General features: G+C 40.8%; 3 protein-coding genes across 3 annotated transcripts; all 3 read right to left on the reverse strand.

Moving 5' to 3' along the window:
• Window positions 1–4,261: 4,261 nt before the first annotated feature.
• On the reverse strand, window positions 4,262–15,918 carry LOC139312771 (vomeronasal type-2 receptor 26-like; the record flags this gene model as incomplete). Its single annotated transcript, XM_070937845.1, has 4 exons — window positions 15,737–15,918; window positions 12,824–13,115; window positions 5,785–5,881; window positions 4,262–5,118 (listed from the first exon to the last, which is right to left on the reverse strand). Coding segments are annotated over exons 1-4 (1,428 nt in total), but the record flags the coding sequence as incomplete, so codon positions are not given.
• A 3,480-nt stretch (window positions 15,919–19,398) lies between these two features.
• Window positions 19,399–32,603, reverse strand: LOC139312777 (vomeronasal type-2 receptor 26-like; the record flags this gene model as incomplete). Its single annotated transcript, XM_070937858.1, has 4 exons — window positions 32,569–32,603; window positions 26,605–26,896; window positions 22,111–22,329; window positions 19,399–20,196 (listed from the first exon to the last, which is right to left on the reverse strand). Coding segments are annotated over exons 1-4 (1,344 nt in total), but the record flags the coding sequence as incomplete, so codon positions are not given.
• Window positions 32,604–36,986: 4,383 nt separating this feature from the next.
• Window positions 36,987–37,943, reverse strand: LOC139312785 (vomeronasal type-2 receptor 26-like). The gene has a single exon (XM_070937871.1). It carries the CDS (start codon window positions 37,941–37,943, stop codon window positions 36,987–36,989), a length of 957 nt encoding a protein of 318 aa, XP_070793972.1.
• Window positions 37,944–72,089: the final 34,146 nt, after the last annotated feature.

The following is a 72,089-nucleotide window of genomic DNA, read 5'->3' on the forward strand; positions in this document are numbered from 1 at the left end:
GGAGGAATACTTGAAGGCCAAAGACTGCACTCATATTTATACATTTGAGAAAGAAGGAGATAATGATTTATGCATAAGGAATAGATGATGTAAGCATACCTATTCATAATTAACAAACTATCAATTATATTGCCACTCTTCTATTGTTATAATCTTCAACAGAGAAATATTCTCTTAATAAAAAAAAGTATGTCAGTTACGTTGTCATAGAAATTTTGATAAAGCTTATTGAAAATCAGAGAATTTGAGTTTGCTATTTTATGGGACAATTTGCACACATTCCTCCAATCTTTCTATTTCTCATACGAGAGGCCATTTTATGGAAAGGGAAATGTTATTAAAAATAACTGAATACTGGTAGAGAACTCTATAAAGCCTCAGGAATCTAAGAAAACAACCATATAGGCCTAAAAGCTCTGATAACAACTCTAAAACACTATTTTAAAATATAATTAAATTAAAAAGAATGGAATGAGAAAATGTCCTCCTTGAAATAATGAATACATCTTTAATAACTAGGTTTGCATTAACATCACGCACTGGACAACACGAGGATATTTAGAAGGCATGATAAACAAAAGGCTGAGTGATTGCTGTTGACCACAGGTAAATTCTAACCTACTGTGGCATTTGATAAGGAACTTTTTAATGGAGAAATTCCTCTTTGAAGACATTATTTTTTTTTTAGAAATCATCATATTCTAAATATGCCACAAACAGAAATATAAATATAAAAAGCAGATCCCGGCATTAGTTAGACATTCTTGTTTCTGACTATATTTTCTCTACAATTCAAATCGGGCCTCAGCAGAATAATGTAGCATTTGAGGAAAAAAATACAAGCCAAGAGAGCAGCTCCAAAGGCCAAATGCTGTAGCCGAAGGGTAGCAATTGTCATCCGGGTGTCTCTTTTGGTCTTTTGGGGTGCTGCTCCCCAAATTTCCAGGTCTGAAATTCTTTTCTTGAAGATTTGTTCACAGGATCAGTTGGAATTGTTGCCATTGTACAAGCCTTCCTGCTGCAGGGCAACCTCCGTGTCTGACCTTCTGGAGGCATTTCACAGTTGACTGTAGGGTTCTCCAGACTTATGGTCTTGAGAAATGTCAATATGCCACCTCTGGGGCAGGCCTTACAGGCATCTCAAAATGGCCACCATCAGTTTTGGCTCAATTCAAAGCAGACCACTTCCAACGGGTTCTGAGGAGGAGCTAACCTGGTCCCCTTTGTCCTGGCCAGATCATGGCCTGATGGCTTTGAGGTTGTTTTATGCTGCCTCTGTCTGCAGGGAGGCCACATCTATTTGACTAGTCCAATCTTAGTGACTGATGGGGTTCCACAGGCTCTGCTCCATGGTCCTTCTGAGGCCTTGGCCACTACCCTGGAATAGGAAAGCTACTGAGGCCTTGGAAAGGATCAATCACATGCAACCTCTCTTGGTCCATTGTTCCCAACATGCCCCATCATTCAATTGAGAGAGCTGAAAAGGATCAAGAGACATCCAGAGCTCTACTGAAGGAACATGAGGGATGAAACTGACTGAACATGAGCTACATCAGGGGTGTCAAACTCCATTTCATTGAGGGTCAGATCAGGATTGTTGTTGCCCTTGGGGGGCCGGGGTGGTGGTGACTGGGTGGTTGCAGCTGCCTGGGTGGGCATGGCCAGTGTGGGTGTGGCCAGTTCAATGTCCCTTGTGTTGGGGGTGGGACCAGGGTGGGTGCCAGGCCCTGATCCACTGGAGGACTCTCACTGATCCTCTCAGGCCATTTGGGCAGGCCCTGGGCAGCAGGTACCCGACCCTTGAGTTCCCAGGGCACCGGGACTCTACTGCCCAGCCCCACTTCCCTGAGGGGATGCCCAGGCCTGCTTGCCTCCTGATCCTGGCTGCTGCTGCTGGTGGTGCCACTGCTGCAAGGCAAGGCAGGAAGGAAACCGGGGTGGCCTGGCTGTGGGGCCCCAAGATACAAGCAGTGTGTGTGGGTCAGCTCTGGAGCTTTGCTCATGTGCGGAAGAGTGAGGAGGGGAGTCCCAGCTGCTTCTTGGGGATGGGGCCTCCCTGCCCTCCTGGACTCACAACTCTTTCTAGTTGCATAACTTCTTAAAGTGTGCCAGTTGGACCTTTTCCTGGATCGTGATTCCCTGGGCTCAGTCACTCATGCCCTGGTCCTCTTGCATTTGAATTCACACAATGGGCTCTACATAGGGCTACCTTTGAAGAGCATTTGGAAGCTACAGCTGGTGCTGATTGAAGCAGGGTGGACAATGTTATCTATCCCTAGAATGTCACATGTCATAGCCCTGTTTTACAAGCTGCATTTATTTCTGCTTTGCATCCGTTTCCAACTCAAGGTTTGGGTTATCACATTGAAAGTCCTCCATGGCATCCTCTTTGAAACAATAAACATATCTTTTTGCAGTTTAATGTTTTTTATTAGGTTATTAGATAAAATACAAAATACAAAAGTAAATAGGAAGACACAGTGTGTGTGAGGGGAAAACAGGGAGAGAAAAGCGAGGAATAGAATAGAATAATAGAGTTGGAAGGGACCTTGGAGGTCTTCTAGTCCAACCCCCTGCCCAGGCAAGAAACCCTACACCAGGAGAAATTGGGGAAAAGAAAAGAAGAAACATTGACTTCTAACTCTCTAAAAGCATTAACTTCAAACCACAACTTTTTGTTTTTCCATAGTAATATAAACTATCCATTTCTATAAAAACATATCAATCTAATCGGTAAAACCCAAAATCAAAGTTTCATTTTTTTCCACCTCAAGCACAAAGTTCAGAAGCGGTTTCCATGTGGAAATAAAGGTACTTATATTCTTTCCTTTAACCAAAATGATCAATTTTGCCACTTCTTCCAACTCCATCAGCTTCTGTAGCCATTCATCCATAGTGGGAATCTAAGTGTCATTCCGTTTTTGTGCATATAATACTCTTGCTGCCGTCAATATCTATAAGATCAAATTTTTTCTCTAAGTCTTTTTCCATTAAACCCAAAGGAAAAGTTTCTGGTTCCATTTTTACTTTCATTTGAAGAATATTCTGTATTATAATATGAACCTTACTCCAAAATTTCTTTGCTTTATCACATGTCCACCATAAATGGGAAAACTTCCTTTTTTCTTTTACACTTCCAACATTCATTTGAAATACCATTATACATTCTGGATAACTTATCTGGTGTTAAATGCCAGCGATACATCATCTTATAAAAATTTTCTTTTAAATTATAGTTTAGTGTAAATTTTAAACCTTTCATCCACATATTTTCTAATTGTTCAAGCATCACATTATATCTAAAATTCTTTAACCAGTGAATCATACAGTGCTTTACATGTTCACTTTCCAAATTCAATTTCAATAACATTTTATAAATCTTAGCAATAATATGTTCATCACTACCACACAGTAATATTTCCAATTCATTCTTTAGCAAAATCAAACCCACAACTCTTTTTATTTGATTTAAGCCAATCTTTCAGTTCTTGATATGTAAACCAATGGCAAACATACCCTTCTAATTCAAATTCTTCCCTCAACTTTAAGGTAGGTTCACCAGAGTTGAAAAATAATATTTTACCATACGTCTAGCGGTCTGGCTTCACCACCATTTATTTTCTTAAAAAAGCTTCTTGAGGGGACACCCAAAGAGGCAACTTCATATAGAACCTTGTTTTATATTTATTTCAAACTTTAAGTATGGCACATCTAGCAAAGTAATTATTAAAATCAACATTAAGTTTAACTTTATCATACCATAAATAACCAAATCTTAATTCCTGGCCCCCTAATCCAAGTAGCCTCTTATTCTGGAGGTTCACATACTCTTTTAACCAGGCCAGACAACATGCCTCAAAATACAATTTCAAGTCTGGAAAACCCAACCCCCCTTTTTCCTGAGCATCTTGCAGTAGTTTGTATCAGATTCTTGGTTTTTTCCTTTGCCATATAAACTTAGAAATATCCAAAATGATAAACACATCTTTAACAAGAAATTTTCCTTCCATACAGGGCACTGGACCTCACTAAGGACACTTTGAAAACATGGCAAACAAAAGTCTGACCACAGGAATATTGTAAGCAGTCACAGAACTTGATAAGGAATTCTTTTATGGATGAATTTGTCCTTCACGTCATCATTTATTAGAAAGCTATTACATTCTAAACATGCCACAAAGACAAATATAAATGAGGCCAATCCTTGCATTAGTTAGACATTTTTGTTTCTTACTATATTTTCTCTGCAATTCAGATCGGGCCTCAGTAGAATAATGTAGCATTTGGGAAAAAAGATACAAGCCAAGAGACCAGCCCCAGAGGCCAAAATGGAGAAGATCTCCACAGCCACCATGGACTTCCCTTTGGTGCTCAGGTAGGTGGGGAGGAAGGTGATCCAAACACTGCAAAAGACCAGCATGCTAAAAGTAATGAACTTGGCTTCATTAAAACTATCAGGCAATTTCCTAGCTAGAAATGCCACTGTGAAACTGATGAAGGCCAAAAAAGCTAGATAGATGAGGACAATGTAAAACATTAAAGCTGAACCTTCCTTACATTCCAAGATGGTCTCTCCAAACAAGGAGTGGAAATCCAAGTTAGGAAATGGGGGAGAAGTTGTCAGCCAGGTGGCACAAAGTACTGCTTGGACCAGAGGACAGGCTAAGACAATGGACTTGGTCAGTGGTTTTCCTAAGAGTTTCCTTGACCTGTTTCCAGGCTTGGTGGCCATGAAGGCCAGAACCACCATGACAGTTTTTGCCAACACAGAGGAAACTGCCAGGGAAAAGAGGATGGCAAAGGCAGATTGTTGGAAGAGACAGGTGAGCTTCCCTGGTTGACCAATGAAGAGGAAGGAGCAGAGGAAGCAGAGCAGGAGGGAGATGAGAAGGATGTAGGTGAGTTCTCTGTTGTTGGCTTTAACAATTGGTGTGTCATGATATTTATAGAAAATCACCAGGACTGCAGATGTGCTCACAGAGAGAAAAAGAGCGAGAGAAGCTAAAGTGTATCCCAGGGTGTCTTGATAGGCAAGGAAGTGGATCTTCTTGGCAATGCAGTGGTCCTTGTCCTTGTTGGGATATTGGTCTTCTGGGCAGAGTTCACAGTGAGCAGCATCTGAAATCAAGAATCTTTGTTTAAGAATTCATTCATTCAAGCAAATCATGCTGCACTTATAATGATTCTAGGATAGATTAGCCAGTGACGAGGATTAGTTCAATTCCAGCTATTCATTCACTATGTAATTCCATGAATAATGTGGGTTTCAGTTTGAGATTGCTGCCTGTTTTCTTCCCTACTTTATAATGGAACCCACAGAAGATCGATAGACCTGTTATCCAGGAATGTTGCTGTTTTGTTTATGTGTACATTATCCTTGCCTTAACCTCTCTGCTTTGTGCTTCAAATCTGTTCATTCACACTTATTTGATTGCTCCTACTCTATCAAAGAGGCACAGATAGATGAATCTCCTCTTTCTCTGGCAGGTCTATTTCCTCGGAGGTTGATAGTATTGATCGATGAAGCATGCATTAAGTAATAAGAATTAAAGCTTGGACTGAAGACCCCACTTCCTCAGGAAAAGATTAGAATTTGGGTTTCACAATCAGATATTACAGGAGGAGTTGAAATGCAAGTTGGAGATTCATAAATTCTGCCCTAAAACTATCCTGCATGGAACTGCTGAGGATTGAGAAAGGTGACTTCTGTGGCCAGGGCAATTTAGATCCATCAACTGAAAAGTTATGCTGAAAACAGAACTCAATCTTATCAAAAATGATCACAATAGGTCACCGTCGGACGGTCCTTTGAGACCGCCAGCCCCGTCGCCCGTAAAGAGCTGCCTTTACAGCTGAAAGGCGGCTCGAAAAACTCCATTTCCTTAAGGAAATGCGAGATAGTGCAGGCGAGGGCAGGTAGAGCCCTCTGCGAAGTCCCCAGAGTTTTCTTTTTACTCTTGGGGACGAGGCAGGATGAGGCTCCCTATTTTCCTTGCCGCTGCTCCGGGCTTCGGGAGAACTCTGCTCTTTGCAGAGCTAGGCGACGGGACCAAGCCATTTACTGAAAACTAACAGATTGTTTAAACAAAGAGGATGAGATCTGGACTTTGGACCCTAAATCGCAAATATTTCTAACAATTTTATAAGCGATTTTAAAAGCGAAGGAAAAAAAGTTTAAAATGGTGACTGACTGAGGCTTGAGAAGAAGAAAGCTGAAAGCGAAAGTCCTTCTGCCTCAATAGTTTAACAAGTTACAAAGTAGGAAAAATAAGAGCGCTGGCTAGAATTGAAAAGAAAAATTTCTACTTTATGTTTCTTCCTTCTTGGAGACTTGATATTGATACTGTTTGGAGAGAAGTCTTTTTTTAAAAAAAGAGTTTGTCTGTGTGGCAGGATGGGGTTAAAAATGAGAAAGCCAGACAAACAAGCAGTGGGGGGGGCCCTCCCCCATTTACAAACCATATGAACAAGTTTTGAACTTGCAGAATCAGAAGAATGGTTTTAAAGAATTTGTTTTGGAGGAGATGGCAAGACATGATGATATTGTGAACCAGAATCTTGAAAAATTTAGGCAGGAAATTAAAGAGTTGGTACAATAAAAATATGCCAATTTGAAACAACAGTTTGTAACAGCTTTGAAAACTTTTCAGAAATAGTTAAAAAGATGGACAAAGATATTAATTTAGAATTAGAGTCTAAAATGAAGGAAGCTGATCATAAGATTTATAATTTGGACAATAAAATACAAAGAATTGAAAATGATTTGATAAATATTCAAGACATGAGCTCAGAAGTAAAGTCTAAAAAGGAAGCTAACCATGAGACTTATAATGCAGATAATATAAAACAAAGGACTGAAAAAGAAATTACAATGATGCAATACAGGTCCATGGAATTTGCGGTCAGAATTAGGGGATTACAGGAAGATAAAAGAGAAGATTTGAGAAAGATGTCTGCTGAGGTTCTGGCTTTGATTTTAAAGATTAGTTCTGAAGAGGTATCCTGTAAGATTGATAAGGCCTATAGAGTAAATTCTTGGGCGGCAAAGCAAAGGCAGTTGCCTAGAGATGTGGTGATTTACTTTACTGATAAAGGAATAAGAAACGATATTGTGCAAAAGTCTTTTAACTCCACTCTTGAAATGCATGGAAGGAAGATTTGGATATATAAAGAGCTGCCGTCTAAGATGTTAAGAGATAGAAAGGAATTTGGATTTTTGGTGACTGAGCTAAAGAAACAAAACATCCCATTTAGGTGGGATGCTCCAGCTGGTATAATATTGAGATACTAAGGAGAAAGATATCAATTAAATACTGTTGGAAAAGCGGAAGAATTTTACTACAAGGTTCTTAAAAAGGATTCAACATCTCCATGTATGTCATCAGTGTTAGGACAGGAGGGGAATAAAGAAATGCAAAATGAACAAGAGATTGAAACCCAGGATAAGCAGATGGAGATGGAGGTAATGGAAAAACAACAAATCACAGAGGCCTTTTCGGATGAGCCGCTTTTGGATTCTCCTTCAGAGGTTATAACTGGATTACCTATAAATATAAGAGAGGCGGCTTTGGATTTTAATGTGATGTCTTATCAAGTTACAGACCAGCATGGAAATCAACCAGCTGATATACAAGTCCTAGAAAGGCAACCAGGATGGAGATCTAAACCACAAAAAGTTAAGAAAAGAAGAAGCAGGTTCTACAAAGCTAAAAAATTTTAGACGAAACAACAGTCTATTGCCAGTTACTTAAGAGACGATTAATATGAAAATATAGCTGCGGCAAATTATTGACTAATACTATTTTGAGAAGAATAACAGATCTCTGCAGTGCTGTGTTTTTGGGATGTGGAAGATGGCCTCTAACTGAGTGGATTGGAACTTTCTATTTTGGACTCTTTGACAAATGGATTATGTTTATGCTGAGCGATAAGGCACGAGAACTATGGGATTGGGGCATGCAGAAGATCTGGTTGTTACCCTAACACAGTGATTGGAATGAATAATCTAGATGAAAGACACTTCAAAAAGACACTATATGGAATATAAATATAAAGTCACTCGGGTGGTTTTTTGATAAATGAAAACATTTATTATTGATGGGGGCAGATGGTAATTGAAGATACCAAACATACTGTTGGAATTAGAATTTGATGTTACCCTTACATGGGTGATGGAATTAACAATCTAGTTGAAAGACATCACAGAATATATCATATGGATTATAAATTTAAAGTCATTTGAGGATTTTGTCTATATATGGAAATATCTTTTAGTGGTGTGGGCAGAAGAACAAAGATATTAAAATATTGTGAAGGGTAGACCTGTAGGAAAAGGGGTGGAGATAGGTTAGGTTACTGATTGTTTAGCTTAGTAAAAGGGAGGTTATGTTTAGATATGAATATATGTAAAAGATCTGAATTAAGAGATATATGTTTGGGGGTGGAGGATAAGGGTAGATTAAGAGTTGAATAAATGTCAAATTAGGAATTATTATAAAGTTTTATAGCTGAAGGTTGCTGTGAAATGTTTAGTATAAGGGGATATAATAACAATGTTAGAAAGAAATGGTTAGCATGTGGGGGTGGTGTAAAAGGTTGGTAAAGTATTATTTAACTTGATATTAAAGATTTTATTTTGAAGAAGCCATGGGGGGAGGGGAGGGGGAGGGGGGGTTAGGGAGGAGGGGGGAGGGGGGAAAGGGGGAAAAATTTGTATTTGAAAAACTTTTTCAATAAAAAAAATGATCACAATAAACAAAATAGATTTAATGAATGTCTTCTTTGATCCTGGAAGATCTATTTTTGAAGTCTGCTCTACCTGTCTGATTTGAAAATGTCCCTTCTGGACAAGGGTCACACTGGTAGCAGCAAACCTGCTCGCCCTCTGGAACTCTTCTCCTCTCTCCTGCATGGCACCTCTTTGTGCCACATCTGGCAAAGGGGATGGTCTGAAAGAGAAATATTTGAAATTACTTAAACAATGAACTTGCTGCATTCATTCTTTCCCTCATTCCTATTTCCCTTTTTTATTCCTCCTTCTATCTTCAGAGTCTCTTCTTAAGAAATAGATTGCCACCATCTATCAAAAACCAGGAACAGCTGCTGGGGGACTCAGGCCATTGTCACTCCCAACCTACCATCAGATGTTGGAGATTGGAACTGGGATCTCTGTCTGTAGAGGAAGGCTTGTGACTGAACTACAGCATTTCTAAAAAAAGAACCATGAGGATACACTGAACATCAATGGTCCATGGAAATCACTGTTGCTTGCTGTAATTGCATCCTGCATTTCAAGCAGACATTGTTCCCAAGGCTAACCCTTTGTGGAATGACACAAATCAGGCATCAAATATGTTACATGCAAAGCTGATTTTACACCAAACGACTGCCAAGGTTTCTGACTCAATTGATTATTTTTCCAGTTAGAAAGATGTTGTACATCTCAAGAAGAGAATGAATCTTTCCTTGAATTTACAACATTTCCTTGCAGCTCACCTTTGTGCCCCAGATGATTCCATCAGATTTAATGGTGAAATCTTGTCCTGGGGGAGCCTCAGGATTTACTTGCCCAACCTTCTTGGGGAGAAAAGATTGATTGGGGAGGAAAACCCAGTTGAGAAGATCATAACCAGCAAATCCCAGTCCATCTTCTGAGAAGGAGACTTCCTCTCCAGCACTGTTGTTGAACTGCACATTCCTCAAATAGGGAAGAATCTGAAAGAAAGGAGACCTTTAGAAATAGGAGTATTTGGGCTAGAGCTATGGTTATGGCTTCTATCAGAACATGGTGACCATCTTGAGAAGATGAGTTCATGTCTGAAAAGCTAGAGGAGTTCTCTTGGTGGAGAACTGAGGAATCTGCAGTAACACCAAATATTTAACTCTGAAACTACAAATGGTTTTCCTTTGGTCCTTTGTATCATGGTTTCTTCAAAACAAGCTTTATCAGAATAAGTACACTAAAAGATTTTAGTGCCACATTCCAAAATTAATCATATTTTTAAAATTAATTAATTAATTAAATTTATTTATTTGTCAATCATATATAAGATAACAGGTAAAAGTATAAACAGAATTTGGATACATGGAAAGATTAAATAAAAAGGAATACTAGGACAGGGACATTAGGCTTGTTGGTATGCTTATGCATGCCACTTACAGACGTCTTGGGAATGAGGTGAGGTCGACAGTAGAAAATCTAAGGTTAAAGTTTTGGGGGTTTGGGGAAGTAACCACAGAATCAGGTATTGCATTCCAGGCATTGAGCACTCTGTTGCTGAAGTCGTATTTTCTGCAATTGAGTTTGGAGCGGTTTACCTTGAGTTTGTATCTATTGTGTGCTCATGTATTATTGTGGTTGAAGCTGAAGTAGTCATTGACAGGTAAGACATTGTAGCAGATAATTTTGTATACTACACTTAGGTCAGACTGAAGGCGGTGTAGTTCTTAATTGTCTAATTCCAAGATTTCGAGCCTGGTAGCATAAGGTATTCTGTTGTGAGCAGAGGAGTGGAGGACTCTTCTCGTGAAATATCTCTGGACTCGCTCAATTGTATTAATGTCTGAAATACAGTGTGGAGTCCAGGCAGATGAGCTGTATTCAAGAATTGGCCTAGCAAAGGTTTTGTATGTCCTAGTTTGCAGTATAATATTACCAGAAATGAAGCTTTGCAAGATTAGATTAACAACTCTTAATGCTTTTTTGGCAATGTTGTTACAGTGAGCTCTGGCACTTAGATCATTTGAGATGAGTACTCCAAGGTCCTTGACAGAGTGAGGGTCGTCTACGAGGTCGTATATGGTTTTCCTCCTGTAATACTTGATTACATGTAGTTTTAAATATTTACTTTGTCCTGGGGTCTTGTAACCGATAAATTCACTTTAGCAACAATGAAATAATTTGTATGAGAACAGAGTACAATTCCTCTGCTTTTCTCTGCCTGAGAATTGAACAGAGCAAGAACAATGTCTGATGAAATGGGCATCAAGGAAAAGGAAAGGCTTGCCCTGGTTTTTCTCTACACTGTTCAGAGAAGTTCAATGTCTATCCATTAATGCAGAAAAGTCTGATGCGTTTGAGACAAACAACCCATTAAGACTATTTTGAGTCCTGCTTTATGTGCTCAAGTGAACCAAGATTTGCTGCATTCACACTACAACCTGAGCAGTGCAATAAATGTAAAACTGGACAAATTGGGTGGGGTCAAATAGGATGTTAACTGATAGAAACATAAACCAAGGGTAAAAGGAATTGAGTGTCTTTCTACAAGTTGGATTTGGGTTATATGCTGAGGGAAACGGAGGTTGTTATGCAACTGTCGCAAGTAGGACTTCTACTGACTTCTGGAAGCTTCTTTCTCAAACACAGCCAGATTGTTCTTTTCCTCTCAGCTGACATCTACTCCCTGTCAGGGTTACCTCCTGAAACTCTGGTAACCATTGAAGCCTTTCAGGACTTTACGAAGGTCTTTCTTCTATGGATCTTATGGACAGCTCATTTGGTTTACTTCTCTTCTTCCCCCCGCCCCCAAACTCTTCCAACAAAACATTATTCTTATTTCATATATTTGTAATAAATGCTTTTAATATGTTTTCCTTTCTAAGGAAGCCACAGAAATTACCTGCCATGACTGGACTTTGGAGATCCTCTTTCCAAGCCTCATCATGGTTGGTTGGGCTCTGGGTCCATACATTGCATGTAAAGTGTGTGCCACAGCAAAAATGGCATTGTAGATATTGTAACTTTCATCTGTCATGCTTGTTTCAAAAATGTAATTGGGCAGATTCTGCAGATTCTCCTTTCCTGTACATTGTTTTTTCCCCATTGGAGGGATCTTGTCTGGTTGGTGAATCTTGCAGCGAAAGACCTTTTCCCACCATAGAGGGAGAAATACATCCCCTTGTGGGTTCAAGGCGTCTAAAGACAGAACAAAGTGTTTGAATTCTGAGACATCCCCGGTGTGGTCCCTGAAATGCAAGACTCCATGGAAAGACTTTAGAAATAGCAAGGTGTCTTTAAATTCCCTCGCACTAAGTTTCCAATGGGAGGTTAAGATCCAAACGTTCTGAAATGTTTTCTTCTCGAATTTTTTATGGACAAACAAAATTGTCTGTACACTGACACTACATTTGGGGTCTCCAAACAGAATAATCACTTCAGTTTTTGACCAAGTCTGGAAATTGAGAAATAATTTTTTCCATATAATCTCAAAATCATGTGATTTCAGCCTTTCAGTGAAGGCCAGGCAGATCTCCTTCTCCTGGAGCATTGGTGTCAGAGTTGAGATGAAATGTTCTCCTCTGTCATCTTCAGGGGCCAGAAGCCCAACCCAGTTCCACTGGAAATACAGGAGCAGCTGGACTAAACCCACATACTGAAGAGATTCCTTGGCATTAATCTGGAAGAAGGAAGGATAAACTCTTCTCTCTCTCTGAGAGAACTCAAAGCCAACACCGAGCTGAAAAACAATGAGATTCACCTTTCAAAGACAAAGTAAAGTCTTAGGGCAACTTTAGGAGTCACCATTGTGTGGATTTTGCTCCACCAGTCAACCTGGCAAGCTTCATCTCCTTCCCTTCTTAGGGAGAGCCACCATTTACACATCTTGACTGATTGTGATATGTCGGAAGACAAGAGAAGAACCCAACAACCTGATACAGGAAATAAATGTCACTAAAATGATGGCTACTCTTTAATGAAGAATAAATGAAGAGTCACAGGCTCATGATGTGCCTCCCCCAAACTACTTTTAATTTCCTCTTGGCTTATGTGTGTGTTTTCATCTTTGTCTTATCCATATTGTAACCAAGGGAGCTCTCTTACCTGTGGGACCTTGAAGATGCTGAAGATGGAGGCCATCAGCCTTGAGAGTTTGGAGTTGAGATCACCAATGACAGACAGCAGAGTGTGCTGCAGGTCACATTTGTACCCTGGAACCTTTTGGCCTCGTGAGGAGAGTATGGAGAGGCTGTTTAAGGAAATAAATATCTCACTCTGGTAATGGCCATGGATGTGGAAGCCAAGGGAGATGTTGGGGAGCAGAAGAAAATCCTTATTGATCTCGGAGACAGCAAACATCAATGCAAGGAACTGCTGATAGTTACTGGTGATGAATCTGTAGTGAGCAAAACATTGGCAAACATTACAAGAAAGCTTGTGCATGGCTATAGAATTTGCTTTACTGTTTGGGGGGGCTTTTGAGGGCAGAAACTCCCAAATTTCAATGGGTTTGGGTTTTTTTCAGAGGATTTTCCTTGGCTAAACTTGGATGTCTTTGTGAGAAAGGAAACAAGTCTTTCCGTAGATATCCGGACTGTTTTATACTCTCTATCATCCCTGCCATATTCACTTTGCTGCGGTGGCTGTAATCCTTTCCAACTGCTTCACTTTCAATGTAATTATTTAAGGTCTCTCTTGGAGCAGCTTCTTCAGGTGTGGTAAGGATTGCTGAGCACAGGACTACAGTGGGGGTCACCTCATAGATTTACTGAAGGTCACTATTCATCAGCAATGCTGATTCCAACACTGAGAGGGATCTTTGTAACTCCTGAACACTTGAAGCGTGCTGAGCAACTTGGGCGTCGTCCTGGATGCACGGCTGTCCTTAGAAGGGCATATGACGGCTGTGGCCAGGGGGGCTTTTTATCAGGTTCGCCTGATACGCCAGTTGCGCCCCTTTCTGGATCGGGACTCCCTACGCACAGTCACTCAAGCACTCGTCACTTCTCGTCTGGACTATTGTAACGCTCTCTACATGGGGCTCCCCTTGGGGTACACCCGGAGGCTCCAACTGGTGCAGAATGCGGCCGCGCGGGGGATTATGGGAGCGACTGGGCGCTCCCATGTGACTCCTCTCCTGCGCGAGCTGCATTGGCTTCCGGTGGACTTCCGGGTGCGCTTCAAGGTGTTGGTGATCACCTTTAAAGCGCTCCATGGCTTAGGGCCAGGGTACTTACGGGACCGCCTTCTGCCACCAATAGCCTCCCACCGGCCAGTTCGCTCCCACAGAGAGGGCCTCCTCAGGGTGCCGTCGGCTAGACAATGCCGGCTGGCGACCCCCAGGAGGAGAGCCTTCTCTGTGGTGGCACCTACCCTTTGGAACAATCTACCCCCAGAGATACGAGTGATCTCCGACCTCCGGACCTTTCATCGGTCCCTAAAAACTCATCTCTTTCAGTTAGCCGGTCTCTCTTGATTTTATGATTTTATGGTTGGTTTTAAATTTTGATATGGATTTTAAATTGATAAATTTTAAACTATGGGCCCAATTTAATTATTTTAAATCTATTTTTTAATCGTATTTATGTATAAATGTTTTTATTTTGGCTGTTCACCGCCCTGAGTCCGAAAGGAGAAGGGCGGTATAGAAATTCGAATAATAAATAAAATAAAAAATTTGTATTTTCTATCAGAAGTTACTGGTGAGATTAATATTACAATTTGACTTCATCACTAGTCCAGCAAAGCTTCCCTCTTCATTTTTATTGTTTATCATCTATCTGATGAGGAGATTGAGAATTCCAGCCTATTTGAAGAGCTTCCTAATTTATCGAGAAAAGCACAAAATATGCACTACACCAGAACAGTTCAAAACACTAGAAGTATTTTTTGAAAAAAGTCCCTGAATGTAAAGCAAAGAAACAATTTATCTCCATGTTTCCCCTTCAGCTGAAACTTACCCCTTTTTAAAAACAAGCTTCACTGTATTAAACTCTAGGACAGGAGACTTGTTAATGCTTCCCAAGGGCAAATTCCCACCAATAATGAGATCACCAGGCCTGTAGTAGCTTCCATCTGATTCGATATAATCCCTGAACACACACATGGTTTGCAGACTCTTTGCTGTAGTTGGAGCCAGGAGCCAGAAGAGCATCAGCATCAGGAGTAGCATAACTCCTGCCCAGTCTTTCTACACACACATATGGTTTGCAGCCTTTGCAGAGAAGTTGGAGATAGGAGCTGGAAGGGCATCAGCAGTAGCATGACTCCTGCCCCATCTTTCTTGTCTTCTTCCCTCCTAGAACAGAAAAGAAACTTTGTGCAGAAACTCATTTGAAGGTTGCTCCTGAAATCTCACTGGAACATTAGTACAGCAGACACCACCTGTGTCACCTGGATGGCACGAGGATAAATTTATAGCAACAATGCTTCATCTTACCTGTGTTTGGACCATGAGCATAGAGGAAACAAAGGCATTCAAATCTCCTGAAACCCAGGAATTAGCTCTATGCAAGGCAGGCTAAGGTGACATCTTCTGCCCCCATCTGAAAAACTCAGAGATATTTTTTTAAAGCAGGGTTTATTTTGTAAGATTTCATATTGAGAAATCCACAGGGGACACACTATGAATTACTGTACTTCTGATAATTGCAAGGAAAAGCAATTGTTCTACCTATGGAGCAATAGCTTCTCATTCACCAGAATGGAAAAACATGTTTATGTGTCTTGTAATGCACAGGATAGAGGGAGTCATGCTGAAGTTGTGAATCTGACCTCCATGAAACTGACCCCCTGGAAACAAGATGGAGTTTGGCCTGGGCCATAGTTGGTCAGCTAGTGTGAGAGTCATGGGGTTTGATGGCATACAACTATCAGTTGTACCCTTGTAACTGTGAGAAGTCCTGCCAATGCTTGGATGGAATAACCAGCTTTTTAATAACCACATGGCAGTGGATGAAATTAGAAACTGGGATAACAAAGAATGGGTATATAGTGTTAGGTGAGTCTCTCCTTCACCTGAAGGTGGTTCCATTCAGTGTTGGTTGCAGGATTGAGACTGAGCCAAATCCATTGACTTTCAGGATCCATCTCGAAAGCCTTTTCAGTTTGAGGTCAGGTATCATTTGTATGCTGATGATATTCAGTTGTACAACCACCGATTGACCAAGCGGTGCTATGAAGGTTTTGCCCTTGTGCATGAAGGTTGGATGGGAAGGGAGAGTCTCAGTTTGAATCCTAGCAAAAGCAGGCAGCTGTGCATGATTGGTTCTCCCAGAAGTGGAATTTTTCATCTTTGGTTCATCATGACATTGAACTGTAATGCTTAGGACTCTTCTTCACTCTAGGATCTTCCTGGACTAATAGATTCTGCTCAAGGAGCAGAATGGTACCTATCTCAAGAAAGAAGTGTGCCTGCTTGGAGAATAAGTCTCCGCTTAGTGGGGGCCAAAAGCAGGTATACTAAGCAGGTATATACAGAAGTATGAAGGCTATTGCTTAACGCATTGTAAGCTGCCCTGAGTCTCCGGAGAAGGACAGCATATAAATCGAACCAATAAATAAATAACAAATAAATCACAGTGCAGATCATGGCTAAATTCTGGAGGGAGTTCCTGCGGTCCATTGGGTCATCCCAAGGCCTTAGCTCGGCCTTTCATCCAAGCACCAATGGGAGGGTAGAGAGACTGAACGCCATGGTAGAACAATACCTGAGGTGTTACGTGAACTACCAGCAGTCCAATTAGGCAGACCTCTTGCCATTCGCTGAGGTCGGGTACAATAATGCTATTCACAGTAGCACGGAACTAACCCCTTTCAAGGTAGTAAGTGGTATAGGCTTCGTCCCAATGCCAGAATACCCAAGAGATCCCCTTTCTTCAATCAGCCTGACGGATTGGCTGTCAAGGTTCCGACCAATGCCTAATAAGAGCAGGAGCCTCAAGCAAAGTTTCAAGGAAAATCCAGTTGTTTATTAAATGCATCATGTCAGCACGGACCAAGTGAACCAATTTCACTCAATTTATGTCTTGCCTCTGACCCTGTTTCCCCCTCCCCCCAAGGTGTGTCACCAGTCACAGTCCCCAACAAATCAATTTTGCGGGTCATAGAAGTCACTCCCTCTGGCCATTACTGGTTTCTATGGTGATGGCCTTGACTTTGGCCAGCTAGGACTTTGTAAATGTTCTGTCAGGTGCAAAACATTTGGATCAGACATGAACTTCCAACTAGACTGATTAATTTCTCATCATTCAAGCAGTAACTTTCTCAATTAATGTTTAGCACTATCTTGGTATTACATAAGGGTTAATGGAATTCATGAGGGATTGGACTTAGTTTATTTGTGGCTATGTAGAGACTTTAGGCTGATTCCTCTTTTAACTCCATGCCCAGGTTCTGCCACTCCTCCAACAGGTTAAGTTTGTTAAACAGAACGAAATTTAGCAGTGGAGAGTCAACTTGCATGAGAGCAACAGAGGTGATGGAGGCAAGAGGGGTGGAAGAGTGGAGGCAGAAAGTCAGGAGTTCTTGGGAACAAAGCTACAGTTGAGAGATACCCAGCATGAATTCATCCTTGAAAGATGGATGTGTTCATCCACCTATGAAGGATTACTTGGTTTGGCTAATACGCAAGAAACAATTCCTGGGTCCTACCATACTGGACAATTTTAGTGGAACTTTGATAAATCCTGATTTCTGTGAAAATTCAGGCCTTTAATGGGATGGAAATGGCATGAGTTGAACTTTTAGATGAACTTTGGAAGGAGCAGGGTGAGGCCAGTGCATCCATTCTGACTCAATATGACCTCTTGGTGGTCTATAATGTCATCAACCATCAAACACAGCTGCATGGCACAATTACAGAAGTGCTCACTATTTTCTAAGTGACCATAATTAAATGGGATCAGTGGTGGCTGCTTTGAAAATCATGTCGGAAGTGTTTGCCAAGTGAAACTGTTGCAAGAATTATGACTTCAGTTTTTGTATGCTTTACAAACATTCAAATGCTGTCAATGTGATAAGTTGCAATGTTACTTTTTCATCATCATTGCTCAAGAAGAACCAATTGTAATGTTTTTGTGACTATTACGACTGCTTAATCCTTCAGGCCCCCTCCATCCAAAACCCACTGTGGAATGGAATGCAGGACGGAAAACCAATAATCAAATCTCATTGGAAAACAAACCACTGCCATGATCTAAACCTGAGCTATAAACAATCTCTTCTGTTTCAGGCTGCAATTTTCTTGCATTAGGTCTACTTTTGAAGACCCCTTGAAAACTGCAGCTGGTCCAAAATGAAGCCCACAATATTGGACCCTTCTAGATTCACCCATTTCAAACTTCCATAGCATAAGTTGCAGTGGCCCCCAGGTTCCCCCAAGGCACCATTCAAGGTGCTGGTTATCACCTTTAAATAACTACATGTCACAGGACTGGGTGATTGACAGATACCTCCTGACTTACATTAAGAAGCTGAGATGACTCTCATGCTCTGGATGGCATTGCTAGTAACAGATACCCATTAAGAAAATTATGTTGTGATCCTGGGTCAAATTATTCCTTTGCAGACTCTCTGTGCACAAAGATCTCATAGACCACCTTCATTCACCAAGGATGTCCAAGAGATGAAATATCATGAGCGGTTATTTATATAATGGAAACAGTTAAGACATACTTTGCTCATCCATCTCAGGAAAATTCTGCCTGACATTGACAAGGAAGTATAGCAGATCTGGATGTGAGAGAGATTTAAACTCCACCATTTCAAAAATCATTGAATAGTGGTAGGTAATTCTATAATGCCTCAGATATCTAAGGAAACAACCATATTTGCTTAAAAACATGAATACTGAACACATCCCTTTAAAATACTAACTTAAAAATGAACTAAATTAAAAGGAATAAAATGAGAAAATTCTCTCCTTGTAATAATAAACGCATCTTTATGAACAAGCTTCCCATCAAATCAGGGCTCTGGACATCACTAAGGACACTTTGAAAACATGATAAACAAAGACAGGAGGATCGTTGCTGATCACAGGTAAATTGTCATGTAAGGTCCTGCCTTGCCAGTCTTCTCAAGAAAGCAGAACTCTTGAAACAATTATCATTTCAAAAGGAACTTTTATTGAAAGACAGTGATAGCAAAGGAAATATAGGCAGGAACTGAAGTTTCCCACTCAAAATGTTAGGCCAAGCTGCTACAAGCAAAGCCCCTCCCAATGTCCAGTTCAACATTGAGCCGATCCCAAAGTGCGAAGATGTTTTGAGAACCTCAGGTAGAGATGGTGATAACTGTAAATTCCCAGGTGCTTCAATTTCACTTTCTCTAGTGGTGAGATAAAGCAGATGGCTCAAAGCACATTCCTTTCCCCCTCACTATTTCCCACAAGGTACAGCAAAGCAAAGTAAATGAAACCCTGCACAAAGAATCTCACACAAGCCTCCCCCTCCCGCCAGAATGGTACTTTCCCGATAGAGATCTATGAGACCTGACATGTAACCAGTTGTAGAACTTGATAAGGAATTCTTTAATGGACAAGTTCCTCCTTCTTGTCAACCTTTTTTTTCTAAAAAAAAATCAGATTCTAAATATGTCTGAAAGACAAATATAAATGAGGCCAATCTTTGCATTAGTTAGAAATTCTTGTTTCTTACTATATTTTCTCTACAATTCAGATCGGGCCTCAGTAGAATAATGTAGCATTTGGGAAAAAAGATACAAGCCAAGAGAGCAGCTCCAGAGGCCAAAATGGAGAAAATCTCCACGGCCACCATGGACTTCCCTTTGGTGCTCAGGTAGGTAGGAAGGAAGGAGATCCAAACACTGCAAAAGACCAGCATGCTAAAAGTAATGAATTTCGCTTCGTTAAAGCTGTCAGGCAATTTCCTAGCTAGAAATGCCACAGTGAAACTGATGAGGGCCAAAAAAGCTAGGTAGGCAAGCACAGTGTAAAACATCAAAGCTGAGCCTTCCTTACATTCCAAGATGATCTCTCCAAATAAGGAGTGAAAGTCACAGCTGGGAAACGGAGGAGAGGTTATCAGCCAGGTGGCACAAAGAAGTGCTTGGATTAAGGGACAGGCTACGACAATGGATTTGGTCAGTGGTTTTCCTAAGAGTTTCCTTGTCTTGTTCCCTGGTTTGGTAGCCATGAAGGCAAGAACTACCATGGCAGTTTTTGCCAACACAGCAGAAACTGCCAGGGAAAAGAGTATGGCAAAGGCAACTTGTCGTATAAGACAGGTGAGCTTCCCAGGTTGACCAATGAAGAGGAAGGAGCAGAGGAAGCAGAGCAGGAGGGAGACCAGGAGGATGTAGGTGAGATCTCGGTTGTTGGCCTTGACAATTGGTGTGTCATGATGTTTATGGAAAATCAACAGGACTGCAGAAGTGATCACAGAGAGAAAAAGAGCAAGAAAAACTAAAATGTATCCCAGGGTGTCTTGATAGGCAAGGAAGTGGATCTTCTTGGCAATGCATTGGTCCTTGTCCTTGTTGGGAAATTGGTCTTCTGGGCAGGGTTCACAGTGAGCTGCATCTGAAATCAAGAGTGTTTGGCTAAGAATTTCAAGGGTATCTGCCATATGCATTATTCCTCCTACAGAGGTGATATGACTTTCTCTTTCTGCTCTTGGCCTATCCACAAAGGGAGTGATGAAAGGACTGTACAATTTATGGAGCATCAAAAAAGGCAAATCATTCTTTATTTATGATGATCCTGGGGATAGATTAGCCAGAGAAAAGGATTTGTTCAGTTCCAGCTATTCATTCATTGTGCACTTCCATGAGTAATGAGGCTTTCAGTTTGAGATTCCTGCCAGTTTTTTCCACCATTTTAGAATGGAAGACAAAGAAGAGTGATATATCTGTTATCCAGAAATGCTGTGTTTTGTTTCTGTGTACATTATCCCTGCCTTAATCTCTCTGCTTTCTACTTCAAATCTGTTCATTCAGATGTTTTTTGCTCCCTCCTGTTCTATCAAAGAGACATAGATAGATGAATGTCCTCTTTCCCTGGCAGGTCTATTTCCTCAGAGGTGGATAGTGCTGATGGAAGGAGCATATTATAAATAATAAAAATTAAAGCTTGGTCCACACACATCCCTTCCTCAGGAAAGATTGGAAGTTAGTTTTTCCAATTGGAGGTTAGAGTAGCAATGGAAATCCTAGTTAGACTTTCTTAAATTCTGCCCTAAAACTATCCTGCATGGAACTGCTGAGGATCGGGGAAAATGGCCTCAGTGGCCAGGGCAGTTTAGAGCTGTAAACTGGAAGGTTTTCCTGAAGGATATGATTTCATTTCAATCTCATAAAAAATCATAACAAAAACAAAAATGACTTAAATAATGTCTTCTTTGATCCTGGAAGATGAACATTTGAAGTCTGCTCTACCTGTCTTGTTAGAAATGGTCCCTTCTGGACAAGGGTCACACTGGTAGCAGCAAATCGGCTTTCCCTCTGGAACTCTTCTCCTCTCTCCTGCATGGCACCTTTTCATGCCACATCTGGCAAAGGGCTTCTTCTGAAAGAGAAAAGGAAAGTACTTGGAATGACCTAAACAATGAACCTGCTGTTGTGGTCCACCAGAAGCCGGAGGAGCTAGCAGCAGAGTCGGACAGTGAGGAGGCTGATGAGGACCATGGGCCAGTCCTGGAGTCTGGGATAGACCCAGATGCGGGCTCTGCATTGGAGGCAGAGAGGGGGCCAGGGCCATCTGGGAGTGATGCGCAGACTCCGGAACCTCCAGAGTCAGACAGCAGTGAGGCAGAGGAACAGGAGGAGGGAATGAAGTAATTCTCAGCTATTATAATAAAATAGGTTTGAGTCTAATTTGTGTCTTGTAATGACTAAATGAGTTTAGGTCACAACACCTGCTGCATTCATTCTTTTCCCCATTCCTATTTCCCTTCCTTATTCCTACTTCTATGTTCAGATTCTTTTCTAAAGAAAGAGATTGTCACTGTCTATCAGAAATCAAGAACAATCCTAGGATAATCAGGCCAGGGGCATTCCTGACACACCCATGTGTGAGATGTGTGAGATTGGATCTGGAATCTCAGCCTGCAGAGGAAGACTTATGATGGGAGGAGAGCATTTCTAAAAGAAAGAACCATGAAGATACAACTGAGTGGAAATGGTCAATGGAAATCATTGTTACTTGCTGTTTTTTTCATCCTGCTTTTCAAGCAGGAGTGTTTCCCAAGCCTAACCCTTTGTGGAATGACACAAAGCAGACATCAAATGTGTTACATGCAAAGCAGATTTCTCACCAAATAACTGCCATGATTTCTGATTCAACTGATTATTTTTCAAGTTAGGAAGATGTTCTGCATCTCAGGAAGAGAATTAATCTTTCTCTGAACTTAAAACATTTCCTTGCAGCTCACCTTTGTGGCCCAGACGATTCCATCAGAGTTAATGGTGAAATCTTGGCCTGGGGGAGCCTCAGGATTTACTTGCCCAACTTTCACAGGGACAAAAGATCGATTGGGAAAGAGAACCCAGTTGAGAAGATCATAACAAGCAGATCCCAGTCTATCTTCTGAGAAGGAGACCTCCTCTCCAGCACTGTTGTTGAACTGCACATTCCTCAAATAGGGAAGAATCTGAAAGAAAGGAGAACTTCAGAAATTGGAGTATTTGTGCTAGAGCTACAAACGAGACATCATGGCTTCTATCATCACATCAAGGGCATCTTGAGAAGATGATTTTGTATTTGAGAAGCTATTTCTATCTCTTGGTGGCAATCTGAGGTCTACTGGGCCATGTGGAAGGAAGCATCTGACCTGGTTGGTCACTTCACTATTCAGAGAGGTCGAACATTTTAGCCTTTGTTGCAGAAAATTCTGATTAATTTCAGACCAGAACATCTTGACTCTTGTCATAGAAACACAATCAGAGTGTAAGGCCCCCAAATGTACTTGAGTCACCAGAATGCCAAAGAGAGAGACCCAAGAAGAGGCTTGGAAAAGAAAAAGCCTTTATTTGTACAAAGAAGAGCTGGGTAGACCATTCCATGAACATACAGAGAAGATACGTGTAAGGAAGGCCACACCTTGGGGAAAGTATGGCGTCCTTTTATACCTTCAGAGACATCAGCTTATTACCCAGTTCTGGCCCCCTGGCCCATGCCTTCCTTGTAGCCCTGCATTGGCTGTGCAGCAAGCAACAGGGGGGCTGGGGGCTTAGCAACACAGCTATTGGCCCCATGAAACCCTGCCAAACCATGACATACCCCGCTTCTTGTTTGAGATACATACCAGGCACCGAGTTATTAAAAAAAAACCCAAGATACCAGGAGTTAAATCACTGATAGAAGCAAATGGCAGAGTCAATTCCAATTCTTAGCAAAGCAATTCTTACAGAAGCAAAACAGCAAGTCAAACCAATTCTACTGACTCTACAATTATCTCCCAGTAATTCTACCTCTTCTTCTTCTTATTATTATTAGTTAATCTTTAGTGAGATTCACAGCCTTTGAGGCTGGTTAATAGCTCAGCAGCTCGAGTCCTAACCAAGGACCTAGGAACTGTTAAGGTATTGTCGGAGGATGTAAGCTGTTCCGAGTAAGGTGGTTTTTTGTAGAGTCAAAATGTTCAAGTCCGGCAAATTTAGAATTTCTAAATAGCGGGGTAGCCCTTTGGGTATTGCTCCAAGGGCTCCAATTACAATCGGGACAACACACGATTTCTTTTTCCACAGTCGCTCAACTTCAATTTGCAAGTCCCGGTACTTTGTGATTTTTTCTTGCTGCTTATCTTCAATCCGTGCATCACCAGGTATTGCAATGTCAAAGAACCATACTTTTTTCTTTTCAACTATTGTTATATCAGATGTGTTGTGGACCAAGTGCCTGTCAGTCTGAATCCTAAAGTCCCACAAGATCTTGAGTTTCTCATTCTCTAAAACTTTCTCAACCTGATGTTCCCAGTGGTTTTTGCTGTACTCAAATCCAAACTTCTGGCACAATTTCCAGTGAATTATCTTAGCAACACGGTCATGGCGTTGTAGGTAGTCAATTTGTGAAATTTTGCTGCACCCACTGATTAGGTGGTCGACTGTCTCATCTTTCTTCTTCTTCTTCTTCTTATTATTATTATTATTGTTATTATTATTATTATTATTATTATTATTATTATTATTATTTAATCTTTAGTGAGATTCACAGCCTTTGAGGCTGGTTAATAGCTCAGCAGCTCGAGTCCTAACCAAGGACCTAGGAACTGTTAAGGTATTGTCGGAGGATGTAAGCTGTTCCGAGTAAGGTGGTTCTTTGTAGAGTCAAAATGTTCAAGTCCGACAATTTTAGAATTTCTAAATAGCAGGGTAGCCCTTTGGATATTGCTCCAAGGGCTCCAATTACAATCGGGAAAACACATGATTTCTTTTTCCACAGTCTCTCAACTTCAATTTGCAAGTCCCGGTACTTTGTGATTTTTTCTTGCTGCTTATCTTCAATCCGTGCATCACCAGGTATTGCAATGTCTATTATTATTATTATTATTATTATTATTATTATTATTATTATTATTATTATTATTATTATTATTATTTCTTTTCAACAGTATTGAAAGGGACAATAGCAACAGACCCTCTACTGTTTTAGACAAGGGGCTATCCTGTCTCTTCTTCAATAACTCCAGCTATGGGGCACCCACAACTTCTAAAAGTCCTTATGAAGTTTCTCCTAATTCTTGGTTGCTTCTCTCCTTTGTTAGTTTCCATCCATTGTTAATCAGGAGCTGTTTCCACACAGGAAGCTGAGTAGCACAACAAATGGTAAACCAAAAAAAGGGGCAGGGTCCTAGATGAATTGGTATGGGAGCATGCATACATTGAATCAGTACCTAATTAAATGTATGAGGGTTATTAAGATCTTGGCCCAGAGGATCATTGGTTGCCCTCTTTGGAAGAGCTCCATAGCTCCCGCTGAAGGTCAAAACATTCTTAAGGATCCATCTCATCCTGGGCACCCTTTTTTTGAACTATTACTATCTGGCAGATGGTACAGGACAATAAAAACAAGGTGTCAGCATTGCAATGCTGGCATAGAGGACAGCGAAAGATAAACTCTGAAACTTTTGCCTGCAAAATCCCTTTGAAGCTCGGTTGTCGTGGAGATCAGGGGAGGGGACACATTCCTGAGAAATGACAGGGAAAAGAAGTCTGAAGAATGACTTGGAAGACAGCCAATGAGAAGCAGAGTCTTGGGGGTCAGAAAGGGAGGGATTGGGAGGCAAAAGGTGAGTCTTGTCCGCGCGGAGTCATGATCCGGTGGCTGAGCTCAATTAAAAAAAGATTTCCTTAAAGATTGGCAGTTTGGAAATTCATTTAATTTTCAGACAGTACCGCAGTCTGACACAAGGACAAACAGGCTGAAAAACAGCTTCTATCCCAGAGCAGTAACTATATTAAATTCTACCGTACAGTGTAATATTAATGCAATATCAGGAGTTTTCAATTCAATTGTATGGAATGTGAAGGATGTGTGTTTATATATATATATATATATATATATATATATATATATGTACACTGAATATGGCATTTAATTAAATTGTACAAGGCACAGTGATAATAAAGTAAACTAAACTAAACTGAAGAAATTCATATGGGGAGCTTCCAATTTAAGTATCTGTGGACTGAGTCAAAAGCCATAGAAATTACCTGCCATGACTGGACATTTGAGATCCTCTTTCCAAGCCTCATTATGGTCGGTTGAATTCTGGATCCATACATTGCATGCAAAGTGTGTGCCAGGGAATAAATGGCATTGTAGATATTGTAACTTTCTCCTGTCATTCTTTTTTCAAAAGTGTAATTGGGCACATTCTGCAGATTCTCCTTTCCTGTACATTGTTTTTTCCCCTTTGGAGGGATCTTTCCTGATTTATGGATCTTGCAGCCAAAGACATATTCCCACCATGGAGGGAGAAAGACATCTCCTTGGGGGTTCAAGGGGTCTAAAGACAGGAGGAAGTGGCTGAATTCAGAGACATCCCCGGAGTGGTCCCTGAAATGCAAGGCCCCATGAAAAAGCTTTATGTAACGCAATGTGTATTCAGATTCTTTCAAGCCAATTTTCCATTGGGAAGTGAAGATACAAACTTTCCTCAATGATACCTTTTTGGTATGTTCAAAATGATATATTGTGTCTATTACAATGGCACTAACAATTAATTCTCCAAATATGATAAACACTTCTGCTTTAGACCACGTGAGGAAATTGAGAATTAACTTCTTCTTACTTATTTCAAAATTACCCAATTCCAGCATTAGAGTGAAGGCCAGGCAGATCTCCTTCTCCTGGAGCATTGGCGTCAGAGTTGAAATGAAATGTTCTCCAATGTCATCTTCAGGGGCAAAAAGCCCAACCCAGTTCCAGTGGAAATACAGGAGCAGTTGGACTAAACCCTCATACTGAGGAGATTCCTTGGGATTAATCTGGAAGAAGGAAGGATAAACTCTTCTCTCTCTCTGAGAGAACTCAAAGCCAACACCGAGCTGTAGAAAAAATGATTATTTTTTCAAAGACAAAGTAAATGCTTTATGTTGACTTTAGTAGTAACCATTGTGTGGTTGATAGCCCTTCAGTCAGACTGACCCACTTTGACTGGCAAGCTTCAACTTCTTCCTCTCTTAGCCATTTTTATTGGTTGTGGTACGTCAGAATAAAAGAGAAGAAACCAACAACCTGATACAGAGAACAAATGTCACTAAAATAATGGCTACCCTTTAATAAAGAATTATCAAAGAGTTACAAACTCATGATTATCACCCCCCTCCCAAACAAACCCCCCTTCTTTTAGTTTCATCTTTGGCTTCTGTGTGTGCTTTTGATCTTTGTCTGTTCCATACTGTATCCAAGAGAGCTCTCTTACCTGTGGGACCTTAAAGATGCTGAAGATGGAGGCCATCAGCCTTGAGGATTTGGCACTGAGACCACCAATGACAGAGAGCAAAGTGTCCTGCAGGTGACATTTGTAACCTGGAACCATTTGGCCTCGTGAGGAGAGTATGGAGAGGCTGTTCAAGGAAATATGTATCTCCCTTTGGAAATGGCCATAGATGTGGAAGCCAAGGGTGATGTTGGGGAGCAGAAGAAAATCCTTATTGACCTCAGAGACAGCAAACATGAATGCAAGGAACTGCTGGTAATTACCTATGGTGAATCTGTAGTGAGAGAAAGTTTGGAGAACATTAGAGGAAACCTTCTGCATGGCTGTAGAATTTGCTTCACTGTTTGGGGGGATATTTGAGGCAGTCGTGGGTTTAAATTTTTTTTTATTACTGGTTCTGTGGGTGTGGCTTGGTGGGCATGGCAGGGGAAGGATATTGTAAAATCTCCATTCCATCCCCAATCCAGGGGAAGGTTATTACAAAATCCCCATTTCCTCCCGAACAGCTGGGACTTGGGAGGCAGAGAATAGATGGTGGCAGGGCAAGTCAGAATTTTTACTATTGGTTCTCCAAAGTCCTCAAAATTCCACTACGGGTTTTCCAGAACTGATCAGAACCTGCTGAAACCCACCTTTGAAAAAGAGATAAAAGGAATGAAAATTAGAAAGGAAGAATATAAATTACAAGCCTTTGTTGATGACCTGGTTTTTATAGTTGAAGAACCATTAATATCAATAAATAAATTGATAGAAAAAATAGGTGAATTTGGGGAGGTTGCTGGTTTGAAAATTAATAAAGAGAAGACGAAGATAATGACTAAAAATATGTTAAAAAAGCAAAAAGAAGAATTGAGGGAGATCTCCAAGATGCAGATCACAAATAAGGTAAAATACTTGGGGATTCAATTAACAGCAAGATGTAGTTCTCTTAAAGAAAATAATTATAATAAGCTTAAGCAACAGATAGGACAGGATCTGGGGAAATGGGGAAACTTGCAGTTATCTTTGATTGGTAGAATTGCAACTATTAAAATGAATATTTTACCTAGAATCTTGTATCTTTTTCAGACAATTCCTGTAAAGCTGGGTAAGGAATTTTTTGCAGATTTAAATAAAATGGTTTTGAAATATGTTTGGCAGGGAAAGAAGGCAAGGATAAAACTCAAACTGTTACAAGATGCTAAGATGAGGGGTGGTTTTGGATTACCAGATTTTGATTTATACTATCAAGCAGTTTGTTTAATGTGGATTAAAGAATGGGTGACATTGAAAAATAATAGATTATTAAATTTGGAGGGACATGATTTGCTGATGGGATGGCATGCTTTCTTATGGTATAAAGGAACTAAAATTCAGGGGTATTTTAGAAGGCACCAGATACGTGAAGCTTTGTTTTTGACATGGGAGAAGATAAAAAAATACCATTATCTGAAGATTCCAGTCTGGGTATCTACAATTGAAGCTTTTTCTTATCCAGTGGTATTTGAAGGGGAACAAATTGTTAGGTATATGAATTATTGGATGAAAAGGGTGAACTTAATTGAAACAAAACTTAGAAGATCAGGGAATTAAGATATATTGGTTTTCATACATGCAAATACTTTCCAGATATCGAGAAGACTTTAAACAAGAAGGTATTTATAGTGTTTCGACTGGTTTAGACAAGATATTAATGGGTTCAGATGACCATATAATTAAAAAGCTATATGGATATTTACTTGAAGCAAAACTGGAAGAAGAACAAGTTAAAGAAACAATGATAGCATGGGGAAAAATTTTGGTTATAGTATTGATTTAGAGAAATGGCAAAAATTGTGGTCACGTAATTATAAAATGACAATGTCAACAGCATATAAAGAGAATTTGTATAAGTTGTTTTACAGGTGGCATCTACCCCCGACGAGAATAGCCAGGATGTTTAAGAATAAATAGGAGAAATGTTGGAAGTGTCATCAAACTCCAGGATCGTATTACCATATGTGGTGGACATGCGTGGAAGCAAGGAGATTTTGGACTAAAATACATACGTGGTTCGAAAAACTGACAAAGAGACATATTGACTTTAAACCAGAAATATTTTTATTAGGAATTTTACCAGAGACATTTAATAAAGAATTACGATACTTAATTGTGAACATTTTAACAGAGGCCACAATTGTATTTGCCAAAACTGGAAAGGAGAGAAGATAATTACCGATGAAGAAATTATTATGAAAAAGTTGGACTGTGCTGAAATGAGTAGGTTGACATTTGAAATAAGAGAACAGGAAGATAAACAATACTATTTGATATGGGAGATATTTTATCAATGGTTTGATAAAAAAGTATGGAGATGAGATAGCATATATGAAATGTTTAAATATGTATTTTTAGTTTAAGTAAAGAATAATTGCTATATGAGGAGATTTGGAGAATTGTAAGCACGGAATGATTTTAACCGATTGAGATGCTGTCTATAATCGTTTGTAAGGATGATATTTTTATGTTATTGTTGTTGTGCTTTTTTTCTTATTTTTTTTTATTTTTAATCTAAAATAAAACTTTTTCAAAAAAAAAAAAAGAACCTGCTGAAACCCACCTTTGATTTTAGGGCAGAAACTCCCAAATTTCATTGGGTTGGATTATTTCCAAAGGATTTCCCTTGGCCAAACTTGGATGACTTTGTGAGAAAGGAGGAAAACCTTTCCATAGATATCAAGGACTGTTTTATACTCTCTAACATCCCTGCCATATTCGCTTTGTTGCAGTGGCTGTAATCCTTTCCAACTGTTCCCCTTTCAATATAAAACTTGTAAAAACCACTACAAAAACTTATGCCAACAAATAAAGACTGAATGCACCAATTATCGCATCAAGCAAGAAAACCTTCTATGCACAAAATCTACCCGTGCCTTCTATAATTTTCTAAACAGCAAACTTAAAGACTCGAGATCCATCCCACCCCTAAAAGGACCAAACAATGAAGATTGTATTGACGAAACCATTTAAGCCAATCTCTTTAACACGTTCTTTGGCTCTGTCTTTGTAAACAGCAATAACACATACCCAATATTTCCCAGCTGTACTACAGACAATTACAACAATTATGGTGATCTTATACATATTGATTTTACAGAAGACAACGTTGAAAAGGCACTACGCAATCTAAAACCACCCCTATCTATTGGATCTGATGGACTATGTGCATACTTCTTAAAAAAGCTTTCCACTGCATTTGCAGAACCTCTAAGTATAATTTTTGAAAAATCTTTCAGTACCAGCACCTTGCCTTACCAATGGTCCCAAACCAAAGTCATACCTATCTTCAAAAAGGGAGACCCTAGCCTAGTTGAAAATTACAGACCAATCTCTTTATGTTGCGTCACCTGCAAAGGCATGGAATCAATCATTAACCAAGCTATTACCCTCCACCTAGAGACAAACAACCCACTTTCTAACAAACAATTTGGTTTCAGAAAAAAAATATCCTGTAATCATCAACTATTACATTGCAAAATCATAAGGACTATACATCTCGATCAGGGCAAAGCAATAGATGCAGTTTACATAGACTTCTGTAAAGCTTTAGATTCTGTGGTACACAACAAACTAGTTCTAAAAGTAAAATCCTATGGCAGTTCTGGACTCCTACATAACTGGATAGCTGCCTTCCTGTCAAACAGACAACAAGTGGTCAAAATAGGAAGCGCTCTATCAAATCCTGTACATGTTAATAGTGATGTTCCCCAAGGCAGTGTTTTAGGTCCAACACTCTTCACACTTTACATAAATGACCTTTGCGATCATATTAAAAGCAACTGTGTTCTCTTCGCTGACAATGTCAAACTATTCAACACCACCGACAATGCAACTACCCTTCAAAAAGACCTTGACTATGTGTCAGATTGGTCTAACAAGTAGCAACTTCAAATCTCAACCAACAAATGCTCTGTCTTGCACATTGGCAAAAGAAATCAAAACATAAAATACAAATGAGATGGACATAACCTTGCAGATGACCCTCACTCTGTCAAGGAACTTGGAGTACTCATTTCTAAAGATCTAAGTGCCAGAGCCCACTGTAACAACATTGCCAAAAAGGCACTAAGAGTTGTTAACCTAATCTTGCGTAGCTTCTTCTCTGGTAATATTGTACTACTAACTAGAGCATACAAAACATTTGCTAGACCAATTCTTGAATCTGTCTGGAATCCTCACAGCATTTCAGACATTAATACAATTGAGAGAGTCCAGAGATATTTCACAAGAAGAGTCCTCCACTCCTCTATTTGCAACAGAGTACCTTATGCCACCAGACTCCAAATTTTGGGCTTGGACAATTTAGAACTACGCTGCCTTCAGTCTGACCTAAGCATAGTACATAAATTGTTCTGCCACAATGTCCTACCTGTCAGTGACTATTTCAGCTTCAACCACAACAATACACAAGCATACAATAGATACAAACTCAAGGTAAACAGCTCCAAACTCGATTGCAGAAAATATGACTTCAGTAACAGAGTGGTCTGGAATGCACTACCTGACTCTGTAGTTTCTTCCCCAAACCCCCAAAACTTTAACCTTAAACTGTCTACTGTTGACCTCACCCCATTCCTAAGAGGTCTATAAGGGGCATGCATAAATCCACCAGTGTGCCTACCATCCCTGTCCTAATATTCCTTTTTATTTACTCTTTTCATATATCCAAATTATGTTTATACTTTACCTGTTATCTTATATATAATTGACAAAATAAATAAATAAAAAATAAAATAAATAAAATAAAAATTATTTAAGGTCTTTCTTGGAACAGCTTCTTCAGGTGTGGTAAAGATTGCTGAGCGCAGGACTACAGTGGGAGTCACCTCACAGATTTACTGAAGGCCATTATTCATCAGCAATGCTGATTCCAAAACTGAGAGGGATTTTTGTAACTCCTGAACACTTGAAGAGTGTTGAGCTTTCATTTGAATTTTCTGCCACAAGTTATTGTTCAGAATAATATTATAATTTGACTTCTGCACTAGGCCAGCACAGCTTCTCTCTTCATTTTTCTTGTTTATCATCTTCCTGATAAAGAGATTGAGAATCCGAGCCTATTTGAAGAACTTGCTATTTTATCTAGAAAAGCACAAAATGTGCACTACACCAGGACAGTACAAATACTAGAAGAAAGATTTCTGAAAAAAGTCTCTGAATTTAATTATCTGCATGTCTACCCTCCAGCTGAAACTTACACATGTTGGAAATGAAATATCCCTCTATTAAAGTCAAAGAAAGATAACCCTGAAGTGATTCCCAAGGGCAAATTCCCACCAATAATGAGATCACCAGGCCTATAGTAGCTCTCCTTTAAGTCAATATCTCCTATGAGCACAAACATGGTTTGTTGCCTCTTCGCTGTGGTTGGAGCCAGGAGCCAGAAGAGCATCAGAAACATCAGCAATAGCATGACTCCTGCCCGGTCATTCTTATCACCTCCCCTCCTAGAACACAAATCAAGGTTTATGCAGAAACTGATTTCAAAGTTCCTTCTGAAATCTCAATGGAACTTTAGCAGATCAGACTCCACTTATGCCACTTGGATGGCACCAGGACAAATTTATATCAATAATGATTCCTCTTACCTGTGTTTGGGCTGTGGCCATAGAGGAAACAAAGGCATGGGAGTCTCTTCAAACCCAGGAGTGAGCTCTTTGCAAGGCAGGCTAAGGTGACACGTTCTGCCCCCCATCTGGTGAACTCAGAGATAATTTTTAAAGCAAGTTTCATCCTGGAAGATCTTTGTGTCTGGAAATCCACAGGGGATACACTATGAATTACTGTACTTCTGATAATTGCAAGGAAAAGCAATTGATCTACCCAGGTAGCAATAGCTTCTCATACACCAGAATGGAAAAACATGTTTGGGTTTCTTGTAATGTACAGAGCAAATGGATTTGTGAATTTGACCTCCATGAAACTGACCCCATGCATACAAGGGAGAATTTGGCTTGTGCCATAGTTGGTCAGCTAGTATGAGTGCTAATGTTGTTTGGTGGCACATGAGAATCAGTTGTGGCCTTGTAGTGGTGAGCAGTCCTGCCTATGCTTGGATGGAATAACCAGCTTTTTAATAACCACATGGCAGGGGATGAAATTAGAAACTGGGAGAACAAAGAATGGGTATACAGTGTTATGTGAGCCTCTCCTTCATCTGAAGGTGGTTCCATTCAGTGTTGGTTGCAGGAATGAGATTGAGCCAAATCCATTGATCTTCAGGGTGCATCAATAAGGCCTTCTCAGTCAGGATCAGGGATCGTTTGTATACTGATGATATTCAGTTCTTTATCCATGGACTGACCAAGCAGTGCTGTCAAGGTTTTGCCCTAATGCATGATGTCTGTTGGATGGGGAGGAACAGTCATGGTTTAAATCCTAGGCTGCATTAACAGAGGGATAGAATCAAGATCATGTGATGTGTTGGTAGCACTTTATAATAACTTGGGAAGATCAGACTTGAAATATTGCATCCAGTTTTGGTCGCTACAATATAAAAAAGATGTTGAGAAAGATTGTAGAGAAAAGCAAGAAAGAAGATTAGGCAGCGGGAGGCTGAAACCTACAATGAACTGTTTTATGTCTAGTCTAAGAGAGAAGGACTAGGGTTGACATAATAGGAGGCTTAAAAATTTGAGGCACTGTCACAGAGAAAAGGGGGTCAACCTATTCTCCAAAGCACCTGAAGGCAGGACAAGAAGTCATGGATGGAACCTTATCAAGGAGTGATTCAACTAGAACAAAGGATAAATTTCCTGGCAGTGAGAACAATTAATCAGTGGATTAATTGGCTCCAGAAATTGTGGGTGCTCCAGCACTGGAGACATTTAAGAAGGGACTGGACAACCATTTATCTAACATGGTATGGGGTCTCCTGCTTCAGCAGGAGGTTGGACTAGAAGACCTCCCAGGTCCCTTCCAACTCTGTTATTCTGCTTTAACATGAAGACCAGGAAAGCATTTTCAGAATTGCAAGATTATATTATGACCAAGTAGGTGTGGATGATTGGGCCTCCCAGAAGTGGAAATTTTCATCTTTGATTCTGCATGACAGTTCACTGTCCTTCTTAGGATTCTTGTACAATATGGATTTTTTGTGGACTATTAATTTCTGCTCAAGGAGCAGTATGGTGGCTGTCTCAAGAAAAGTCTTTGTAAATGTTGTGTCAGGTGCAAAACATTGAGACCACCCATGAAGTTCCAATTAGACTGATTTAGTACTAGTTGAGCTTAGGCATAGAAAGCCAATAAAGTAATGGTTAGTACTATCTTGGTATTAGATAAGGGTCAATAGAATTCAAGAGGGATTTGATTTAGTCCATTTATGGCTACATAGAGAGTTTAGGCTGATTCCTCTTTTGACTCCATGCCCAGGTTCTGTCACTCCTCCTACAGCTTCAGTTTGTTAAACAGAATAGAATTGAACTGTGGAGAGTCTGAATGTCCACCAGAGCAACAGAGATGATGGAGGCAAGAGTGGTGGAAGAGTGGAGGTAGAACATCTTCATTATTGGGACCAAACAGTTGAGATGCAGTCAGCATGAATTCATCCTTGAGAGAGGGGGTTGTTCCCCTCCTCCTCTGAAGGAGGACTCAGTTTGACCCCTACTCAAGAAACAATAGCTGGACCACATCATATTCAGATACTTTTGATGGACCATAGATGAATCCTCATTTCTGTTAAGATGCAGGATTGGGTGTGGGAAGGAAATGGCATTGGTTGCACATTTAGATGAACTTTGGAAGGAGCAGCATGAGGGCAGTGCATCCATTCTGGCTCAACGTGACCTCTTGGTAGTATTTAATGTCATCAACTGCAGGAAATCAAGAGTCCAGGTGACCCAAATGAACAAAGGTTATTGTATGCTAATGGTCTCCACATGAATCCAATCTACAAATGGTGAAAGCAAATTTGCCTCTAAATAAGAGTCAACAGTTGGGTTGGACTTAGATCTCTTGGAGACTTGAGGTAAATGGAGCATTTGACCCCTCCGTCAGGCTCAGCCTTGTCATCTTCTACATCAACTCTGGTTTCCATCTGTTTTAGGTCTCTTATAGGCCTTGGCAGTCTTTAAAGAAGATGATCAGGACTGCAGATGAGATACAGAGACAAGAGATACAAAATTGTATCCCAGGGTCCATTGATAGACAAGAAGTACAGCTTCTTGGGAATGTTGTTCTCTTTGTTTAGGGTACTGGATTATTGGGCAGAAGTCACACCAAGCTGCAACTGGAACAACAACTCTTTTTTAAAAGTATTTCAGAGCCATCTCCTGTCATATCTTGGCCACCTTGAATGACATTACTGGGAACTTGTCCTCATTAAAGAAATTGGATTGTGATGTTGGGCATGGATAGAATGATTCCTGTGGAGACCTTCTGTGCACACAGCATAGTTTACCAGGGAAGTCCACAAGATGAAATGTCACAAGAGATGACTAACCTACTCCATACAATTATGACATTCTTTGCTCATTCCTCTCAGGGAAATTCTGTCCAACATTGATGAGGCAGTACTGCAGATCTGGCTGTGAGGAAGATTTAAACTCTGCTATTTCAAAAACAATTGAGTAGTGGTAGGGAAGTTTTGTAAAGCCTCAAACATCTAAGGAAACAGCCTATATCTTTAGAAACACTGATATTGAACCCAAACCTTAAAAATAAACTGCATAAACTAAGGAACAAAATAAGAAAGTTTCCTCCTTGAAATAATAAACACACCTTTTTTCCAGTTTAATATTTTTTATTAGGTTATAAGATAAAATATAAAAGTAAATAGGAAGACACAGTATGTGTGAGGGGGGAAATAGGGAGGGGAAAGTGAGAAGAAATTGGGGAAAAGAAAAGAAGAAACATTGACTTCCGACTCCCTCTGTTGAAGTAAATCAGCAAAACCCGATTTTCTCCACCAGAAGCACAAAGTTCAGAATCGGTCTCCATGTGGAAACAAAGGTACTTATATTCTTTCCTTTAACCAAAACGATCAATTTTGCCACTTCTGCCAACTCCATCAGCTTCTGTAGCCAATTCACCCATAGTGGGAATCTAAGGTTCCTTCCATTTTTGTGCGCATAATAGTCTTGCTGCTGTCAACATATATAAGATAAAAAATTTTCTCCAAGTCATTTTCCATTAAACCCAAAAGAAAAGTTTCTGGTTTCATTTTTATTTTCATTTGAAGAATATTCTGTATTATAATATGAACCTTACTCCAAAATTTCTTTGCTTTATCACATGTCCACCATAAATGGGAAAAGGTTCCTTTGCTTTTACACTTCCAACATTCATTTGAAATACCTTTATACATTCTGGATAACTTTTCCAGTGTTAAATGCCAGCAATACATCATCTTACGAAATTTTTCTTTTAAATTATAATTTAGTGTAAATTTTAAACCTTTCATCCACATATTTTCCCATTGTTCAAGCATCACATTATATCCAAAATTACTTAACCAGTGAATCATACAATGTTTTACATGTTCACTTTCCAAATTCAATTTCAATAACATTTATAAATCTTAGCAATAGTATCACTACCACATAGTAATATTTCCAATTCATTTTTAGCAAAATCAAACCCACAACTCTTTTTATTTGATTTAAACTGTTCTTTCAGTTGTTGATATGTAATCCCATGGCAAACATAACCTTCTAATTCAAGTTCTTCCCTCAACTTTAATGTATCTTCACCAGAGTTGAAAGATAATATTTTACCATACGTCCAGCAGTCTTCCTTTGCCACCATTTATTTTCTTAAAAAAGCTTCTTGGGGGGGACAAACAATGAGGCAACTTCGTATAGAACCTTCTTTTATATTTATGCCAAACTCTTAGTATGGCACATCTAGCAAAGTGATTATTAAAATCAACATTAACTTTAACTTTATCATACCATAAATAACCAAACCTTAATTCGTGGCCCTCTAATTCAAGTAGCCTCTTATTCTGGAGGTTCACCCACTGTTTTAACCAGGCCAGACAACATGCCTCAGAATACAATTTCAAGTCTGGAAAACCCAGCCCCCTTTTTTCCTTAGCATCTTGCAATAGTTTGTATCAGATTCTTGGTTTTTCTTTTGCCATATAAACTTAGAAATATCCAAAATAATAAACACATCTTTAACAAGAAGTTGTCCTTCCATACAGGGCACTGGACCTCACTAAGGACACTTTGAAAACATGAAAAACAAAAGACTGACCAGAGGAATATTGTAAGCAGTCACAGAACTTGATAAGGAATTCTTTTATGGACGAATTTGTCCTTCACGTCATCATTTATTAGAAAGCTATTACATTCTAAACATGCCACAAAGACAAATATAAAGGAGGCAACTCCTTGCATTAGTCAGACATTTTTGTTTCTTACTATATTTTCTCTACAATTCAGATCGGGCCTCAGCAGAATAATGTAGCATTTGGGGAAAAAGATACAAGCCAAGAGAGCAGCTCCAGAGGCCAAAATGGAGAAGATCTCCACAGCCACCATGGACTTCCCTTTGGTGCTCAGGTAGGTAGGGAGGAAGGAGATCCAAACACTGCAAAAGACCAGCATGCTAAAAGTAATGAACTTGGCTTCGTTAAAACTATCAGGCAATTTCCTAGCTAGAAATGCCACTGTGAAACTGACTAGGGCCAAAAGTCCTAGATAAGAGAGGACACCGTAAAACATTACAGTTGAGCCTTGCTTACATTCCAAGATGATCTCTCCAAACAAGGAGTGGAAGTCCAGGTTAAGAAACGGAGGAGAGGTTCCCAGCCAGGTGGCACAAAGGACTGCTTGGATCAGGGGACAGGCTATGACAATGGAGTTGGTCAGTGGTTTTCCTAAAAGTTTCCTTGTCTTGTTCCCTGGTTTGGTAGCCATGAAGGCCAGAACCACCATGACAGTTTTTGCCAACACAGAGGAAACTGCAAGGGCAAAGAGAATGGCAAAGGCAGATTGTTGTAAGAGACAGGTGACCTTCCCTGGTTCACCAATGAAGAGGAAGGAACAGAGAAAGCAGAGCAGGAGGGAGACCAAGAGAATGTAAGTGAGATCTCGGTTGTTGGCCTTGACAATCGGTGTGTCATGATGTTTATAGAAAACCACTAGGACTGCAGAAGTGATCACAGACAGGAAAAAAGCAAGAAAAACTAAAATGTATCCCAGGGTGTCTTGATAGGCAAGGAAGTGGATCTTCTTGGCAATGCAATGGTCCTTGTCCATGTTGGGATATTGGTCATCTGGGCACGGTTCACAGCAAGCTGCATCTGAAATCAAAAGTCTTTGTCTAAGGATTTCTTGAGCAATTATCATACACATTTTCCCTCCTGCAAAAGTGATATGTGTGTTGCCTTCCTGCTATTGACCTTCCTACAAAGGGAGTAATGAAACAATCCCCTATGCTATTTATGGGGCATCAAAAAGAGCAAATCATCCTTCATTTATGATGATCCTGGGGACAGATTAACCAGAGACAAGGATTTATTCAGTTCCAGCTGTCCATTCACTGTGCACTTCCATGAGTAATGTGGCTTTCAGTCTGAGATTCCTGCTTGTTTTTTCCGCCATTTTATAATTGAACACAAAGAAGAACGGCAGATCCGTTATCCAGAAATGTTGCTGTTTTGTTTTGAGTACATTATTCCTGCCTTAACATCTCTACTTTGTACTTCAAATCTGTTCATTGCTGACTTCCAGTTGTACTTCCGGTGCCTTCAGAAGCCTGATCCGCAAGCTTTGAGGTCAGCTCCGACCTCTCGTTATTGGAGGGTTCAAATCGGGACCATAGCCTCCCTGGAGGGGTGGTGAAGCAAAGGGGGACAGCCTAGCACAGTGGTTCTCAACCTGGGGGTGGAACGGCCATTTCACAGGAGTCGCCAAAGCCCTCTCTTGCTCCCCCATGCCTTCACTCATCCTCACCCTCTGCCGGATCGCCGTTCACTGTTCACTTACCCCGCCCACTCCCAATCTATTGCTGCCTCCTGAGTCCCAGCTGATGGCTAGAGGGAAAAAAACTCTTTAAATTCTTGCTGCGGGGCTTCAAAGGGCTGCCCTACATCTGATCAGTGTTAAAAGAAAACAAATGAGTAGACCAGTGCTTGCAAAAATAGAAAAAAATACCCCTTTCAGCTGCAGCATAATTAATTACCACAAGTTGATTAGATCGGCCTCCCGACTCTCAGCTGATTTGCTCTCAGCTGTTTTGCGCAGGGGTCTGTTCTCTGTTGCTAGCTGCAAAGAGAGCTGGAGCAGATTTTTTTTCCCCTTAGCTATGCTGATAAAGTGAAACTGAAGGTAAAGCAGGGTCTTTCCTGCAACATGACAAAATGAGGCAGAGACAGATTTCTTTTTCTTTTTCTTCACCAAAAAAGGTAGGTGCAAAACTGCAAACAATGGGAAATTTAGGGCAAGAGGAGGTTCAAGATTTTAAAACACAAAAGAAAAAAAGGTCTATTTAACTAGGGAATAGTAGTAATTGAAATACTATTAATTGTATATTGTATTGAAAGCAGAAATGGTTAAGTTGTGGTTTGGAGGAATATATGGGGGAAATTATTTGGTTTATTATTATTGGTAAATATAATTAATTGATTTCTAAGAAATTGAATTGCATGGAAATAATTGGAATATTCATGTTCATATTGATTAATATACAAAAAAGACAGTTATATAACGAATTGATTTATATTAAAATGTTGAATTTGTATTAAACAACTGTATTGCATAATTACATAATTAACCAATGTGAGGATGGATATAAAAATAGATGACAATGCGAAGGGGTATAATATAGAATAGAAGGGAAAAATTGAATTTGATTAAGATTAGAGATGAGGATGAAGGGTAATATTGGTTTTTTTAAAAAAATAGATGAGGAATAAATATGGCAAAAAGGAAATATAGAAATTGTAAATTTAATTGAAATGACTAAACACTGTTTAAATTTGTGAACCGGTCAAATACTCTGTTCAAAGAAAATACATTGTATGTTTGTATGTGTGTTTCTAATCATTGCTAATTATTCATATTTGTTCTCTTTTATTCTTTAAAGTTTAACAATTCATTCTTTATCTTATTTATTTATTTTATTTTATTTTATTAATTTAATTTGTATACCGCCCTTCTCCCAGAAGGGACTCAGGGCGGTGAACAGCCAAAATTAAAAAACATACAAATGCAAAAGTTAAGATAATTAAAAGAATTAATATCTTTATATTTGTTTGGGGTTGGTTTTCTTCCCTTTCATCTTTTTTATTGTACAGCAATCTTTCTCCTCAAACCTACCACCTCTCCCTTTTCTTTCCTTCTTACTTTCTCTTCACCCCCTCTTCTTCTCCTCCCTACTTCCTCTTCCTTTCTCCTTCTCCTCCTCTCTTCCTCCCTCTCTTACCCTCACTCCTACTCTAATTTCCCTTCCCTTCCTTCATCCCTCTCTATTGCTGTATCCTTTTATGCATATGGACTACTCAGAGGGCTGAAAAAGTTATTTTTGACTAGTCCTCGCACTTTTGACCAGTCCTCGAACTTACAACTGTCCTCACATTTTATGTTTTTGCCCTATCTTGTCACCATGGTGAAGAGAAGCAGTTGTGAAATGAGTGACATGGCTGTTAAGAATGCTACAAAGGCATAAATGTGAGGATGGTCATAAGCGTGAGGACCAGTCAAAAGTACGAGGACCTGTCAGAAATGACTTTTTTCAGCCCTCTGAGTAGTCCTTATACACATAGCCATGGCCACCCAGTCACATGACCAGCTAGCCACACCCACCCAGTCACATGACCCCCCAAGCCACGCTCACAAAATAAGCCACGCCCACAGAACCGGTAGTAAAAAAAATTAGAACCCACCCCTGGTTGGGGGTCACCACAACATGAGGAACTGTATTAAAGGGTCGCGGCATTAGAAAGGTTGAGAACCACTGGCCTAGCAGGTAGAGGGGAGTCGCGTCTCCCTTCCCTGACTAGGAAAGCCCACTCTGCCAACGACAGGGAGAAGCGGCACCAAACATGGCTGCCATGAAGCCGAAGACAACCTATATACCCAAGACTGTGCAGGAGCAGAGAAAGTGAGTGGCTTGTGAACTGGGCAAAAGAATAATTTTCTTTGAAAATATCTGCAAGAAATGTGAGAGGGAAGAATACCAGAACTATTTGCTAGCTGTGGAATAAGCACACACACACACACATATAAAAGCTATAATATTTAAAAAGAGAAACTTTTTAAAGAGACTTGATAGTACAGTGATCTAAGCACCCTGTTATTAACACAGCTGCCTGCAATTACTTGCTGGTTCGAATCTCTCCAAGTCTCAAGGTTGACTCAGCCTTCCATCCTTTCTAAGGTAGGTGAAATGAGGACCCAGTTTGTGGGGGCAATAAGCTGACTTTGTATAAATATACAAAAGTATGAAGGCTATTGCTTAACGCATTGTAAGCCGCCCTGAGTCTCCGGAGACGGGCATATAAATCATTTAAAAAAAAAAAAAACTAAATTAAAAATTTGAACTCTCAAAGTGAAGATATGGGATTGAAAAGGTATTTTTTTAAAAATATATATACTGGGATTTGATCTGGAAATTGTTTATATTTTATGACTATCAAATTTTATGACTATTCGTTCACCCACCTATTGGATTTACAATCTAAAATAATTAAAATTGGATTATCAGCACTATGCAGAGAGGCAATACGAAGCTGAATCGTGATCGCCATCTGCTGCTAAGAGGAGAACTGTGCATCTATGGGAATTTGTATCTTTGTTGGATTATAAGGATTTTCTTCAAATTTACTTTAAAGTTCAAAATACAAAACTTTTGAAGAAGTAAAAGTGATTGGAAGGGACGTGGATAACCCCTGGATTTTTTAAAAAATTGGACTGACTGTAAAATGGAAATAAGTGGATATAATGATATGGATCTGACATACCAAGACATGAATGATTTTATAAAAGAACAACATAAGGAAATGAAGCTTCATGCGCAGAAGCATTTTGATGATGTCGGGGTCAGTGGGCAGAGCCTCCCGCTGGTTTTACTACCAGTTCTGTAGAACTGGTGCAAACTGGGAGCAACCCACTACTAGTAGTAACGTAATGAATATAAGAAATGAATGATTGGAGATAATATGTATATTAAAAAAATGTGATTATTAATGAAAAGCTAGAGAAAGATCATGATTGATATACTGGAATATTGAATAATGAAAAAAGAAAGATCACGTCTTTGATTATTAGAATGATAGGGGTAAGGGCAAAAAAAGAGGGCTAAAATAGAAGTAGAAATATGAGGGGGGAAATAGTAAAAAGTAGTAATATATCATCTTAATAATATATTAAGATGATTTGAAGTATGATAGAATTATGAGAAGGTTTAGAGTTGAAAGGTAACAGTAGAAACTATATGTTAGTAAAATTAGAAATGAAAATGGGCTGTAATTATTAAGAAAAATATTGTTATGATTATTTATATTGAAATATATGAAACCCAGGAATCAAACCATTCACAGAATGAGATGTATAAAATAAAAATATAAAAAGCTTTTTAAAAATCTGTTCATTCTTTCCTTTCTGCCCTATCGAATAGACATAAATAGATGGATTTCCTCTTTCTCTGGCAGGTCTATTTCCTCAGAGGTTGATAGAGTTGCCGGAAGAAGCATCCTCTAAATGATCAAATAAAACCTTGGACTGCATTCCCCACTTCCTCAGGAAGGTGGTTTCCCAACTGGAGGTGAAAGTAGAAGCAGAAATGGAAGTTGGGGATTGATAAATTGTGCCTCAAACTATCCTTGCTGAGGATCGAGAAAGGTGGCCTCTGTGGCCAGGGCAGTTTGGATCAATAGAAAGGTTTTATTGAAAAGTATCAGTGCATGTCAATTTTATCAGAGACTGTCACAATAACAAAAATATACTGATTTTTATGAATTTCTTCCTTGATTCTGGAAGATTTAAATTTGAAGTATGGTCTACCTGTCTGATTAGAAATGGTCCCTTCGGGACAAGGGTCACATTGGTAGCAGCAAACCTGCTCGCCCTCTGGAACTCTCCTCCTCTCTCCTGCATGGCACCTCTTCCTTTCACACCTGGCAATGGGGATGGTCTAAAAGATAAGTATTTGAAATTACTTAAGCAACGAACCTGCTTCATTCATTATTTTCCCCATTCCTATTTCTATGTTCAGATTCTCTTCTAAAGAGGTACAGTGCCACCGTCTATCAGAAATATGGAACAGCTCCTGAGGGATTCAGGCATTCCTGAGACATCAATAGATGCTGGAGATTGGAACTGGGGTTTCATCATGAGGAGGAAGGCTTGTGACTGAACCGCAGCATTTCTAAAAGAAAGAACCATGAGGATACAACTGAATTCCATGGAAATCACTGTTGCTTGCTGTAATTGCACCCTGCATTTCAAGCAGATGTTGATCCCAAGGCTAACCCTTTGTGGAATGACACACATCAGACCTCAAAGGTGTTTCACGTAAAGCAGGTTATTCACCAAATAACTGCCATAGTTTCTGACTCAATTTATTATTTTTCAAGTTAGGAAGATGTTCTGCATCTCAGGAAGAGAATGAATCTCTCCCTGAACTTACAACATTTCCTTGCACCTCACCTTTGTGGCCCAGACAATGCCATCAGATTTAATGGTGAAATCCTGGCCTGGGGGAGCCTCAGGATTTACTTGCCCAATCTTCATGGGGACAAAAGATTGATTGGGGAGGAGAACCCAATTGAGAAGATCATAACGAGCTGATCCCAGTCCATCTTCTGAGAAGGAGACCTCATCTCCAGCACTGTTGTTGAACTGCACATTCCTCAAATAAGGAAGAATCTGAAAAAAAGGAGATCTTCAGAAATAGGAGTATTTGGGCTAGAGCTACAAATGGAACATCATTGTTCCATCTCTTGGTTGGTGATCTGAAGAATCAGGTGTATTTTACTCTGAAACTAAGTTTCCCTTTATCACTGGGCATGGTTTCCAACTCCAATTTCATTAAAATACAAGAATTTTAGTTCCACAATCTAAATTTAATGTTAGGATTTTCCTCTTGTGATACTTTGCTACCTGCATTTTGAAACAGTTCCAAAGTCTTGTTGACTAATAAATGAATGTTTGAAGTGAATACATTATTTCTATCAGAACCATGGAAAATTCATGGTTCTGATTTTCTCTAGCTCATTCTCAAAGGCAGCACAATGCAGGAACCGGTTTTGATCTACTGGGCCATGTGGAAGGAAGCATCTGACCTGGTTGGTCACTTCACTATTCAGAGATGTCCAACATTTTAGCCTTTGATGCAGAAAATTGGGGTGCGGTGCCGTCTGTACGCTGATGACACTCAGCTGTACATCTCCACTGCAAACCACCCCAACGATGCCCTTGAAGTGATGTCCCAATGTCTGGAGGCTGTGCGGGTCTGGATGGGGTGGAACAGGCTTCGACTCAACCCTTCCAAGACTGAGTGGCTGTGGATGCCGGCATCCCGATATAGCCAGCTGATGCCATCGCTGGCTATTGGGGGCGAGTCATTGACCCCCACAGAGGGGGCTCGCAACTTGGGTGTCCTCCTGGACACACGGCTGTCTTTAGAAGAGCACATGACGGCTGTGGCCAGGGGGGCTTTTTATCAGGTTCGCCTGATACGCCAGTTGCACCCCTTTCTGAGTCGGGATTCCTTATGCACAGTCACTCATGCTCTCATCACTTCTCGCCTGGACTACTGCAATGCTCTCTACATGGGGCTCCCCTTGAGGAGCACCCGGAGGGTCCAACTGGTCCAGAATGCAGCCGCGTGGGTGATTACGGGAGCGACATGGCGCTCCCATATAACACCTCTCCTGCACGAGCTGCACTGGCTCCCAGTGGTCTTCCGGGTGCGCTTCAAGGTGTTGGTTCTCACCTTTAAAGCGCTCCATGGCTTAGGGTCAGGGTATTTACGAGACCACCTTCTGTTACCAATAACCTCCCACCGGCCAATACGCTCTCACAGAGAGGGCCTTCTCAGGGTGCCGTCGGTCAAGCAATGTCGGCTGGCGGCCCCCAGGGGGAGAGCCTTCTCTGTGTGGGCACCCGCCCTCTGGAACGAGCTACCTCCCGGAATACAGCTGATCCCGGATCTCCGCACTTTCTGTAAGGCCCTGAAAATGTTTTTATATCAGCAAGCCGGCCTGGCCTGAATACGTATTATGGATTAGTTTTTTTAATTGTGTAGCTTGGGGTTTTAAATTGGGAGGCCGATTAACTTAATTTATTTTTAGTTATCTTAACTTTTATATTGTATGTTATTTTAATTTTCAGCTGTTCACTGCCCTGAGTCCCTTCGGGGAGAAGGGCGGGATATAAATTTAATAAATAAATAAATAAATAAATAAATAAATAAATAAATAAATAAATAAATAAATAAATAAATAAATAATTCTGATTTCAGCCTTTGATGCAGAAAATTCTGATGAATTTCAGACCAGGAACCCATTAGGACCACTTTGAATCTTGCTCTGTGCTGTGGTTGTAATAGAAACAGAATCCTATAATTGGAAGGGACATTGGAGGTCTTCTAATCCAACCCTCTGCTCAAGAAACAAACCCTCTACAGTTTTAGACATGTGGCCATCCTGTCTCTTCTTAAATGGCTCCAGCAATGGGGCACCTACGATTTGTAAACGTAAATCCTTCCTTAAGAAATTTCTCCTTAGTTCTAGGTTGCTTCTCTCCTTGGTTAGTTTCTATCTGTGGACTGAGTCAAAAGACCCAGAAATTACCTGCCATGACTGGACATTTGAGTTCCTCTTTCCAAGCCTCATCATGGTCGGGCAAACTCTGGATCCATACATTGCATGTAAAGCGTGTGCCAGAGCATAAACAGCATTGTAGATATTGTAACTGTCACCTGTCATTCTTGTTTCAAAAATGTAATTTTGCAGATTCTGCAGATTCTCCTTTCCTGTACATTGTTTTTCCCCCTTTGGAGGGATCTTTCCTAATTTATGGATCTTGCAGCCAAAGACTGTTTCCCACCATTGAGGGAGAAAGACATCTCCTTGGGGGTTCAAGGGGTCTAAAGACAGGAGGAAGTGGCTGAATTCAGAGACATTCCCGGGGTGGTCCCTAAAATGCAAGACCCCATGCAAACGCTTTATAAATTGCAATGTGTTTTCATTTTCTTCCCTGCCAAGTTTCCAATGGGAAGTGAAGATATAAACTTTCTTAGATGATAGTTTCATATAATTTTCAAAATAATACATCAACCCTATTACAGTAATAGTAATAATTGAGTCTGCAAACAGAATAAACACTTCTGTTTTAGACAAGGTAAGGAAATTAGGAATAAACTTCTTCTGATTGATTTGAATATCATCTAATTCCAGCATTAGAGTGAAGGCCAGGCAGATCTCCTTCTCCTGGAGCATTGGCATCAGAGTTGAGATGAAACGTTCTCCTCTGTCATCTTCAGGGACAAAAAGACCAACCCAGTTCCACTGGAAATGCAGGAGCAGCTGGACTAAACCCACATATTGAGGAGATTCCTTGGGATTAATCCGGAAGAAGGAAGGATAAACTCTTCTCTCTCCCTGGGAGAACTCAAAGCCAACACCGAGCTGGAGAAAGTGAGATTATTTTTTCAAAGACATAGTAAGTTTTATGTTGACTTTAGTAGTTACCATTGTCTGGTTAATGGCCCTCACAGACAGGCTGACTCACTTTGACTGGCAAACTTCATCTTCTTCCCTTCTTAGCCATTATTTATTAGTTGTGGTACATCAGAAGACAAGAGAAGAAACCAACAACCTGATACAGAGAATAAATGGAGCCTGGATAGCTCTGCAGACTAAGCACTTTAATTTAACACCAGCTGTCTGCAATTAAAGTAAGTTCGAATCTTGCCAGGCTCAAGGTTGACTCAGCCTTCCATCCTTTCTAAGGTAGGTAAATTGAGGATCCAGTTTGTGGGGGCAATAAGTTGACTTTGTATAAAATATACAAAAGTATGAAAGCTATTGCTTAACGCACTGTAAGCCGCCCTGAGTCTCTGGAGAAGGGCGGCATATAAATCAAATTAAAAAAGAAAATGGCACTAAAATGATGGCTACTGTTTAATAAAAAATAAACTAAGAGTCACAAGCTCATTATATTCCCCACCCCAACAAAAAATACTTTTAGTTTTATTTTTGGCTTCTGTCTGTGTTTCTGATCTTTGTCTGTTCCATACTCTATCCAAGAGAGCTCTCTTACCTGTGGGACCTTAAAGATGCTGAAGATGGAGGCCATCTCCATTGAAGTCTTGGCACTGAGACCACCAATGACGGACAGCAGAGTGTCCTGCAGGTCACATTTGTAACCTGGAACCACTTGGCCTCGTGAGCCGAGCATGGAGAGGCTGTTTAAGGAAATAATCTCCTCCCTCTGGAAATGGCGGTAGATGTGGAAGCCAAGGGTGATGTTGGGGAGCAGAAGAAAATCCTTATTGACCTGGGAGACAGCAAACATCAATGCAAGGAACTCCTGGTAGTTACTGGGTATGAGACTGTAGTAAGAAAAACATTGGAGAACATGACAGGAAAGCTTCTGCTTGGCTGTAGAATTTGCTTCACTGTTTGGGGGAACTTTTGGGGGCAGCAATTCGCAAATTTCATTGGGTTTGGGTTTTTTCAAAGGATTTCCCTTGACTAAACTTGGATGACTTTGTGAGAGAGGAGACAAGCCTTTCCATAAATATCATGGACTGGTTTATACTCTCTATCGATTCCTTCCATATTCACTTTGCTTTAGTGGCTGTAATCCTTTCCAACTGCTCCCCTTTCACCATCATTATTTAAGGTCTCTCTTGCAGGACCTTCTTCAGGTGTGGTAAAAATAGCTTTACTGAAGGCTATTATTCATCAGCAATGCTGATTCCAAAACTGTGAGGGATTTTTGTAACCTCTGAACACTTGAAGAGTGTTGAGCTTTTATTTGAATTTTCTACCAGAAGCTTCTGTTCAGATTAATATTATAATTTAACTTCTTCACTAGGCCAGCACAGCTTCCCTCTTCATTTTTCTTGTTTATCATCTTCCTGATGAAGAGATTGAGAATTCCAGCCTATTTTAAGAGCTTGCTAATTTACTGAGAGAAGCACAAAATATGCACTAAACCAGGACCGTTCAAAACACTAGAAGAAGTATTTCTGAAAGGAGTCCCAGAATTTTAAGCAAAGAGAACATTTATCTGCGTGTTTCTCCTAAGGCTGAAACTTACACAGTTTCTAAAAGAAGATTCACTGTATTAAAATCTAGGGCAGGAGGCTTGAAAATCATTCGCAAGGGTAAATTCCCACCAATAATGAGATCACCAGGCCTGTAGTTACTTTCCTTTAACTGTACATAATCCCTGAACACAGATATGTTTTGTGCCCTCTGTGCTGTAGTTGGAGCCAGGAGCCAGAAGAGCATCAGAAGCATCAGAAGTAGCATGACTCCTGCCCGGTCATTCTTATCACCTTCCCTCCTAGAACAGAACACAAGGTTTATGCAGAAACTGATTTGAAGGTTCCTGTTGAAATCTCACTGGACCTTTAGCAGATCAGACACCACCTGTGCCACCTGGATGGCACCAGGACAAATTTATGTCAACAATGCTTCCTCTTACCTGTCTTTGGGCTGCGACCTTAGAGAGAACAAAGGCATGCGAGTCTCTTCAAACCCAGGAGTGAGCTCTTTGCAAGGCAGGCTAAGGTGACACGATCTGTCCCCCATCTGGTGAACTCAGAGATAATTTTTAAAGCAAGTTTCATCCTGGAATATCTTTGTGTCTGGAAATCCACAGGAGATAAATGAAAAATGACTGTACTTGTGATAACTGCAGGGAAAAGCCATTGACCTGTCCCCTAAGCAACAGCTTCTCTTCATGCAACAGAATGGAAAACATGTTTGTGTCTCTTGTAATTCCCAGAGCAGATGGATTCATGGGGAAATTGTGTTGTTGTCCTACATGAAAGTGACCCCTGCGCACAAGATGGATTTTGGCTTATTCCCTAGTTTGGTCAGATAATAGGAGGGCTACTTGCGAATAGTGGCACAAGGCATAAATGGAATTTGAGGAAGAATCTCAGGGTATTAACTGCAATTTTTTGGCAAGACTTGAACATTTCTGTTGCTGTATCCTAAGGGTAGGAATTGTTATCCGGGTGTCTCTTTTGGTCTTTTGGGGCGCTGCTCCCCAAATTCCTAGGCCTGAAATTCTTTTCCTGAAGATTCATTCACAGGACCAGTTGGGATCATTACTACTGTACCAGCCTCCCTGCTGCCTAGCAACTTCCATGTCTGGGCCTCTGGAGGACATTTCACAGTTGACTGTGGGGTTCCCCAGATTTATGGTCTTGAGAGATGTCCATTTGCCATCCCTGGGGCTGCCCTTAGAAGCATTTCAAAATGGCCACCATCATTCATGGCTAAACTCAAAACAGGCCACTTCCAACGTGATCTGAGGAGGAGCTATACTTGTCGCCTTTGTCCTGGCCAGATCATGGCCTGATGACTTTGAGATTCTTTTTTGCTTCCCCTCTCTGCAGGGAGGCAGGATCTCTTTGACCAGTCCACTCTTAATGACTGATGGGGTTCCAAAGGGAACTGAGGATTATACCCCAGGCTCTGCTGTGTGATCCTTCTGAGGCCTTTGCCACTACCTGAAATAAGACAGCTACTGAGGCCTTGGATAAGATCACTTGCATGCAACCTCTCTTGGTCCATTATTCCCAACAGGACCAGGATTCAATTGACGGACCTGAAAAGGATCAAGGGACACCCAGAGCTCTGCTGAAGGAACATGACAGATAAAGCTGACTGAACATGAGCTGGAGCAGGGGTGTCAAACTCCATTTCACTGAGGGCCAGATCAGGATTGTTGTTGCTCTTAGGGGAGCCGGGAGTGGCATGGCTGTGTGGTTGTTGGTAGGTGTGGACAGGATGGGCATGGCGAACTTGATGTCCCTGGGACTAGGCTGATCCACCAGAGGAGACTTACTGACCCTCTTGGGCCATCTGACCTTTGAGCTCCCAGAGCACCAGGACTCCACAGCCCTGCTCCTGATTGGATGTCTGGGCTCACTTGCCTCCTGCTCTAGGCTGCTGCTGCTGTGCTCTCTCTCCTTGCCCAGTCTGGGCTTCCTGGACTTGGGGAGGGGCTGAGGGACAGTGGGGCTCCTGCTGGAGGGCTCTGTTACTGCTGGTGCCACTGCTTGAAGGCGAGGCAGGGGGTGAGATGGGGGTGGCCTGGACGTGGGGTCTCGATGAACGCTGGTGTGGGGCATGTAAGTCAGCACTGGGGCTGGGCTCAGGCAAGGCAGAGTAGGGAGGGCAGTCCCGGCTACCTCTTGGGGATTGTCTTCCTGCCCTTCCCATATACTGAGGCCATTGTGGGTGGGGAAGTGGGTGGGAGGCTCATCCCACATGTCTGGCGGAGCTGGAGGAAGAGGTTTGGACAGCAACAGGAGCAGGTGGAAGCAGATATCTGGGGGAAGGCAGGAGATTTGGTCTGCAAGGGGGCCACGCATCTGCCTGCCCCGTCCCAGCTGGGATGGCCGTGGGCAAGCAAAAACAATTGGTGGGACAGAGTGGGTGAGTGAGTGGGCAGCCACCTGGTGCATTCAGCAGGCCTGATCACGTGCCGCCCCCCACTACTCTGCCTCCCCCTTTTGCTTGGAGGGCCGGCCTAGCAGTCCCAGTGCTTGGACCCACCTGTCCAGCATGGGCTGTGGCTACTGCCAGACACTGTTGGACCCTGTGCACTCGTCCCCTCCTGTGTGTGGACTGGGGTGGGAGGGGCCTTGTGTTTGACATACCTGAGCTAGAGCTTCTATTAAGGCTACCTCATGGCACTACAAGCCTCAAAATGTCAATATTTCTCCATTCTTTTTGCACTTCTTATAACACTGAGTGACACCCGTGGCCTTTTTAAAGGTGATCTGGAACCTTCTGGGTAAGGGTCATGTGTAGGTTTTCCTTCAGGCCTCACAGGATGTTATAAAGATGGTGGACCGTAAATTTATATGTTTACAACCTATTAAATAATTGAGCCTCACAAAGATTTTTAAACTAAAGTGTTTTATTTACGAAAATAAACAAAGCCTATTCAACAGAATATCAGTTGTCAGTCTCTTCCTTAAGTATCTTGTCAGCTCTTTCTACAGTCGCCCTGTACGATTGGAGTTTGGGCCTTTCTTCCTCAGAAGGGAGAGGCTTTAGGGACTTCAGCTCTGCCTCTGATCCCGAACTGGGTTAGCCTGCTGGCAAGCAGCTCCTTATATACTGACAGTTAATGACAGTTAGTGACAGTTAGGGAAGGCATAGAAAAAGCCCGGGAGATTCAAAACCAGGAGCTGCACTCTGATTGGCCTATTCAATTATCTAAGCCAAAGGCCATTAATAGGCACAGCAACTATGAGGGAATTTTTTTTTCTCACACTCACAGAGGAGTTCTGGTTGATAAAATTGCTTGGATCTCTTTCCAGTTGGAGGCCAAGCATGGTGTGGATCCTATGGAGAAGGCTGGGGAAAGGACTTTTGCAGTAATTTAGGAACAGTTTGATCCGGCTGATCCCAAGGATGTCGACAGAGTCCATGGGATGTAGTTGTGACCACCTGTGAACTGGATCCATGCCCCCCTGTTAATGACATGGTTGTTAAATGAATCTAGTTTCCCCATTGACCTGTGTTTAATTTTTATATTGATTGTATAGTTTTTGGTTTTTGGTTTATTTAGATCAATAGGCCAATTTTAAATAACACATTTTCTCCTTTTATTGTAAGACGTTCTGCACTCGGAAAATAAAATAAATAAATGAAATCACCGTTGTTGACCCCCACCTGAAACTTCACCTTCGCTGGAGCTCCAGAGTTTTATGCAATGCTGCACAAACAGCCAGAGGGAAGCAGAAAGAATCTCTTTGTCACAAGGCCACATGGTGCAATGACAGAAGCGGCCACCATATTCCAAGGGACCACAACTGAATGAGGCCACTGGTGGCTGCTACCAAAATCATGCTGGAAGTGCTTGCTTAGCGAATCTGTCCCAACATTTATGAAGAACATCATTTGTTTATGCTTTATAGATCTGTGAACATGGTCAATGTGTAGTCTGGGACAATTGGCTACATTCACTTCATCCCAGCCCCCTCACCCCAGCTGACCCATGGCATTCACTCCTCCCTAGCTTCTATGGTTCATGCAACCCTCTTTGCAAAGTAGACAACCCAGCCAGGCCGTGGCAGGAGTGATCATGTTTGCCTTTTGACTCCCTGTGAGCTGCCCCACTTTGGTGGAAGTGCATAAGGTGAGCATGTAGGCCGGACAGCTCTGCCCCCACCATGCAGCAGCCAATCCAGCGCTTCAGTTTGGTGACCAATTCTATGGCCTGATGTGTGCAGTTTGCAAAGAGGGGCCCACAAGCTGTAGGCTGCTGTCAATGCAGGGCAGGACTGTGTTCTCTGTATAATTATCTGGGAGGAAAAAAAATTCAATCTCTCCTGGAGTGACAGAGCCTCTAATTTAGGAAGCATCATCTATGGTTCTCCAGTTGAGACCACCAGTTGTATAATGCCTTTGTTGGCCTTGCTGGTGGACAGAATGTCAGCTGTCCCAGCTTAGACATTTAGGAAAGAAAAATCCTTGACTCTATTTGTAGAGTTGGGTATACTTTTACTAAAAGTCAAGTAGTTGCAGTGTAAGCAAAGTCAGATCTGAAGATTCCCGCATAAACCATGTGATTTTTCCTTCTCCCAGGTCTTTCCCCATATGTCATCCGGTTGTCTCTTTTGATCTTTTGGGTGCTGCTCCCCAAATTGTCATGTCTGAATTTCTGTTCTTGAAGATTCATTCACAGAACCAGTTGGAATCGTTGCCACTGTACAAGCCTTCCTGCTGCAGGGCAACCTCCCTGTCTGAGCCTCTGGAGGGCATTTCACAGTTGACTGTGGGGTTCCCCAGACTTATGGTCTTGAGAGATGTCAGTATGCCATCCCTGGGGCAGGCCTTATAGGCATCTCAAAATGGCCACCATCATTTTTGGCTCAACTCAAAGCAGACCACTTCCAATGGGATCTGAGGAGGAGCTATCCTGGTCCCCTTTGTCCTGGCCAGATCATGGCCTGATGGCTTTGAGGTTGTTTTATTCTGCCTCTGTCTGCAGGGAGGCCACATCTATTTGACCAGTCCACTCTTAGTGACTAATGGGGTGCCAAAGGGAATTGAGGATTAAACCCCAGGCTCTGCTCCATGGTCCTTCTGAGGCCTTGGCCACTACCTGGAATAGGAAAGCTACTGAGGCCTTGGAAAGGATCAATCACATGCAACCTCTCTTTGTCCATTGTTCCCAACATGCCCCATCATTCAATTGAGAGAGCTGAAAAGGATCAAGAGACATCCAGAGCTCTGCTGAAGGAACGTGAGGGATGAAACTGACTGAACATGAGCTAGATCAGGGGTGTCAAACTCCATTTCATTGAGGGTCAGATCAGGATTGGTTTTTTTTTTTTATTGAAAAGTTTTACAAAAAGTTTACATATTCCCCCCCCCCCTTCCTTACCTCAACCTCCCCCCTCTCCCCTCCTCTTCCCAGAACAAATTACAGGGTATAAACTTCAACAATCATAATCAATCCTAGTCTAAACAATTATAACATTCCACTTCTCTTGTTCCTTCAATTCCCTAATTACCCACCTAGCTTTATTACTTAAAGACACACCAAATATCTATATAATCATTCATAACCTATCTGCAATTTCTTATTCCGATATTTATTTTGAATATAATCTATCCATCTTCTCCAGTCTCTTAAATATCTTACATTTGAATAATCCTTCAAGTACGCTGAGATTTTTGCCATTTCCGCTAGATTTGTAACTTTCATTGTCCACTCTTGGATTGTAGGTAAGTCTTGCTTCTTCCAATATTGTGCCACCAACAGTCTTGCTGCAGTTATTAAATTCAAAATCAATTTAGTCTCTATGACTGTACAATCCGTAACTATACCCAGCAGAAACAGCTGTGGTGTAAATTTCAACCTCTTTTTAAAAATATTTTGTAAAATCCACCAAATTTTTATCCAAAACACTTTAACCTTTTTACATGTCCACCAGATCAGGATTGGGGGTCAGATCAGGATTGTTGTTGCCCTTGGGAGGCCAGGGTGGTGATGACTGGGTGGTTTCAGCTGCCTGGGTGGGCATGTCCAGTGTGGGTGTGGCCAGTTCAATGTCCCTTGTGTTGGGGGTGGGACCAGGGTGGGCGCCATGCCCTGATCCACTGGAGGACTCTCACCAACCCTCTTAGGTCACATGGGCAGGCCCTGGAGGGCAGCATGGGCTACCTGAGGCCCTGGGCAGCAGGTACCCAACACTTGAGTTCTCAGGGCACCGGGACTCTACTGCCCAGCCCCACTTCCCTGAAGGGATGCCCGGGCCTGCTTGCCTCCTGATCCTGGCTGCTGCTGGTGGTGGTGCCACTGCTGCAAGGCAAGGCAGGAAGGAAACCGGGGTGGCCTGGCTGTGGGACCCCAAGATACAAGCAGTGTGTGTGGGTCAGCTCTGGAGCTTTGCTCGTGTGCGGATGAGTGGGGAGGAGAGTCCCAGCTGCTTCTTGGGGATGGGGCCTTCCTGCCCTCCTGGACTCACAACTCTTTCTAGTTGCATAACTTCTTACAGTGTGCCAGTTGGACCTTTTCCTGGATCGTGATTCCCTGGGCTCAGTCACTCATGCCCTGGTCCTCTTGCATTGGAATTCACACAATGGGCTCTACATAGGGCTACCTTTGAAGAGCATTTGGAAGCTAGAATGGCTCATGTCATAGCCCTGTTTTACAAGCTGCATTGGTTTCTGCTTTGCATCCATGTCCAAATCAAGGTTATCACATTGAAAGTCCTCCATGGCATCCTCTTTGAAACAATAAACATATCTTTTTTCAGTTTAACGTTTTTTATTAGGTTATTAGATAAAATACAAAATACAAAAGTAAATAGGAAGACACACTGTGTGTGAGGGGGAAACAGGGAGAGAAAAACGAGGAATAGAATAGAATAACAGAGTTGGAAGGGACCTTGGAGGTCTTCTAGTCTAACCCCCTGCCCATGCAAGAAACCCTACACCAGGAGAAATTGGGGAAAAGAAAAGAAGAAACATTGACTTCTAACTCTCTAAAAGCATTAACTTCAAACCACAACTTTTTGTTTTTCCATAGTAATATAAACCATCAATTTCTATAAAAACGTATCAATCTAATCGGTAAAACCCAAAATCAAAGTTTCATTTTTTTCCACCTCAAGCACAAAGTTCAGAAGCAGTTTCCATGTGGAAATAAAGGTACTTATATTCTTTCCTTTAACCAAAATGATCAATTTTGCCACTTCTTCCAACTCCATCAGCTTCTGTAGCCATTCATCCATAGTGGGAATCTAAATGTCATTCCATTTTTGTGCATATAATAGTCCTGCTGCTGTCAATATCTATAAGATCAAAAATTTTCTCCAAGTCTTTTTCCATTAAACCGAAAGGAAAAGTTTCTGGTTCCATTTTTACTTTCATTTGAAGAATATTTTGTATTATAATATGAACCTTACTCCAAAATTTCTTTGCTTTATCACATGTCCACCATAAATGAAAAAACTTCCTTTTTTCTTTTACACTTCCAACATTCATTTGAAATACTGTTATACATTCTGGATAACTTATCTGGAGTTAAATGCCAGTGATACATTATCTTGTAAAAATTTTCTTTTAAATTATAGTTTAGTGTAAATTTTAAACCTTTCATTCACATATTTTCTAATAGTTCAAGCATCACATTATATCTAAAATTCTTTAACCAGTGAATCATACAGTGCTTTACATGTTCACTTTCGAAATTCAATTTCAATAACATTTTATAAATCTTAGCAATAATATGTTCATCACTACCACACAGTAATATTTCCAATTCATTCTTTAGCAAAATCAAACCCACAACTCTTTTTATTTGATTTAAGCCATTCTTTCAGTTCTTGATATGTAAACCAATGGCAAACATACCCTTCTAATTGAAATTCTTCCCTCAACTTTAAGGTAGGTTCACCAGAGTTGAAAAATAATATTTTACCATATGTCCAGCGGTCTGGCTTCGCCACCATTTATTTTCTTAAAAAAGCTTCTTGAGGGGACACCCAAAGAGGCAACTTCGTATAGAACCTTGTTTTATATTTATTCCAAACTTTAAGTATGGCACATCTAGCAAAGTAATTATTAAAATCAAAATTAACTTTAACTTTATCATACCATAAATAACCAAACCTTAATTCCTGGCCCCCTAATCCAAGTAGCCTCTTATTCTGGAGGTTCACCCACTCTTTTAACCAGGCCAGACAACATGCCTCAAAATACAATTTCAAGTCTGGAAAACCCAACCCCCCTTTTTCCTGAGCATCTTGCAGTAGTTTGTCTCAGATTCTTGGTTTTTTCCTTTGCCATATAAACTTAGAAATATCCAAAATGATAAACACATCTTTAACAAGAAATTTTCTTTCCATACAGGGCACTGGACCTCACTAAGGACACTTTGAAAACATGAAAAACAAAAGACTGACCAGAGGAATATTGTAAGCAAGGATAAGGAATTCTTTTCTGGATAAATTCCTCCTTCATGTCATCATTTATTAGAAATCTTATCACATTCTAAACATGCCAGAAAGACAAATATAAATGAGGCAACTCCTTGCCTTGGTTAGATATTCTTGTTTCTTACTATATTTTCCCTACAATTGAGATCGGGCCTCAGCAGAATAATGTAGCATTTGGGGAAAAAGATACAAGCCAAGAGACCAGCCCCAGAGGCCAAAATGGAGAAGATCTCCACAGCCACCATGGACTTCCCTTGGTGCTCAGGTAGGTGGGGAGGAAGGTGATCCAAACACTGCAAAAGACCAGCATGCTAAAAGTAATGAACTTGGCTTCATTAAAACTATCAGGCAATTTCCTAGCTAGAAAGGCCACAGTGAAACTGATGAGGGCCAAAAAAGCTAGATAGATGAGGACAATGTAAAACATGAAAGCTGAACCTTCCTTACATTCCAAGATGATCTCTCCAAACAAGGAGTGGAAATCCAAGTTAGGAAATGGGGGAGAAGTTGTCAGCCAGGTGGCACAAAGTACTGCTTGGACCAGAGGACAGGCTAAGACAATGGAGTTGGTCAGTGGTTTTCCTAAGAGTTTCCTTGACCTGTTTCCAGGCTTGGTGGCCATGAAGGCCAGAACCACCATGACAGTTTTTGCCAACACAGAGGAAACTGCCAGGGAAAAGAGGATGGCAAAGGCAGATTGTTGGAAGAGACAGGTGAGCTTCCCTGGTTGACCAATGAAGAGGAAGGAGCAGAGGAAGCAGAGCAGGAGGGAGATGAGGAGGATGTAGGTGAGTTCTCTGTTGTTGGCTTTAACAATCGGTGTGTCATGATGTTTATAGAAAATCACCAGGACTGCAGATGTGCTCACAGAGAGAAAAAGAGCGAGAGAAGCTAAAGTGTATCCCAGGGTGTCTTGATAGGCAAGGAAGTGGATCTTCTTGGCAATGCAGTGGTCCTTGTCCTTGTTGGGATATTGGTCTTCTGGGCAGAGTTCACAGTGAGCAGCATCTGAAATCAAGAATCTTTGTTTAAGAATTCATTCATTCAAGGAAATCATGCTGCACTTATAATGATTCTAGGATAGATTAGCCAGTGACGAGGATTAGTTCAATTCCAGCTATTCATTCACTATGTAATTCCATGAATAATGTGGGTTTCAGTTTGAGATTGCTGCCTGTTTTCTTCCCTACTTTATAATGAAACACACAGAAGATCGATAGACCTGTTATCCAGGAATGTTGCTATTTGTTTATCTGTACATGATCCCTGCCTTAACCTCTCTGCTTTGTGCTTCAAATCTGTTCATTCAGACTTATTTGATCACTCCTACTCTATCAAAGAGGCACAGATAGATGAATCTCCTCTTTCTCTGGCAGGTCTATTTCCTCGGAGGTTGATATTCTAGATGGATGAAGCATGCCCTAAGTAATAAGAATTAAAGCTTGGACTGAAAACCCCACTTCCTCAGGAAAAGATTAGAATTTGGGTTTCACAATCAGATATTACAGGAGGAATTGAAATGCAAGTTGGAGATTCATAAATTCTGCCCTAAAACTATCCTGCATGGAACTGCTGAGAATTTGGAAAGGTGACTTCTGTGGCCAGGGCAATTTAGATCCATCAACTGAAAAGTTATGCTGAAAACAGAATTCAATCTTATCAAAAATGATCACAATAGGTCGCCGTCGGACGGTCCTTTGAGACCGCCAGCCCCGTCGCCCGTAAAGAGCTGCCTTTACATCTGAAAGGCGGCTCGAAAAACTCCATTTCCTTAAGGAAATGCGAGATAGAGCAGGCGAGGGCAGGTAGAGCCCTCTGCGAAGTCCCCAGAGTTTTCTTTTTACTCTTGGGGACAAAGCAGGATGAGGCTCCCTATTTTCCTCGCCACTGCTCCGGGCTTCGGGAGAACTCTGCTCTTTGCAGAGCTAGGCAACGGGACCAAGCCATTTACTGAAAACTAACAGATTGTTTAAACAAAGAGAATGAGATCTGGACTTTGGACCCTAAATCGCAAGCATTTCTAACAATTTTATAAGCAATTTTAAAAGCAAAGGAAAAAAAGTTTAAAATGGCGACTGACTGAGGCTTGAGAAGAAAAAAGCTGAAAGTTCTTCCGCCTGAATAGTTTAACAAGTTACAAAGTAGCAAAAATAAGAGCGCTGGCTAGAATTGAAAAGAAAAATTTCTACTTTATGTTTCTTCCTTCTTGGAGACTTGATATTGATACTGTTTGGAGAGAAGTCTTTTTTTTAAAAAAAGAGCTTGTCTGTGTGTGGCAGGATGGTGTTAAAAATGACAAAGCCAGACAAACAAGCAGTGGGGGGGGGCTCCCCCATTTACAAACCATATGAACAAGTTTTGAACTTGCAGAATCAGAAGAATGGTTTTAAAGAATTTGTTTTGGAGAAGATGGCAAGACATGATGATATTGTGAACCAGAATCTTGAAAAATTTAGGCAGGAAATTAAAGAGTTGGTACAACAAAAATATGCCAATTTGAAACAACAGTTTGTAACAGCTTTGAAAACTTTTTCAGAAATAGTTAAAAAGATGGACAAAGATATTAATTTAGAATTAGAGTCTAAAATGAAGGAAGCTGATCATAAGATTTATAATTTGGACAATAAAATACAAAGAATTGAAAATGATTTGATAAATATTCAAGACATGAGCTCAGAAGTAAAGTCTAAAAAGGAAGCTAACCACGAGACTTATAATGCAGATAATATAAAACAAAGGATTGAAAAAGAAATTACAATGATGCAATACAGGTCCATGGAATTTGCGGTCAGAATTAGGGGATTACAGGAAGATAAAAGAGAAAATTTGAGAAAGATGTCTGCTGAAGTTCTGGCTTTGATTTTAAAGATTAGTTCTGAAGAGGTATCCTGTAAGATTGATAAGGCCTATAGAGTAAATTCTTGGGTGGCAAAGCAAAGGCAGTTGCCTAGAGATGTGGTGATTTACTTTACTGATAAAGGAATAAGAAACGATATTGTGCAAAAGTCTTTTAACTCCACTCTTGAAATGCATGGAAGGAAGATTTGGATATATAAAGAGCTGCCATCTAAGGTGTTAAGAGATAGAAAGGAATTTGGATTTTTGGTGACTGAGCTAAAGAAACAAAACATCCCATTTAGGTGGGATGCTCCAGCTGGTATAATATTGAGATACCAAGGAGAAAGATATCAATTAAATACTGTTGGAAAAGCGGAAGAATTTTACTACAAGGTTCTTAAAAAGGATTCAACATCTCCATGTATGTCATCAGTGTTAGGACAGGAGGGGAATAAAGAAATGCAAAATGAACAAGAGATTGAAACCCAGGATAAGCAGATGGAGATGAAGGTAATGGAAAAACAACAAGTTACAGAGGCCCTTTCGGATGAGCCGCTTTTGGATTCTCCTTCAGAGGTTATAACTGGATTACCTATAAATATAAGAGAGACGGCTTTGGATTTTAATGTGATGTGTTATCAAGTTACAGACCAGCATGGAAATCAACCAGCTGATATACAAGTCCTAGAAAGGCAACCAGGATGGAGATCTAAACCACAAAAAGTTAAGAAAAGAAGAAGCAGGTTCTACAAAGCTAAAAAATTTTAGACGAAACAACAGTCTATTGCCAGTTACTTAAGAGACGATTAATATGAAAATATAGCTGTGGCAAATTATTGACTAATACTATTTTGAGAAGAATAACAGATCTCTGCAGTGCTGTGTTTTTGGGATGTGGAAGATGGCCTCTAACTGAGTGGATTGGAACTTTCTATTTTGGACTCTTTGACAAATGGATTACATTTATGCTGAGCGATAAGGCACGAGAACTATGGGATTGGGGCATGCAGAAGATCTGGTTGTTACCCTAACACGGTGGTTGGAATGAATAATCTAGATGAAAGACACTTCAAAAAGACACTATATGGAATATAAATATAAAGTCACTCAGGTGGTTTTTTGATATATGAAAACATTTATTATTGATGGGGGCAGATGGTAATTGAAGATACCGAACATACTGTTGGAATTAGAATTTGATGTTACCCTTACATGGGTGATGGAATTAACAATCTAGTTGAAAGACATCACAGAAGATATCATATGGATTATAAATTTAAAGTCATTTGAGGATTTTGTCTATATATGGAAATATCTTTTAGTGGTGTGGGCAGAAGAACAAAGATATTAAAATATTGTGAAGGGTAGACCTGTAGGAAAAGGGGTGGAGATAGGTTAGGTTACTGATTGTTTAGCTTAGTAAAAGGGAGGTTATGTTTAGATATGAATATATGTAAAAGATCTGAATTAAGAGATATATGTTTGGGGGTGGAGGATAAGGGTAGATTACGAGTTGAATAAATGTCAAATTAGGAATTATTATAAAGTTTTATAGCTGAAGGTTGCTGTGAAATGTTTAGTTTAAGGGGATATAATAACAATGTTAGAAAGAAATGGTTAGCATGTGGGGGTGCTGTAAAAGGTTGGTAAAGTATTATTTAACTTGATATTAATGATTTTATTTTGAAGAAGCCATGGGGGGAGGGGAGGGGGGTTAGGGAGGAGGGGGGAGGGGGGAAAGGGGGGAAATTTGTATTTGAAAAACTTTTTCAATAAAAAAAATGATCACAATAAACAAAATAGATTTAATGAATGTCCTCTTTGATCTTGGAAGATCTACTTTTGAAGTTTGTTCTACCTGTATGATTAGAAATGGTCCCTTCTGGACAAACGTCACACTGGTAGCAGCAAACCTGCTCGCCCTCTGGAACTCTTCTCCTCTCTCCTGCATGGCACCTCTTTGTGCCACATCTGGCAAAGGGGATGGTCTGAAAGAGAAATATTTGAAATTACTTAAGCAATGAACTTGCTGCATTCATTCTTTCCCTCATTCCTATTTCCCTTTTTTATTCCTACTTCTATTTTCAGATTCTCTTCTTAAGAAATAGATTGCCACCATCTATCAAAAACCAGGAACAGCTGCTGGGGGACTCAGGCCATTGGCACTCCCAACCTACCATCAGATGTTGGAGATTGGAACTGGGATCTCAGCCTGTAGAGGAAGGCTTGTGACTGAACTACAGCATTTCTAAAAAAAGAACCATGAGGATACTACTGAGCATTAATGGTCAATGGAAATCACTTTTGCTTGCTGTAATTGCATCCTGCATTTCAAGCAGACATTGTTCCCAAGGCTAACCCTTTGTGGAATGACACAAATCAGACCTCAAATGTGTTACATGCAAAGCTGATTTTACACCAAATGATTGCCAAGGTTTCTGACTCAATTGATTATTTTTCCAGCTAGAGAGATGTTGTACATCTCAAGAAGAGAATGAATCTTTCCTTGAATTTACATTTCCTTCCAGCTCACCTTTGTGCCCCAGACAATTTCATCAGATTTAATGGTGAAATCTTGGCCTGGGGGAGCCTCAGGATTTACTTGCCCAACCTTCTTGGGGAGAAAAGATTGATTGGGAAGGAAAACCCAGTTAAGAAGATCATAACGAGCAGATCCCAGTCCATCTTCTGAGAAGGAGACTTCCTCTCCAGCACTGTTGTTGAACTGCACATTCCTCAAATAGGGAAGAATCTGAAAGAAAGGAGACCTTCAGAAATAGGAGTATTTGGGCTAGAGCTATGGTTATGGCTTCTATCAGAACATGGTGACCATCTTGAGAAGATGAGTTCATGTCTGAAAAGCTAGAGGAGTTCTCTTGGTGGAGAACTGAGGAATCTGCAGTAACACCAAATATTTAACTCTGAAACTACAAATGGTTTTCCTTTGGTCCTTTGTATCATGGTTTCTTCAAATCAAGCTTTATCAGAATAAGTACACTAAAAGATTTTAGTGCCACATTCCAAAATTAATCATATTTTTTAAATTAATTAATTAATTAAATTTATTTATTTGTCAATCATATATAAGATAACAGGTAAAAGTATAAACATAATTTGGATACATGAAAAGATTAAATAAAAAGGAATATTAGGACAGGGACATTAGGCTTGTTGGTATGCTTATGCACGCCACTTACAGACGTCTTGGGAATGGGGTGAGGTCAACAGTAGAAAATCTAAGGTTAAAGTTTTGGGGTTTGGGGAAGTAACCACAGATTCAGGTATTGCATTCCAGGCATTGAGCACTCTGTTGCTGAAGTCGTATTTTCTGCAATTGAGTTTGGAGTGGTTTAACTTGAGTTTGTATCTATTGTGTGCTCATGTATTATTGTGGTTGAAGCTGAAGTAGTCATTGACAGGTAAGACATTGTAGCAGATAATTTTGTATACTACACTTAGGTCAGACTGAAGGCAGTGTAGTTCTTAATTGTCTAATCCCAAGATTTGGAGCCTGGTAGCATAAGGTATTCTGTTGTGAGCAGAGGAGTGGAGGACTCTTCTCATGAAATATCTCTGGACTTGCTCAATTGTATTAATGTCTGAAATACAGTGTGTAGTCCAGGCAGATGAGCTGTATTCAAGAATTGGTCTAGCAAAGGTTTTGTATGTCCTAGTTTGCAGTAGAATATTACCAGAAATGAAGCTTTGCAAGATTAGATTAACAACTCTTAATGCTTTTTTGGCAATGTTGTTACAGTGAGCTCTGGCACTTAGATCATTTGAGATGAGTACTCCAAGGTCCTTGACAGAGTGAGGGTCGTCTACAAGGTCGTATATGGTTTTCCTCCTGTAATACTTGATTACATGTAGTTTTAAATATTTATTTTGTCCTGGGATCTTGTAACTGATAAATTCACTTTAGCAACAATGAAATAATTTGTATGAGAACAGAGTACAATTCCTCTGATTTTCTCTGCCTGAGAATAGAACAGAGCAAGAACAATGTCTGATGAAATGGGCATCAAGGAAAAGGAAAGGCTTGCCCTGGTTTTTCTCTTCACTGTTCAGAGAAGTTCAACGTCTATCCATTAATGCAGAAAAGTCTGATGTGTTTGAGACAAAAAACCCATTAAGACTATTTTGAGTCCTGCTTTATGTGCTCAGGTGAACCAAGATTTGCTGCATTCACACTACAACCTGAGCAGTATGATAAATGTAAAACTGGACAAATTGGGTGGGGTCAAATAGGATGTTAACTGATAGAAACATAAACCAAGGGTAAAAGGAATTGAGTGTCTTTCTACAAGTTGGATTTGGGTTCCATGGTGAGGGTAACAGAGGTTGTTATGCAACTGTCTCAAGTAGGACTTCTACTGACTTCTGGAAGCTTCTTTCTCAAGCACAGCCAGATTGTTCTTTTGCTCTCAGCTGACATCTACTCCCTGTCATGATTACCTCCTGAAACTCTGGCAACCATTGAAGCCTTTCAGGACTTTATGAAGGTGTTTCTTCCATGGATCTTATGGACAGCTCATTTGGTTTACTTCTCTTCTCCCCCTCTCCAAACTCTTCCAACAAAACATTATTCTTATTTCATCTCTTTCTAATAATTGCTTTTAATATGTTTTCCTTTCTAAGGAAGCCACAGAAATTACCTGCCATGACTGGACTTTGGAGATCCTCTTTCCAAGCCTCATCATGGTTGGCTGGGCTCTGGGTCCATACATTGCATGTAAAGCATGTGCCACAGCAAAAATGGCATTGTAGATATTGTAACTTTCAGCTGTCATGCTTGTTTCAAAAATGTAATTGGGCAGATTCTGAAGATTCTCCTTTCCTGTACATTGTTTTTTCCCCATTGGAGGGATCTTGTCTGGTTGGTGAATCTTGCAGCGAAAGACCTTTTCCCACCATAGAGGGAGAAATACATCCCCTTGTGGGTTCAAGGGGTCTAAAGACAGAAGAAAATGTTTGAATTCTGAGACATCCCCAGTGTGGTCTCTGAAATGCAAGACTCCATGGAAAGACTTTAGAAATAGCAAGGTGTTTTTAGATTCCCTCGCACTAAGTTTCCAATGGGAGGTTAAGATCCAAACATTCTGAAATGTTTTCTTCTTGAATTTTTTATGGAGAGACAAAATTGTCTGTACACTGACACTACATTTGGGGTCTCCAAAGAGAATAATCACTTCAGTTTTTGACCAAGTCTGGAAATTGAGAAGTATTTTTTTCCATATAATCTCAAAATCATGTGATTTCAGCCTTTCAGTGAAGGCCAGGCAGATCTCCTTCTCCTGGAGCATAGGTGTCAGAGTTGAGATGAAATGTTCTCCTCTGTCATCTTCAGGGGCCAGAAGTCCAACCCAGTTCCACTGGAAATACAGGAGTAGTTTGACTAGACCTACATACTGAGGAGATTCCTTGGCATTAATCTGGAAGAAGGAAGGATAAACTCTTCTCTCTCTCTGAGAGAACTCAAAGCCAACACCGAGCTGAAAAACAGTGAGATTCATCTTTCAAAGACAAAGTAAAGTCTTAGGGCAACTTTAGGAGTCACCATTGTGTGGAGTTTGCTCCACCAGTCAACCTTGCAAGCTTCATCTCCTTCCCTTCTTAGGGAGAGCCACCACTTACACATCTTGACTGATTGTGATATGTCAGAAGACAAGAGAAGAACCCAACAACCTGATATAGGAAATAAATGTCACTAAAATGATGGCTACTCTTTAATGAAGAATAAATGAAGAGTCACAGGCTCATGATGTGCCTCCCCCAAACTACTTTTAATTTCCTCTTGGCTTATGTGTGTGTTTTCATCTTTGTCTTATCCATATTGTATCCAAGGGAGCTCTCTTACCTGTGGGACCTTGAAGATGCTGAAGATGGAGGCCATCAGCCTTGAGAGTTTGGAGTTGAGATCACCAATGACAGACAGCAGAGTGTCCTGCAGGTCACATTTGTACCCTGGAACCATTTGGCCTCGTGAGGAGAGCATGGAGAGGCTGTTTAAAGAAATAACTATCACAGTCTGGAAATGGCCATGGATGTGGAAGCCAAGGGAGATGTTGGGGAGCAGAAGAAAATCCTTATTGACCTCGGAGACAGCAAACATCAATGCAAGGAACTGCTGGTAGTAACTGGAGATGCGTCTGTAGTAAGCAAAACATTTGCAAACATTACAAGAAAGCTTGTGCATGGCTGTAGAATTTGCTTTACTGTTTGGGCGACTTTTGAGGGCAGAAACTCCCAAATTTCATTGGGTTGGGTTTTCTTCAGAGGATTTTCCTTGGCTAAACTTGGATGACTTTGTGAGAAAGGAAACAAGTCTTTCCGTAGATATCCGGACTGTTTTATACTCTCTATCATCCCTGCCATATTCACTTTGCTGCGGTGGCTGTAATCCTTTCCAACTGCTTCACTTTCAATGTAATTATTTAAGTCTCTCTTGGAGCAGCTTCTTCAGATGTGGTAAGGATTGCTGAGCACAGGACTACAGTGGGGGTCACCTCATAGATTTACTGAAGGCCATTATTCATCAGCAATGCTGATTCCAACACTGAGAGGGATTTTTGTAACTCCTGAACACTTGAAGCGTGCTAAGCTTTTATTTGTATTTTCTATCAGAAGCTACTGGTGAGATTAATATTATAATTTGACTTTTTCACTAATCCAGCAAAGCTTCCCTCTTCATTTTTCTTGTTTATCATCTATCTGATGAGGAGATTGAGAATTCCAGCCTATTTGAAGAGCTTCCTAATTTATCGAGAAAAGCACAAAATATGCACTACACCAGAACAGTTCAAAACACTAGAAGTATTTTTTGAAAAAAGTCCCTGAATGTAAAGCAAAGAAACAATTTATCTCCATGTTTCCCCTTCAGCTGAAACTTACCCCTTTTCAAAAACAAGCTTCACTGTATTAAACTCTAGGACAGGAGACTTGTTAATGCTTCCCAAGGGCAAATTCCCACCGATAATGAGATCACCAGGCCTGTAGGAGCTTCCATCTAATTCGATATAATCCCTGAACACACACATGGTTTGCAGCCTCTTTGCTGTAGTTGGAGCCAGGAGCCAGAAGAGCATCAGCATCAGAAGTAGCATAACTCCTGCCCAGTCTTTCTTCACACACATATGGTTTGCAGCCTTTTCAGAGAAGTTGGAGTTAGGAGCAAGAAGGGCATCAGCAGTAGCATGACTCCTGCCCCTCTTTCTCGTCTTCTTCCCTCCTAGAACAGAAAAGAAACTTTGTGCAGAAACTCATTTGAAGGTTGCTCCTGAAATCTCACTGGAACATTAGTACAGCAGACACCACCTGTGGCACCTGGATGGCACCAGGATAAATTTATAGCAACAATGCTTCCTCTTACCTGTGTTTGGGCCATGAGCATAGAGGAAACAAAGGCATTCAAGTCTCCTGAATCCCAGGAATTAGCTCTTTGCAAGGCAGCCTAAGGTGACATCTTCTGCCTTCATCTGAAGAACTCAGAGAGATTTTTTTAAAAGCAGGGTTTATTTTGTAAGATTTTGTATTGAGAAATCCACAGGGGACACACTATGAATTACTGTACTTCTGATAATTGCAAGGAAAAGCAATTGTTCTACCTATGGAGCAATAGCTTCTCATTCACCAGAATGGAAAAACATGTTTATGTGTCTTGTAATGCACAGGATAGAGGGAGTCATGCTGAAGTTGTGAATCTGACCTCCATGAAACTGACCCCCTGGAAACAAGATGGAGTTTGGCCTGGGCCATAGTTGGTCAGCTAGTGTGAGAGTCATGGGGTTTGGTGGCATACAACTATCCGTTGTCCCCTTGTAACTGTGAGCAGTCATGCCAATGCTTGGATGGAGTAACCATTTTTTTAATAACCACATGGCAGTGGATGAAATCAGAAACTGAGATAACAAAGGATGGGTATATAGTGTTAGGTGAGTCTCTCCTTCACCTGAAGGTGGTTCCATTCATTGTCGGTTGCAGGAGTGAGACTGAGCCAAATCCATTGACTTTCAGGATCCATCTGGAAAGCCTTTTCAGTTTGAGGTCAGGTATCATTTGTATGCTGATAATATTCAGTTGTACAACCACCGATTGACCAAGTGGTGCTATGAAGGTTTTGCCCTCGTGCATGAAGGTTGGATGGGGAGGGAGAGTCTCAGTTTGAATCCTAGCAAAAACAGGCAGCTGTGCATGATTGGTTCTCCCAGAAGTGGAATTTTTCATCTTTGGTTCATCGTGACATTGAACTGTAATGCTTAGGACTCTTCTTCACTCTAGGATCTTCCTGGACTAATAGTTTCTGCTCAAGGAGCAGAATGGTACCTATCTCAAGAAAGAAGTGTGCCTGCTTGGAGAATAAGTCTCCACTTAGTGGGGGCCAAAAGCAGGTATACTAAGCAGGTATATACAGAAGTATGAAGGCTATTGCTTAACGCATTGTAAGCTGCCCTGAGTCTCCGGAGAAGGGCAGCATATAAATCGAACCAATAAATAAATAACAAATAAATCACAGTGCAGATCATGGCTAAATTCTGGAGGGAGTTCCTGCAGTCCATTGGGTCATCCCAAGGCCTTAGCTTGGTCTTTCATCTGAGCACCTGTGAACTAGATCCATGCCCCCCTGTTAATGACATGGTTGTTAAATGAATCTAGTTTCCCCATTGACCTGGCTTGTTTGAAAGTCAGAAAAGAGGACCCTGGGACACTGCAACCGTCATAAATATGAGCCAGTTGCCAAGGGCCCAAATTTTGACCACATGCCCGTGGGAATGCTGCAATGGTCGTAAGTGTGAAAAACGGTCATAAGTCACGTTTTTCAGTGCCTTTGTAACTTTGAACGAGGATGGCCTGTATAATGTCACATATGGGTTTTCAACTCTTTCTGCGTTTAATTTTTATATTGATTGTATAGTTTTTTATTTATTTTTTATTTAGATCAATAGGCCAATTTTAAAAAGCATATTTTCTCCTTTTAATGTAAGATATTCTGCACTCAGAAAATAAAATAAATAAATGAAATCACCGTTGTTGACCCCCACCTGAAACTTCACCTTCGCTGGAGCTCCAGAGTTTTCTGCAATGCTGCACAAACACCAAAAGGGAAGCAGAACGAATCACTTTGTCACAAGGCCACATGGTGCAATGACAGAAGCGGCCACCATATTCCAAGGGACCACAACTGAATGAGGCCACTGGTGGCTGCTACCAAAATCATGCTGGAAGTGCTTGCTAAGCGAATCTGTCCCAACATTGATGAAGAGCATGACTTTTTTATGCTTTATAGACCTGTGAACATTGTCAATATGCAGTCTAGGACAATTGGCTACATCCACTTCATCCCAGCCCCCTCACCCCAGCTGACCCATGGCATTCACCCCTCCCTAGCTGCTATGGTTGATGCTCCCCTCTTTGCCAACTGGATACCCCAGGCTGTGGCAGGAGTGATGGCCTTTTGACTCCCTTTGAGCTGCCCCACTTTGGTTCAATGCAAACAGTGAGCACATGGGCCAGACAGCTTCTGTTCCCACCATGCAGCAGCCAATCCAGTGCTTCGGTTTGCTGATCAATTCCATGGCCTGAGGTGTGCAGTTTGCAAAGAGGGGCCCACAAGCTGTAGCCTGCTGTCAATGCAGGGCAGGACTGTGCTCTCTGTACAACTATCTGGGAGGAAAAAAAATTCAATCACTCCTGGAGTGACAGAGCCTTTAATTTAGGAAGCATCATCTATGGCTCTCCAGTTGGGACCACCGGTTGCATAATGCCTTTGCTAGCCTTGCTGTTGGACAGAATGTCAGGCCTGTCCCAGCTTAGACATTTAGGAAAGAAAAATCCTTGACTCTCTTTGTAGAGTTGGATATACTTTTACTAAAAGTCAAGTGGTTACAGCATAAGCAAAACCAGATCTGAAGATTTCTGTATAAACCATGTAATTTCCCCTACTCCCATATGTCCCAAATGTCATCTTGTTAGTGTCCAATGAGGTTAAAATTAGTTGTTTTGGTAATAGTTCTAAAGTTTGATGCTTATTTGGTGGCCCTTTGCATTCTATTCCCATGCCTCTGTCCTTGGATCGTTCAGTCATTGTCTCTGGTTGCAAAGTTACTATTTCATCATTGTTGCTAAACAAGCACTATCTGTCATGTTTATATAGCTATTAAAACTGCTTAAGCCTTCAGGCTCCAAATGCAGGACCAAAAATCAATAATCAATTCTCACAGCACTATTGTTTGTTAAGAGTGTGCCCAGGGTAAATTTTCTCCAGAGAATAGTGGGAGGAACTCTTGAAGACCAAAGATTGCACTCATATTTATACATTTGAGAAAGAAGGAGAAAATGATTTATGCATAAGGTGGTATAATCATACCTATTCATAATTAACAAACTATCAATTATGTTGCCACTCTTCTACTGTTACTATCTTCAACAGAGAAATATTCTCTTAATAAAAAAGTATATCAGTTACGTTGCCATAGAAATGTTGATAAAGCTTATTGAAAGCCAGAGAATTGCTATTTTATGGGCCAGTTAGCACACATCCCTCCATTGTTTCTATTTCCCACATGAGAGGCCATTTTATGGAAAGGGAGATGTTATTAAAAATAACTGAATACTGGTAGAGAACTCTATAAAGTCTCAGACGTCTAAGGAAACAACCATATAGGCCTAAAAACACTAATTCCAACTCTTTAAAACACTATTTTAAAAAATAATTAAATTGAAAAGAATGGAATGAGAAAATGTCCTCCTTGAAATAATGAATACATCTTTAATAACTAGTTTTCCATCAACATTAGGCACTGGACAACACAAGGATATTTTGAAGGCATGATAGACAAAAGGCTGGGTGATTGCTGTTGACCACAGGTAAATTCTGACCAATTGTGGCATTTGATAAGGAATTTTTTAATGGAGAAATTCCTCTTTGAAGACATTAATTTTTTTTTTAGAAATCATCATATTCTAAACATGCCACAAAGAGAAATATAAATATAAAAAGCAGATCCCGGCATTAGTTAGACATTCTTGTTTCTTACTATATTTTCTCTGCAATTCAGATCAGGCCTCAGCAGAATAATGTAGCATTTGGGGAAAAAAATACAGGCCAAGAGACCAGCCCCAGAGGCCAAAATGGAGAAGATCTCCACAGCCACCATGGACTTCCCTTTGGTGCTCAGGTAGGTGGGGAGGAAAGTGATCCAAACACTACAAAAGACCAGCATGCTAAAAGTAATGAACTTGGCTTCATTAAAACTATCAGGCAATTTCCTAGCTAGAAATGCCACTATGAAACTGACAAAGGCCAAAAATCCTAGGTAAGAGAGGACACATTAAAACATTACAGCTGAGCCTTGCTTACATTCCAAGATGGTCTCTCCAAACAAGGAGTGGAAGTCCAAGTTAAGAAATGGGGGAGAAGTTCCCAGCCAGGTGACGCAAAGGACTGCTTGGATCAGGGGACAGGCTATGACAATGGAGTTGGTCAGTGGTTTTCCTAAGAGTTTCCTTGTCTTGTTCCCTGGCTTGGTGGCCATGAAGGCCAAAACCACCATGACAGTCTTTGCCAACACAGCAGAAACTGCAAGGGAAAAGAGAATGGCAAAGGCAGATTGTTGGAAGAGACAGGTGATCTTCCCTGGTTGACCAATGAAGAGGAAGGAGCAGAGGAAGCAAAACAGGAGGGAGATGAGGAGGATGTAGGTGAGATCTCGGTTGTTGGCCTTGACAATTGGTGTGTCATGATATTTATAGAAAATCAATAGGACTGCAGATGTGACCACTGAGAGGAAAAGAGCAAGAAAAACTAAGGTGTATCCCAGGGTGTCATGATAGGAAAGGAAGTGGATCTTCTTGGCAATGCATTGGTCCTTGTCCTTGTTAGGATATTGGTCTTCTGGGCAGGGTTCACAGTGAGCGGTATCTGAAATCAAGAGTCTTAGTTTAAGAATTTCTGGGGCATCTACCAAGCACATTATCTCTCCCACATAACAGATACGTGTGTTGCCTTTCTGCTATTGCTTACCCACAAAGGGACTGATGAAAGAACCCAATGTGCCATTTATGGGGCATCAAAAAGAGCCAATCAGCCTTCATTTAAGAAGTCCTGGGGATAGAACTGGACCAGGATGCCCTACACACAATTACTCATGCGCTAGTCACTTCCTGTATTGCTGTCTACTTGGGGCTGCCCTTGAAGACCACTCAGAGGCTTCAGCTGGTGCAGAATGTGGCCGTGCGGGTTGTGATGGGAGGATCCCGATACGCCCATTTTACACCTCTCCTGCGTGACTTGCATTGGCTGCTGGTTGCCCTCCGGGTGAGATTCAAGGTGCTGGTGATGACCTATAAAGCCCTACATGGCTTAGGCCCAGGATATCTGTCGGACCATCTGCAACCAGCAAAGGCTTCCCATCGCCCGGTGCGTTCTCACAGGGAGGGCCTACTCAGGGTGCCGTCGGCTAGACAATGTCGGCTGGCGACCCCCAGAGGTAGAGCTTTCTCTGTGGGCGCACCCACCCTTTGGAATCAACTCCCCCGGGGGCTCCGGTTGGCCCCCGACCTTCGCTCTTTCTGCCGTGAACTAAAAACATGGATGTTTAAATTGCCCAGCCTGGACTGATGGGGTTTTGATTTTTAATGTATTTTAATATGCATTTAATATGTATTTCAACATGTTTCTTACTTGGATTGAGATTGTATATCTTAATTGTTGTGAGCCGCCCTGAGTCCTATGGAGATAGGGTGGCATATAAATCTAATTAAAATAAAATAAATAAATAAAATAAATAGATTAGCCAGAGACAAGGATTTATGCAGTTCCAGCTATCCATTCACTGTGCACTTCATGAATATTGTGGCTTTCAGTCTGAGATTCCTGCCTGTTTTTTCTCCTATTTTATAATAGGACCCACAGAAGACTTTTAGATCTGTTTTCCAGGAATGTTGCTGTTTTTTTCTCTGTGTGTATATATTATCCCTGCCTCAACCTCTCTGCTTTGTATCTCAATCTG

This window comes from Pituophis catenifer, unplaced genomic scaffold (genome assembly GCF_029215685.1).
Source record: "Pituophis catenifer annectens isolate HBS135680 unplaced genomic scaffold, rPitCat1.0.hap2 SCAF_1, whole genome shotgun sequence".
In the NCBI taxonomy this organism is placed as follows: domain Eukaryota; kingdom Metazoa; phylum Chordata; class Lepidosauria; order Squamata; family Colubridae; genus Pituophis; species Pituophis catenifer.

Bases quoted from the DNA above. Each gene is read 5' to 3' on its own strand.
- LOC139312785 (XM_070937871.1), bottom strand. From the start codon at position 37,943: ATGTGTATGATAATTGCTCAAGAAATCCTTAGACAAAGACTTTTGATT.